This window comes from Vigna angularis, chromosome 5 (assembly GCF_016808095.1).
Source record: "Vigna angularis cultivar LongXiaoDou No.4 chromosome 5, ASM1680809v1, whole genome shotgun sequence".
Classification (NCBI taxonomy): domain Eukaryota; kingdom Viridiplantae; phylum Streptophyta; class Magnoliopsida; order Fabales; family Fabaceae; genus Vigna; species Vigna angularis.
In genome coordinates, this window is record NC_068974.1 from 32,249,202 (window position 1) to 32,310,149 (window position 60,948).

Consider the following 60,948-nt stretch of genomic DNA (forward strand, 5'->3'; position numbering starts at 1 on the left):
GTTTTTTGGTTTTGGCTCCAGACCTACATTGATTAGGGACTTCCATGAAACTAGGAGTTTCTCATCTGCTTCAGAAATTCAAAATCGTGACTTCACTTTGGATTCATTATATATGCGTTTCCATGATTAAAAAACTGTTCATCAAGTAACTATCAAACCCTTAGGTAACATAAATAAGAATTTCACATTAGGTCTCTCCAAAATCCAAATTTTCTAAGCTGCTTTCACCACAACAATAAAACTTAATAAGGATACCCACAAGGACTTTGGCAGCAGGATTATCAATATGGAGGGACTTCAAAATTGTAGCCCCATCATTAGTGACAGTAACTTCACGTCCTCTACCTGTAGACTGCAAAATTTTATCCTGCAGTAATCACATCCAAGACATATGAATTGGCTAGGAGTAGAAAATAAAGCATTTATCACCACCACTTAACCAAATGAGCCAAGAAGAGATTTTACCATTCCCTTTGGCCCTAAGGTTGTCTTGACCAAGTCAGCAATAGCCATGGCTCCAACAAAAGAAGCCTGCACAAAACCAAATCATTCAACACATAAAAGTAATAATGCATGAAAACATTTGCTGATACAGATCATAAACATTATACTATTCTCAAGGAAACATGGCACAAACATAAGATCATAACATGCTAACCATTCTGGCCCGCTCCCCTTTTTCTTCACTGGCTTCATCTTTAAAAATTCTATCAATCTATAGCATTCACCACAAAAAGAAATCCTCAGGTGAAGAAAAAGAAAAAGTAAGAAAAGAAAACAACAAAATTGTATAGCATGTAACTTACCGCCATTACAGGAAAATTCAAATACAATCACCTGAACAGAGAAACAAATCATGTCACGTAATCAATCACAGAAAAAAAAAAGTATTTAGATTCTATGATAGGATCGGGCCAACCGAAAAAGGATAACAATGAAATCAAGTAAAAAAATGCACCCTAAAGAAGCACTGCCATATAGCCCTATGCATATATAGTGCCTGATTACACTTATCATAAACATCACTCGATTTACACTTAAAAAAAAACTACAGATATAGTAAATTTTCCCAGATCATTATCTACCATCAAACTACTATATTAACACAGATCTATCAAAAGAACAAGAAAAAAAAATATATCCTGTATATTAAATAATATAATAAACAAATAAATAATCCAATATGTCCAAAGTCAACACAAGAAAACCTAAATCCTTTGTGTCTAGTTCTAGGTTTCACACTGCAAATGCAATTCTTACTTCTATCAACTAAGGCATTCCCGAGTCTTGATAAAATCCAGGTATGGCTATTGCTCTATACCATCCTATCGAAGAAAGAAGGAATCAGGGTTTGGCTCGGACAAGAGAAAGCAGCATGGATTTACTATGCGAATGTGAGAAATGGAGGAAGAAAAGAAACGCGATTTGAAATGGTAGAAGTTAAGAAGTTGATGCAGAGCAAAACATAAAAGAACTTGCGAACGGACAGAAGAACGATAATCAAAATGCATAAAATGGTTGAACCCTTCAAGTACAGAGAACTCGAGAAACTGACCGCAGAAGAAGGTGGAGTTGGCGAAGCGAGTGCGAGAAAGTTGCGATGCGAAGCGAGAGCGCAAGGGTTTTGTTTTCGTTCTGTCAAAATATGGGTTTATACAACCTTCTTTAAAACGAATCGTTTTGGCACCTCTCACTAATTTTTGTTTTTTTCCATAAAATTAGACATAAATAAAATCTTTTGAAAGGTTAGTAAAGATATTATGTTCAGAGATTTGGTAATTTAATTTACAATCTTTTTAATTGAAAATGTAATAAAATATAATTTCTTTCTTTGATGAAAAAATAATTAAGTTCACTTTATTTTAAAATAATTGAATATAGCTTAAACGTATATTTGAATTTATTACGAACAAAACCGCTTATTTAGAGCAACAATTAGATATAAAAATCTATGGTTAAATATATTTTTCGTCCCTTAAGTATCACACGATTTTAATTTTAGTCTTTACTCGAAACTTTGATGGTTTTTAGTTCTCATAGTTTTGAAACTCTTACTATTAGTCCTTAAAATTGGACGTCGTTAACTTTTAATAGATGTGACTAACGACCAGCCCACGTGTGATGCCACCTTCCGTGACTATTTTTAATTGACATGGCAGTAAAGGTGTGATGGTCGGTCGGCCTGGTGTGTGGTCGATCACTCGGTCTGGTGGTCGGTCGGCCTGGTGGGTTCTATTATAATCAATAGAACAATGTAATAAAAGCGAACTATATAAAAGACGGAATGGTGTTGGGCAAAGACCGAACGGTTATGGTGACGGGTGGAGTTTAATATATGAAAGACCGAACAGTGTTGAGCAAAGACCGAACGGTATTGGGCAAAGACCGAACGGTGTTGGAAAAGACCGAATGGTTATGGGCAAAGACTATCATGCCGACCACCGGACCGAGTGGCCGACCACCCACCAGGCCGACCGACCACCACACCTTTACTGACACGTCAATTAAAAGTAGTCAGGTGACATGACACGTGGGCTGACCATTAGTCACGTCAAACAAAAGTTAACGTCGTTCAATTTTAAGGATTAATAGTAAGAGTTTCAAAACTGAGTACTAAAAACCATCAAAGTTTCGAGTAGGGACTAAAACCAAAATCGTGTGATACTTAAGGGACGAAAAACATATTTAACCCTAAAAATCTATAAATAATATATTTATACATGTATAAATTTCTATGTATTTATTTGGAACTCAAGTTGGTATACTATAAACACGAAATGCCAACTCATATGCTAATCATGGTTGCTATTGTAACATCCCGATTATATAATAACAAATATTACATAATCAAGACGTCAACATTCCAAATATAGAGAACAGTCGGATCATGACGTGTAATTAAATGTAAAATTACAGTCATCCAAAAATAAAAGAAAACGGAAATTCAAACTTAAATAGCTTAAAGAGTCGAACACTACACGTGTTCAGATGGGCAACTCCTAAGAAGACTACTCCGCAACCTTAGTATCCTCCAGCTCTTGCTCCAAAGGAATCTCCGCGACAACATCTGCTCCCATCCAAGTGGATGATCATCGCCAAAGACACATACCCAAACAGCACACAACACAAACAATGCAAGGGTGAGCTAGATATAAAAGCATGTTAGAAGTACAACACAGTTACTTCATGTCATCATATACAGGAACAATTAAAACATACTCATAAAACCACATCTCATAACCTCATACAACTCATCCTTACACCTACATAGTTCAGCTGGCACACCCCAACACTATGCAGAGTAAACACATACGATTTATTTTACACTCGTATAGTTCAGCTGGTCTTTCTCCAACACTATGCAAGGTAAATCCACACGCAACTCATTTTACACTCGCATAGTTCAGCTGGTCTTTCTCCAACACTATGCAAGGTAAATCCACACACATGACTCATCCGGATTTGTATAACTGTCGAACTATCAGTCGTCTTTGCACTTGCATAGTTCAGCTGGTCTTTCTCCAACACTAGCAAGGTAAATCCCCCAATCTGTCTATGTCTAAATTCAAAGACTATAGACGAGGACCTCCCTCTACTCTCACCACTCACATTGTTCTTCTCTACTTGAGTATGAACAATGCTTTGAGTTTAGGGATAGACAGACCAAAATACAAAGTTCACTACAGTTATACAGAACAACAACACCACATATCACTTTCGTCCATCTCTCCCAGATCTGTCCGAATCATACTCCAATTCATTGTCCACATTCACAATTATATTTTCACAATAAATTAACATATCTCATATATTCACATACTTTCACGTAAATTTCATCACAGCATATATTCCAAACATTATTACACCTAATTCAATTCAAGAGCAAAATAATTTAAAACTCAACATATTTGGAAATACTATTTGGACGAGCACTATTCACTGGACACTATTTGGACGAACGCTCACTCACTGTTTGGACGAACGCTCTACATGCAATTCAAGGACGAACGCTCAACTATTCGGACGAACGCCAACTATTCGGACGAACGCTCACTCACTGTTTGGACGAACGCTCAACTTGCAACTCAAGGACGAACGCTCACTCTTTATTTGGACGAACGCTCAACTTGCAACTCAAGGACGAACGCTCACTCTTTATTTGGACGAACGCTCAACTTGCAACTCAAGGACGAACGCTCACTCACTGTTTGGACGAACGCCACGGACGAACGCTCAAGGTCGAACACTTCTTGAACGAACGCTAGGATTGATACTTAGGTCGAACGCTCACTCCGATTGAAGGACGAACGCCACGGACGAACGCTCGGTTGTACGAACGTGGACGAACGCTCACAATCACTACAGCAGGCCGAACGCTCAACTTGCAAGGACGAACGCGCTCCGCAGCATCTCGCGCTCGAGCGCGACATACTGGGTGTGGCGTTTCCAGTGCCACTCGCGCCTGGGCGCGACAGGGGCGCCCGGGCGAGAATTCTGCAGAATGCAGAATTCTGCAGATTTGAGGCCAGAACCTCGTTTTACCATTTTCAACCCTTTTTATTAACTTCTAACACCCTAAATTCATGTTTTATACTAGATTGGACTTACTTAACTGATTATAACCGTTCCTTATTCAATTCTTAAGGGATTCATACTCAAATTCAACCATAAAACACCAATTTTCATAACTTTGATACTCAAAATCCAATTCTACCACTTTACACCTATTTTGATCAATTTGATGGTTCTAACAAGTCATAATACAGTGGATGAAACTGTTCCAAAGGCTCAATAACACTCTAGACCCCAAATACTCAAAATCACTACCTCACTTCCTCTCCAAAAGACTAGAAAGCTATGAAATTCCAATTTCCTTCCAATTCCAAAAACATATACGATTACATACATGAATCAATACATAAATTTCAGTCCAATCATACATACAACCACAATTTTCCAGCATTCTACTCATGCAACCACTATCAACATCCCAAAAATCCAACTCCCCTTACCTCTTGAAGACCTCCTAGCGAATCTTGAATGCAGTGAAAATTCTAAACGTTCTCTGTTTCACCACTGGATGCAGCACCCAACACTTCACTTGAATCTACCTTCCTCAAGCTTGCAGCTGCTACGCCGGATGACCTCTGCCTCACTTCTCCCAAATCTGCAGCAAGCTTACTCTCTTCCAGATTTTTCCAACAACTCTCCCCCTCTGCAGAACTCCCCAAAAATTCCCCTGAATTCACGAACCCCTCCCTTTAAGAGGAAGAAAAAGTGCACTCCACTGCTGAACGAACCTCAGTCGTTCCCTTCCCCTTCTTAGTGTTGTGCCCATTATGAAAGTGAGGATGGTGGTCTCATGGTGGTTGAAGCACTTCAAAGTGGGAAGACCCACCATTCACCAGCTGCACCACTCTGCAGACAGGGAGCCCTTCCACTTTCTCCAAGTGCAGCCGCCCCTCCTTCCACTTCCAGGAACGTGCCTCCCTTCCCCCACCACTTCTTCTTTTATAAAATTAAAAAGGACACTCGGTCCTTACAGCTATTGCTTTCATGAATTTTAAAAAAAAATACATATAGGTCACATTTCTTCTTTTGAACAATAGTTGGTTCAAGTTCATAATTTCTTTCAACATCTTCACGTGTTGGTTTGATGAATAAATTGTTATTTTTATTTGTTGTATACATTATAATACTGGGATGTGCACGAAGTAATTATCTTTCTATCTGTTTATCATTGGATAGGCACCAAATACTTCCTGCATCACTTTATGTCCAATTTGATTTTCCAATAAAATGAATGTCAACATCATTTCGTCTTCGAATGTTGATATTCGCAAACTGACGTATTCGTTTAACATAATTAATTCAAAAATAATATAATATAATTAAATTGATAATTATTATTTCATTAAATAAAATAAAATTAATTTATATATAATTATATAACAAATTTTAAAAATATTAAATAATATTTATATATTAATTTAAAATATAATATTTTAATAAACTAAAAACTTAAATAAATAAAAAACTTGAACAGATATGTCATATCCGCTTAACATAATAATTTTAAAAATAATATAATTAAATTAAATTAATAATTATTATTTTATTAAATAAAATAAAATTAATTTATATATAATTAGTAACAGATTAAAAATAAAAATATTTATATATTAATTTAAAATATAATATTTTAATAAATTAAAAACTTAAAAGAAAAAACTTCAACGACACATCGTGACATATCCGTTTAACATAATAATTTCAAAAATAATTAAATGAAATGAAATTAATAATAATTATTTTATTAAATAAAGTAAAATTAATTTATATATAATTACATAATAAATTTAGAAAAAATTATATAATATTTATATATTAATTTAAAATATAATATTTTAATAATTTAAAAATTAAAGAAACTTTAACGGATGGACAAATCCGTTATATCCGTTTAACATAATAATTTGAAAAATAATATAATTAAATTAAATTAATAATAATTATTTCATTAAATAAAATAAAATTAATTTATATATAATTACATTACAAATTTTAATAGAAAATTAAATAATATTTATATATTAATTTAAAATATAATATTTTAATAAACTAAAAATTTAAAAAAAAAAACCTTGAATAGAAGTGACTATATCCATAACTGTTAAAGAAAAGAAGTAAGGTGTAAGATGTTTTAAAATATAAAAAATAGTTTTAGAATTTTTTTAAAAATGTGATGGTAGAAGCATGTGGAATGGTGCAGGAAGTAACCCTCTTGATGTAGTTAAACTTATGGTAATGGACTGCCTTCTCCTTATTGTACCACCATAATTCCTCCTGCACCTTTGGAAGGTATGAGAAAAGGTTAAATTGTCCATGTAATATATGAAAATATTTCTACGTAGAATGTGTATACTTTTCCAAATTTGGAAATATATTAGGGATCCTACAATTCCTAGATCATAACAATATATTTTTATTATATAATTCGTAATATATTTATAAAAGATTTAATTAATAATTTAGTTTATAAATCTAGACCTTTAGTTCTTTTAGGTTCTTTGTTTTTTACTCAGTTGAGATTTTATACTTTTTTACTTAATTGAGTTCTATTTTTTTAAAGATTCGATTTGAAATATGTCACGTGTTAAAATTCATTTGAAAAATATTACCAGTCAATATTTGTGTCATCTCAAGTCCCTTTTATTTATTTTTTGCTGTATTTTTTCCTCCATGTTCTTATGTCTTCTTCTGTCTCTCGTTACCTTTTAAATGCAAGATTAGCCACCCAAAATACTGTATAGAAAAAAAATTAGCAAATTTAATTCAATAACTTTGTTTTAATATTTGTAATTTAAAGGTAGAGAAAGATAGTTTGAGGTAAAGTAAAGAGAAGTGTTGTGACGTGAAAGAAGATACAGAAAAAAAAAACATAAAAATCGTATGGATTACAATGTAGGATATGACTTAGATTTGGATACACGACGTATTCTAAACAACGCTAACATTAATTTAACAAAAAATGTTATATTAAATATATTTTTTTTCAAAAACATATAACTTAATTGAGTAAAAAAGGAAAAATAGGACTTAATTAAGTAAAAAAATACAGGAACTCGACAGAGTAAAAAATATAAAAATTAAAATGAATCAAATATCTAAATATAGAAACAAAAGTACTAATTAAGCTTATTTATAAATTAAATAATTTTAAATTTTAAATTTACAAATTGTATATTTTAAAATATATTTTGAATTGTGTATTCCAAATGCGAAAATGAATTATGGATTAAAAAGTCTAAAAATACTTTTTACATTGCATAATTTATATTTTTGAGTTGTGTTTTATGGAAACAACCAGTGGATTGTATGATTTGTAAATTAAAATAACAAGTTGGGATTGTAAAATTTAAAATTGGGCCAGTGTGATGTCTTTTAGATGGTGAATCAACATGTTAATTTATTATTATTACAAATTAAATAATTCAAAACGTTACATTTGACTTATAAATAATATGATTTGTGTTGTGACTTTACCAAATTTGAAATTATCATGTTAGATTTTTTAATAGAAAATAATTTCATATTACATAATTAAAAAAGTAAATCAATGTCATGTATAATTGTTAAAATCTACTGAAAATTTGACCAAATGTCCAAAAAAGAACTCATAAGAAAGATATCCGAAAATAAAAGTGGAAGTTTTGGAAGATGAATAAATTAAGATTAAATATATTTTTAGTAGAAGACAAAAATTTATTATTGTACATAATTTTAATAAATTTTAATTCTTAAACTTTAAAATTGGTATTTATAGTCCTTTTAATCTTATTACGTTATTTTTTTAAGTGTTAAACATATTTTCTAATTGATATTAAAGCAATAACGTATCAAACGGTATAAACGATTCAAATGTTATTGTATAACATATTTTAAATGTTAAAAAAATTTAACGTAATTGAATTAAAAGATGACATTTATCTATTTTTAAAGTTTAAAGACTAAAATATATCAAAATTCAAAATATTGATGAATTCTAATTTTGTGTCAAAAGTTTAAAGACTGAAAATATATTTAATCAAATAAATTATAAACCAATGAGATAAGATGGACGTTTTACAAAAAACTAACAGGTGCAAAAAGAAAATTTGTGGGTGCAAGAAGGAGCGTATGGATTGGGTCGGATAGGGTTTACAGTTTGAAAGTGCATTATTTTTTTTCTGAAGAAGTTTCTGAATACAACCTTAAATTTCTAATTGAAAACGTTGACTATTACTTAGTCAATTCTTCTTACTGGAGTGTTGATTATTCTACAAACATTGAAAATTTCTCGAGGCATGTGATGTTTCTGGAAGGTCCAAAAATCGATCTGGACCGGGTCATGGAAATGAAGACATGGATTCTTGAGAATTAGGTATACAAGTAAAGGATGTCACAAGAACAAGAATTTTCGTAACTCTCTAAGTGTTTTTCTTTTCATTCTGTTCTTATTATTTTGTTTAGTAAATCTAGTCAAAATTTCGAGAGTTAGCTGACAGTTGACAATTCAAAATTCAAGAAATTGGAACATTGACTTCTTCTTGTTTGATATAATTATTTGATAATGTAAAATAAGTTATATGATACTTTTATTTTAAAAATTGTTTTTTTTATTGATAGAAATATATTTTGAAATATTTGTACTTACTTTTAATTAATTTTAAACTCATCTAGATTTTATATATAGATAAATTATTTCAACTATTATTTTGTCTTTTCGTATTGATATTATTCTGCTGTTGATTTTTTTTAGAATGTTTTAAATCAAGTTTCTTATAAACAAATCACATTTGTAAATGTCTTACTTTCATTTTGTTGTTCTGTGGTAAAAATATCATTAAATATGATTACTTTTTTTCCGTTTTAAAAAAATATTAAATACATTTTCAATCTTAAATTAGATTTTTTTAAATTTTAATATGGTTTGATCTATAAACTTAATAAATAAATAAATATATTTATTTTACAGTATTAATTTTTTTACGTTTTACACGATATTTTAAATTTATATTTGATTAAAAATAAAAATATATCAAAATTTAAGATAAAAAGAAATTCTAATATGTCTAAATTTATAGGAAAAAAAACCATATTTAACCTAAAAAAACACAAAATTATGAAGGAAACAAAATATACAAAGTTGGAAAGTATATGCTCAATTAGACTTTTTTTTATTGTGCATGTTAAAGTACTTAATAAAAAAATGAGATCGTTTACATTATTGATCATAAAACCCTTATAATTAATTTCAACTAAACCATATAAACCAATAACTCTAGATAACCATTAATTCCTTCTATATGTAATCTAAAGTAGAAAATTTTTGTTACACTTAAATTTTTTACTTTTCCATTTTTAACTTCTTCCTTTTATTTTTATTTTTCTTCTCTTTCTTGAATAGCTTATATTATTCGATGACCTTGCACAACCACCCATATGTTTATTAAAAATTAAAAATTATATAAAAAGAACCCTAAACTATTAGATTAAAAAAATATAAAAGAAAAACAGCGGTTACAAAGCTATCTTCCCTGCAACAGGTTTCAGAAAACTATCTCATCATCGTTGTTTATTAAGTACTGCCACGGTTTAAAAACAAAACAAAACAAAACATGTTTTGATGTTTGAGAACAGTGAATTTAGATATTTAGATATTTAGATATTTATACAAGTAGATCTTGATGCCACTGTAGTCAAGAGATTCTGAGTCATCAATTACGTCATTTTATTTGCTGTCCTACAATTGCCACTCAAAGTCATTAAAGTCAATCAGTATTGGTTAAAGAATGAAGAAAATAATTTATACCTATCAAAACTTAAATATTTACAAATATAAATATAACATGGTATATCCGAAATGATGACCAAATCAAATATGTCTGGTTTTCAGTAGCTTCGAGATATGGTTTGCAAGACAACTTTCAAAGTATTAAGATATGGGAAATCAATGGAAGAAATACATTAATCTCAAATAAAAAATTCACAAAATCCATTATCTAAAATGAAAAAATAAATAAAATAATGTAACCTACTTTTTTTCACATGAAAGAGACACCTTTTAAATATCTATAGTTCATTCAATTTTTTTTCTACAACGATGTATTATTTAGTTTGTATTATACACATATTTGGTTAAGAAATATTATTTTTATATCTCGATTGTATAAAATAACATATGACATGTTAAATCATGATGGCAACGTTTGAATTGCATGTATTATGTGATATATTTTATTTTAAATATTAGTTTAAAATACTGTTTAATACGTAAAATAAACTAAAATTACTAAATTAAAATAATATATTTATTTATTTTTAAATTAAAAAAATGAATTAAAAGTATACTTTTAAGTATAATTTTAGAAATTGTGGTAATTTAATTATGAAGTTTATTTATGTGTGAGAGGAGATAAGATGATAATAACATATGTGTCTGTCAGTGTCGCGAAGAAACGTGGTTTGATTTGAAGTGACAGCAATTCCCACGATTGAATGAGGAACTCCCTTCACGTGACCCTACCAACCTTCAAATCAAGATCAACAAAATCACTCTCATTCATTATTAGTATGAGATCACTGCTGAAACCATCTCAATAGCAATTCCAATTTTATGATTATTTAAAACGTGGAAAACATGCTCTATCAAAATAATCCACTGCTACACGCTTCATTTTCCACAAAGTATAGAATCACCACGCATCACCCTCGTCTCTCACTCTGCAGAATATCCATCCTCAGTCACAAATCATGTTGGAAGATGATGGACGCACCAGCTTTAGACATTCCCCGTGCATATGATTTTTATCAAAATGTTACATCAGAGGATAAATATAAAAACCACGACGCTTGTTCAAGACGAAACTGTTTGAGTTAATATATTTTGATGATGAGAATTTATTAATGAAATATGTGTTGTATCTCCCGTTATATGCAAGAAAATGTATGAATTATATATGCTTAATTAAATTCAGAGTTTTTGTTAACTTTCTTATATTTATTAGATGTTAACAATTTTATATTTTTTTATTAAATATTTATTTTTAATTATTTTTGTTAATTTGGTGAAATGATTTTATATGAAAAAGAAATCTAAACATTGAGAGTCAATTGAAAGTATACATTTTTTGAGTCTTTAATAAATAGGAAAATGTAATAAATTCAATTAAAAATATTTAAATTTATTTTTTTAACAAATTTATTCATACATAGGTTATAGCAAAATAATAATAATAATAAATTAGTTTATACTTAAGTTAAAAATATAAATATATAAACTTTTTTTACAGTTTTTTCTTGTTTATTTAAAAAAAAATTCAAATTTTAAAATTTTTTATTGTGAGTATTTACTGATAAATTTATTCAAATATATAAAAATTGATTATGATGCATATTATATTAAAAATAACCTATTTTCTTTCTTGTTTTACAACAAATTTGTAATATTTTTTAAAACGAAGACAAAACATGTTAAATTTTGTTATATTTTCCTATTTCTTTTTTTTTTATGTTTACCTATTATTTTCCCTTCTTATTGTAAAACGTACCATTTAACTCGAGTTCTAAATTTAAAACAAAAGAATTTGAATTTAAAAAATATCAACTACATTACAAGTTAAGGTCTAATTGATCACTAATCACCCTTAAACTCTTCTAAAATTTAAAATGTTAAATAATATGGTAGATGAAAAAGCACAACCACAAAAATATAAAGCTAAACTAACATAACAAAGTAAAACATCAATTTTGAAAATAAACTCCAAAAATGTTAAAATCCCAAAAGATATAAAAAAAATAGTGATAGCTTTGTCCAAAAATATTTTCTTTCATTAAAAGTAAAATATGTGAAAATTCACCAAGTTAACTCACAAGTATAAGTCAAAAATGGACAAATTTGAAAACTTTGTCTCTTATAATTAGAGTATTTCCAATATCACTTTCACACATCAATAATCCTTAAAAAAATTAGATAATTGAAAACAACCTTCCAATAATTTTTAAAACATAATAATATCTTAACTATTAGAGTTTTATAGTTAAAGACAGTTCTCCTTTAATCTCAACATCAAGAATCAAGTATTTAACACTGTTTAAAGTTTAGAGATATTATGTAACTTCGACACTTAAAACAACCTTTTACAAACAAGCATACCCAAACATAATTTATAAAGTTATCTACCTATAGACTTTCGTTATCTAGCTTTGACACTTCAAGAACCTTTCATTCCATCGAGCTATCCACCAAGAAAGATCCTCTCAAGACCACTTGAGAAACATACTTATACAAGACCTCCAAACAATGCTTATAGATTATTTTACCCATAAGTCTTAACTAAGATCCACACATACAAATCAGAAACAAAAAAAAAAACTAACAATAAAAAATATGAACTTTGAAATAATAATTTAAATAAAAACTTTTAACACATCCACCACAAAAACACACTTTGATTACAAAGATATCTCATTTCTAATGATATCTAATAATATATAATATTAAATTACTCATAAAATCTAATAATATCTAATCATATTTTAATATATCAAAAAATATCTAATATATAACAATACATAAAATATCTCATACTATCTACAAATATCTCATAACTTCTAATAATATAAAATAATATATAATATATTAAAAAATATCTCATAGTATCTACCAATATCTCATAATCTCTATTAGTACATAATAATATCCAATAATATTCCTTCACATCCAATATCTAATATATTTTTAATTGTATAATTATTTATTTTTTTTAAAATATTAAAATAAGTATTCTAAATTAAATAATTAAAAAATAGATAAATCTTTTAAATCGTATTACCTAATAAATCATTCCATCATTTACTTAAAATATATATTTAACCTTTATCTATTTTTCTAATTATTACAATTTCTATATTCTCACGTGTATCTCCCTCCAAATAAAAAAGCACATGGGTAGTGAAAGTAACCAAAATTCCTACTACTCTTGGAAAAAATCAATTAACTTCTGATCTGGATAAGACTAAATCAACCCAAAATCTTTATGTGCAGCAAATTTTGAATGAAATTTTCAAATAGTCAATAGATATCCAATTTCCAATATTAATTTCACAATATTTGCGTTTTATGTTTATTGTTTCTTTATATTCAAGTACTTCCAGAAGTGAGATATACTTTACACTCGAAATCAATAATTATAATTTATACACATTGTTTTCTCTTATTTCATTAAAACATGTTTTAAAAAATCATGACATAATTAAAAGCCACTTTCAAACATTAACAGTTAGAACATTATTGTTGTCTCTCATAATAAAGATAATGATCGAAGTTACTCTCTTATATCGTATGTGTTTGTTTTAATATGTTTTAACTTCACATATTAAGGTTGAACTAAAAAAATATTTTTATACACTCAGCTGTTTTGATCTACTAAATCATATTTTAAAAAATGAAACTGAAAAAAAAACCTTAAATTTGATAATATTTTTTCATATAAAGATTGTCTTTAATCATGATATCTTAATTTCCAACCAGTTTCTTTTCTAAAAAGCACAACACAATAATTGTTGTTTTGTTTTAGATGAATATATTATTCTTCGTTTGACTTTGTAGAAGAAACATTATCAGATCTTCCAAACTAGAAGGTAGTTCAAATGTATAAAGGTTTTCATTTGCCGACAAGCAAGAAAAAGATAATTATATTAAAAAAAATTCTACCGATAATTTTTTTATTTAAAATTGGGAAACTATTTGTTGAGTTTTGTATTTTCTTTTGGCGTTTTCTTTTTTTACTTTATAAAAATTATCAAAGATTAACAGATAATTAAATACGCATTTTATAAGAACTATTTTTTTAAGAACAAGAAAACTCTGTAATATAAAGACCATTTGGATATTTTCAGTTCAGATATAAACAATATTTTAAAGGTATACCTTTTCTATTATTATACTGGTCTACCACCCTTGAGCCTTTTATTAAACATTTATGAACTTGTCCAAGAATTTTATTCAACATTAAAAACACTAAGAACGTGTTTTATCCTTAAATTTATTTTGTTTTCACCTTTAACTTTAAAATGATTTTTAAGCTTATAAAAATCAATTACATCCTATAACACTCAACTTTTGGATAACTTAGTGTGTGTGTGTGTGTATATATATATATATATATATATATATATATATATATATATATATATATATATATATATATATATATTGAAATTGTTATTGAATAATATAATTTATTTTAAAAAGTTATTCAAAAGTTTCTTTTTGAAATTTATTAAAGGTATATATTGACAATTTTTTTATTGATGTTTACCGAAATTATTTTAATTAATATCAAACCTAATTATTTAAGCTAACATTAATTAAAGATATTTTTACAACGTTGATAATTGAACTTTTCTTCTATAAATTTTTATAAATATTTATTAAAATCGAAAAATTCTTCTTAATTAATATTGATATAAGTTAACATTGATAAAAAATAATTATAATTAATGTTATCCATAAAATATTATAAAACACACCTAAGCAACTATAAACAAATAATAACATCTGTATTAATAATTAAAAAAATACAACAAATATTGGTAAAATATTGACAATATATATTAATTAAATATATATATATATATATATATATATATATATATATATATATATATATATATATATATATAACTTACATTGGTGAAGAAAATAATCTTTTATCCGAAATAATACAAACTAAAAATTAATGGAAATTAAAATAGTTTTTATTATGAATAAAAAAAATATAATTATTTGTAAATTAAAATTAAATAGATATCTAAAATAAGTACCAATATTTTAGCAACTTATTATTATTAATTAATTTAAACACTAGTTTTTTGATTGATAAAACTTAGATAGTTAATGTTGTATATCAATTTTAGACTCTATTTCATAAATCAACTATAACTTTTGTATTTATTACACAAACTATTTTATATACAATTAATGTTTTGTTTATATGTATCTAAATTAGTTAATACAGTAATTATTTATTTTTGTTATTAAAATTTGTTACTATTTAATGCTTTTGTAGTGTATGTTTCCATCTCATAAAGTTCCTTAAAAACCCATTGAATTTAAGTTTGTTCAAATTTTAATTTCAACTTAGGCTATCTACATTAATTTAAAATGTAATGTTAAGCATAATATTAACAATAAAAATTATTTAATATTGTTCAAGCATACTTCACTCCAAACTTTGTATTTTATTTTTCCGTAAAACATATATATTGATTTTTTATTCCGTCTATTTGAGTTTTAGTTTTATTCCGTCTATTAATAAAACTAAAACTAGGCTCGTCACACTGTGAACCCGTTGTTATATGTTCGCTAATTATTGATCCAGTGACTTTTTATAAATAAAAAATTAATTATAATATTAAATGAAACTTTAATGAAGTTATTATAAATAAAGTCTAAAAAGACTTATTAATAAAAACAAACTTGAAACGAGATATTAAATTATTTCTATCTCAAACTTGAAACGTAAACTATCAATAAATTGCTTGTTCCAATATCAAGTTTGAGTATTTTGGAAACTAAAATGAAAAGGAAGGATAAGTTGTCATAGTTTAATTGTTCTTAATGAAATTTAATGTTTTAATAACTAACTTTTGTTAATAAAAAGTTAAATTGTTTTAAAAAAGAAGAAAAATTTGGAATTTTGCAAAGTTTCAAGTGAGTCTTACTATATCATTTTTAGATTATTTATTAATTATATTTTATAATTTTAAATAAGGTGATGTTAAATTTTGACATCTAGTATATGATTGCTAACATTCTAAAATCAATCTATCATTTATGAAAATTTATTAAAAAAAAAAAGGTATGAAATCATAATAGACAAGTAATATAAATTATAATTCACGGAAACATCGATAAACTATATTTATTATAAAAATATATAAATAAACACGTAAAGGTAAATATGAATAAAGTTAAATTAAATAATTTATTACTATAATGATTTTTTTAGGAAAAAATTTATTATGAAAAACTTTGAGTGACATATGTATATAAAAAATACAAATATCGACATAATTTTTTTTAAACTTTTAGATATTCAAATATAAATATCAACAATCTTTTTCTAAGACTTTAAAATATCACTTAATGATCCAAAAAGTTAGGGTAGAGCAAAAAATATAAATTTTCAACCAGAAATAATATTACTCATATATTTTTAAATTTTATTCTTAGTCACATAACTCCTTAATTTAAAAAATAACTTATTAAAACATAATTAAGTTATAAAATTTATTTTGATTTTTCATCTTTCAAATTATTCAAATAATTACAATAATATTTATAAATTTAATCACTTTAAACAAATAATAAAATATTAAATTTTATATTTTAATGTTTTGTAACTAAAAAGGTTGAATTAATTACCCAAACAAATATATTTTCACTTTTAATCACTCTAACCATAAATTTATATCTTTACAACTTTCTTTCTTAATTCTGCGAGCTACAAAATAGTGATGCAATTCCGAGTTTCAAAACATTTCAATGTATTGAGTTTGAATCAATATTAATTTTTTTTATTGAATTAATTTTCTAATCTTAAAAACACATTATTTATTGTGTATGTCATAAAACACCGTCGTTTCTATCTCTGACTAATTTCTCTGCTATTTCTCTTCCACGTGTTTTAGCTTTATCTCAATTCAATGTACCCACCCAACATTTTTTTCAAGGTTCACTCGACATTTTCTCCTCAATTTTGTCTTATGCCTTCAATTTATCAATTATTTCATTTTCCATAACGTAAAAAGAACCACACAAATGCTCTTGATTTTATTTTCTACATGTCTGATTTTTCAAAAAAAAAAAAAAAACACATTGAGGAAAGAAAAATGTGTATGAAATTTTTTAACTCGGGCTTTGATTAAATTTGTCGCGTAATTTAGGATTTTGCTGAAATCATAATTAACTAGGTACTTAGGTTAATTAGGTTTAAACTTTATAAATAATAATTAAACAAAAATGTAGATAATAAATGAAAAATCTGCATAAGGAAATGACAATTATTGGAGTTAAAGACAAAAATGAAAAGTAAATAAAGCAACAAACTTAATTTCCTTTTTTAAATTTACAATTAAAGTATCCAAGGTTTGTCATCTTTTGTGGTAGATATATAATTTTTTCGTGGGAATTATACTTCAAACATTTCAACTAATCTGCTTTTAAATTATTTATAGATTAAGTCAAAGAATATGGTCTAACATTTAAACTACAAGTAAATGCGATGAGAGTTTAGTGGATGTTAATCTACTTTTGGAACATGCATGAAGACGTGTTGGACTTAATAATTGGTGAAATTAATTATTATTTTACATATAATTTTAATGATGATTTTTGTCATGTGATGAATTTTGTAATTTTGGGTATTTTCAGTTTTTGGTAAAATAGTTTTTTAAGTTTATATTTTCATATTAACTAATATTTTTGAAAAATACAACTAAAATGAATATGTTAATTTTCATAATTTAGGTTAATTCTTTCACATGTAAAATAATTATAACTTGATAAAGAAAACTATTGTTGAGATCTTGAAACTCGTTTAAAGAGATGTTGTTATAGAACAGAAGTTGGATGTTTATGATATGTTTGAATTGAAAAATGAAAAATAAATCTTACACTTCTGTACGAAATATGTATAAGACTGGCAAAATAATGTTTTTATTATGTTATATTATATTACACTGCATTACGAAATTTATATTATATCTTCAGCGGTGAGGAACATGGAAGATGTGTGAAATGAACACCTAATGACTATGGACAAACTTTAAGCACAAGAGACACATGAATGACTTTAATGCATTTAGAAGAAGGGGAGTTAAAAAGGATAAAGAGATGAGAATGACTTGAATGAAATAATTAATAGTGATTCATCCTCATCACAATCAATATATGAATTGAAAAAGAATCTCGAGAAGTTACCACGTGTTATTGATACAAAATGAATTCAAAATTAAATGCATTCATTAATGTATGAGTTACGAATTAATAGTACTAAATATGACATTAACAAATTTTGAAGTCTAGTTTACTTACACTCGTGGGATTTTGTCGCTCGTAAATTCTTCAGAAATAACGCTTGCCGACTACGCAATCACACACTAGTGTTAAAAAAAAAGTAAAGCAAAGGAAAACGTGGGGAAAACATTGAGCAGTTAAAAGAAGTGTATAGAAACGAAAGTGATGGTTGGAACCGTCTGGTCGTGCTCTGAGCTCAGCAGTCACAGCCGGAAAAGCACACAACCTAGCCCAAAACAAAATGCCGACATGAGATGAATAAGAAAAAAAACAAAATCTAAGGCAAGTGGAAAAAACGGAAGCCCTTGTTGTACTAGTAGTTAACGCAACTGGCACCAGTGATTCCGGGTGACGGCTGTTTAGGAGTGTAAAGAGTCCAAGGAAAGAGCCGAAATATACACCAGCTTTGGCCCACGCAACCCAAAACAATTCACTCACGTGGGAGAAATTAAGAGCCAACAACAACGACGTATGTCCCAGCAACTCCTCCTGTCGCGTTATTTTGCGCACGCGTTACTCATGCCAGTTGACGCTTACGCCTTCTACGTGTTCTTATGTCAACCCTCTACCTTCGCCACGAAATTCCTTTTATTTTTTTATTTCTTATTGTTATTTATACATACCACCCATTAAATAATTAAGTAATAATATTAAAAACAAAAACCACTGTATGTAGTAGAATTTTGGATTATTACACAGCCCATTGTTTTGCAGCTATTATTTTTATTTATTTAATAAATAGCAGTAGCAGTACTACAGTGAACCGAACCCATTATATATATATACCAAAGGTTCCCACCTCCCTCTTCACAGTTCCATTCTTAATTACATACACATCACGTTAGAAAGACGACATTGAAAGAGAGATGAGTTTTGAAGGTTTTCTTTCTCTTCAATCAATGCCTGCTACCTGCGGCTTCTTCTTCTTCGCCTTCACCCTTCTCTTTTCTTTCTTCTCTCTTTTGCTTTTCATCAGTAGGATGAAGCCATGGTGTAACTGCGACATCTGCAAGAGTTACTTGACCGTCAGCTGGGCCACAAAGTTCACCAACCTCTGCGACTGGTACACGCACCTTCTCCGAAAATCCCCATCGGGCACCATCCATGTGCATGTCTTGGGGAACACCATAACCGCCAACCCCGACAACGTCGAGCACATTCTCAAGACCAATTTCCAAAATTACCCCAAAGGGAAACCCTTCTCCGCCATCCTCGGAGACCTCCTCGGCCAAGGGATTTTCAACGTCGACGGCGATTCCTGGCTCTTTCAACGCAAAATGGCCAGTCTTGAACTCGGGAGCGTCGCGATTCGCTCCTACGCGATGGAGTTGGTCAACGAGGAGATCCACGCGCGCTTGCTCCCTTTCATGCTCTCAACCGCGCGTGGTGAAATGAACAAGGAAAAGGTCTTGGATTTACAGGACATCCTACGAAGATTTTCGTTCGACAACATCTGCAAAATATCGTTTGGTCTTGACCCTCGTTGTCTCCTTCCAACTCTCCCCGTTTCGAACCTCGCCGACGCGTTTGACCTAGCCTCAAAACTCTCCGCGGAACGCGCCATGACCGCGTCGCCGTTCATTTGGAAAGCGAAGCGGCTTTTAGGAATCGGTTCGGAGAAGAGACTGAAAGAAGCTATCAAGGTCGTAAACGACGTCGCACACGACATGATAAAGCAGCGGAGGGAAATGGGGTTCAACTCGCAAAAAAACCTTCTCTCGCGGTTCATGGGGTCCGTTGAAGATGACGCTTACTTAAGAGATATCGTGGTGAGTTTTCTTTTGGCGGGCCGCGACACCGTCGCCTCCGCGTTGACCGGCTTTTTTTCTCTGCTGTCGAAAAGCCCAGAAGTCGAGGCGCGGATCCGCGAGGAGGTGGGCCCGGGCCCTGAGCTCCCGACGTTTGATCAGATTCGCGAAATGCATTACCTGAACGCGGCGATTCACGAGAGCATGAGGCTGTTTCCGTCCATTCAGTTCGATTCCAAGTTCGCCACAGAAGATGACGTGTTGCCAGATGGAACTTTTGTACGGAAGGGGAGTCGGGTCACTTATCACCCTTATGCCATGGGTCGGATGGAAAGCATTTGGGGACCCGATTGCCTCCAATTTCGACCCGAACGGTGGTTGCGTGATGGAGTGTTTGTTCCACCGTGTCCTTTTAAATACCCGGTTTTTCAGGCTGGTGTAAGGGTGTGTTTGGGGAAGGATTTGGCTTTGACGGAGATGAGGTCCGTTGTGGTCGCGTTGGTTAGGCAGTTTGAGATTCGGGTTGTTGAACCGGATCAGGGGCCCCGGTTTGTGCCTGGTCTAACAGCCAATTTAAGAGGCGGGTTACCGGTTCGGGTTTTAGAAAGGAAATGTTGAGATCCTAAAAAGGGAAATAGGAGGAGTAGGTAAAATGGGAAAAGTGATGTCATGTAAATAATGCTGCAGTTGAATTGAATGTTTCTTTTTCTCTCATTTGGAAATTTTGAGTTATTTTATTAAGTGTACTTATTATTTAGAATATTTTTTAGTTTTGACGGTGACGTAATTATTAAAGTGTGTTGGAACTAGCAACAATTAATAGCCACCGATCGGTCGATGACAGAAAAGGAGGCGGAATAAAGGGAAAAGGTTTCTATCTATAGTAAATTTTTATTGAGTTGAATGATCAGTTGCAGAAAAATGGTTTCATGATAAATAAGGTTTCAATAAAAAATTACTATACTTCATTTTTTTCTAAAGAAAACTTCATTGCTGTTTTATATTAGTCTTAAGATTAAATAAATTGGATAAAAAAATTATAACACTTTTTTTTTTCTGTTAAAAGAAAATAATTGAAAAGAAAAAGAAATAAAGAAGAGTTTATACTTTATAACATGTCTTTTATACCACTTGTTGAATTACTCCATGACTTTTAATGCTATATTAAAGATAGTTCTTAAAAAGAATTATTGATTCATTGTTGGTTTGTTAGAAGATAATTAGTCCACTTAATGGTTATATAAATTCTTATGTAAAATTATTCACAATTTTAAGTTAAAAGAAATAATAATAATTAATTAATATGGTGGATTAATTCATATCTATATGTTAGATATTCAATAATTTTTCTTTTCTTATTTTAGAGATTGATTGGTCTAGTTTAATTTGGTTAGATGGATTTGATTTAATTGGTTAATGAGAAATCTGAAAAAGGTCCATTTGATTTCCGTTGGTTTATAAATACCCAAAAATGAATATGGTTAATTTAAATTATTTGATCTAAAATTAAAAAATAAAAATATTCTGGAAAATTCAACTATTGACCAATGTCTCAATTCAATCAATGATTGAATCGATTTTCATAAGAATGTTTCTCACTGCTTCTATAAACCTAAAATCTATTGTGTTGTACCAATTTAATAATTAAGAAAAATATATTCTCCTCCTTCCTAGTTATAATACTCAGTTAGTATGTTTATTACAAATTTGAAACTGTTTTGTCATTGTCTTTCATAGTTTAATGCCATTAATATCACAATTATTAACATTTTAATAGTTAAAAATATGTAACCAAAATATTATAATTTATAATTTACGACTATTACTTATTTACATGTAAGAGTGTTGAACTGTTACTACAAAACATAGCTAATTATAATATAATAACACTATCTATTGTTCTTATTGGTTTTAATGAAATATCAATTTCAAATAATCAAGTATTATCTACTAAATTCAAGAGATAGTTTTCTTTTATTGATATCTCAATAAATAATCTCAAATTAGACTGTCCATATAAGGATAAAAAACATGAAAAGAAAATACTTCTGATATTTTTTATTCTTTATTAATCAATGGTAATTTGAGTGTAAATTGACTATTAATGTTGTTTGTCATAAAACATTAAATTTTAATGATGAGTTTATGTGATAAATATTACTTATAACATTATTATTTGTAGTTTATCTTGCTTTAAAATTTTAATTTATTGTATGTTGTAACCATTTATTTTATCTGTCTAATTTCTTATTTTATAGTTTTGTATCATATTATTTTATTTACTTTGATTTATTTTACAATTTTTTGTGCACTATACAATATCAAACTACTCAATTATATAAAATTTTAATTTATTCAGTTATCTTTTTATCATGCACACATGTATCCAACTAATTAATTATATATTTCACAACATTTTTATATATTATTATTTTACATAAACTTTTACCTTTTTATTCATTCTATTTCTTATTTAAATTGAAACAAAATTAAGTTCAATTAAATACTATATTGCATTAATAATTTTAATTTAACTTTTAAAAATATTTAATAAAATAAATTAACATTTCACGTAAAATTATATAAAATTTTTGCATATTCTTTAAATTCATACAATATCTTGGAACAGTATTGAAATCAATAAAAAATATTTCCAATTTCATAAATTATTTTTTAATTTTAATTTATAAACATTTTTGAAAAAGTACAATTAATTTAACTAGTTTTTCCTAAAACAACAATTAAATTTATTATATATATTTTACTCTTTTTCTTACTTTTTAATTATTTTTACCAAAAAAATAATTTTTTTTTCTAATTTTTTTTTGTTATTTACTGTTTCATTAATGGTTATCTCATTTATGTTTTCAAGAAAACATAAATGAAGAGAGATAAGCATTAATGAAATTTGTTCATTTATTTGATTTGTCGTGTTATTACAGTTGCTTTGAGTTGTGTGCTTATAAATTGGAGTTTGTTGAAGCATGCAGTGTATACGTGTTTATAGGAAAGCTTCTTCATCTCCCACCGAATAATCTTCCAATGAACCTTTTCCACCACGGTTCTTTCACTGCCCACACCGAATAATCTTCCAATAACCCTTTTTCACCACAGTTCTTTCACTCGCTCGCCACGTTATTTCTTACTTTTGCAATTTTCAATACTTGCATGCTTTCTTTTTTAAACTGTCATTAATTCTACTATTTTATCATGTATTTAAAACTTTTTAAAATAAATATTTCTTAATTTATATATAAAGCATTTTTAAATAATAAACCTATTTATTGTTGTATTTTAAATAATATTAATTTTTCATCTTTCGTAACTCATAACACAAAAAAATCATCATAGTTTATTTATATGCAAATAAATTATTTTTTAGTCATTTTTGGATATTTTTAGTTGAACTTTTAGTGAAAATTTTATTTCATTAAATATTTAAAATAAATTTAATTATGTAAGTGAAAAATAAATTTTATATATGTGAACAATTTTCACCTGTGATATTAATAAACATGTATATTTTAAATATTAGATATACTATATGTTTATCCGATTAACCAAAAATCGAACATTTATTTATTGACTGATTTACAACAATAATTAATTGATAATTAATCTGAATAATAACAATTATTAATTGACAATTAATAAGAATAAAAATTATTAATTAGAAATTAATAAAAATAATGAAAGTCATTTATTGGTGATTAAAATGTCAGATTTAATTGTAAACTTTATAAATATATGTTTGACACGGGAGGTTAGGTAATTACTTTTGACCACTCATTTTTATTACAAATTTATTTAGCAAAATCACTGACTTGAGTATGCCGTTGACAGGTACCCACTCACACAGCTTGGACAAGAAGAAGAGAGAACAAAAAACGTAACTTGCATGATGGAGGCCCATTAGGGAGCCCATCCGGTCTTTAGGACAGCTTGAAGTACTTTCAGTAGGGAACTTCAACCTCATACCCGAAACTATATATGGATGACAAAAAAATCTACGTCCGCGGATAAAATCCTCAACAAAAAGTTGGTACCCGCAGATAGTAAATATCCGCGGGTTGCGAGCAGTGAGTATTTTAATACTCGCTTATAAACGGGTCGGTGCAGGTATTATACTATCCGTACCCGCACCCGCACATATCCGCTACCAATAAAAAGTAAAATAAAAAATTTTATTCTATATTTCATTAAGTTAAATTTAATTAAAATTAAAATTTATTTATATTTTATGAGGTTAAATTTAATTAAAATTAAATTTCAATTTATATTCAATTTAATTTATGTTATATTTTATATATTTTAGGTTAAATATGTTTTTAGTCCCTAAATTATCAAGCGATTTTATTTTTCGTCCCTCTTTCAAACTTTGGTACACTTTGATCTTTCTCCTTATTAAACAAATCATAATTTTTTTCGTTCTCCAAAACTAACGGCGCTAAAAATTAGCTGAGGTGGCTAACGGTGTGTGCGAAGTAATTTTTTTTTCTGACACTCACTGAATCTTTCTCACCTTTTCTCTCTCTTTCACGAGCGTCGTCTCCTTCCTTGCATCTTCGTCCCTGTACATCGCTGCAACCTCGTCGACCAGAATCACCGTACTTGCAATGGTAGAAATAAAGAAATCAAGAGCGAATTGTTAGCAAAAGAAGCAATTAATCCAGAAATCAAAGAAAGGAGTTATTTGTAAGTTTTCCTTTCGCTTTGTTGTGAAATTTTCATTTTATTTGCGTGCATGTTGGTAGATTTTGTTATCTGTTTCTCCGTAGTGTGAAAGAAGAAGATTTTGTTTCATATTTTTTTCTCCGGTAAGTTTAAAAGAAAAATGTGAGGGTTTTATGTTTTTGGATTTTGAAATCTTCGATTGTTTTTGGGTTGGGAAATTTGAAATCTTGAGTGGGGTTTTCTATTTCTTTTAGTCTAGCATATGATTTGAGGGCTTATCTCGTTTCATTCAATTGAGCATTTGCATCAAGCATCACTCGAAATATTGGGATTCAGTTTAAGGATCTTAATGGAGAATATTAGGCTTATTCATGATACTGGCGCAGGAGTAGAATCTGTTTTTGAGAAGGCAGATTTATCAGGACAAAGGAAAGGTAGAGTTAGGGAAGAAAACCACTTGGAGATCTATCCAATGCAGGGAACCTCATCAACCAATTTGATGGAAAGAAAACCCTTGATGGTTCATTGAACATTGGCAAACCCTTTGTTAATCAGGCGCCCAAGTTGCAGAAGTCTAAGAATCTTGAAATTGAAAAAAGAATCACCAACAAAGCTTCTGGAAAATCACTTACTGGTACCAAGAAAGCACTTTCTGACATTTCAAACTCGGGGAAATGACGAGCACAGTTGAACAAGGCGGTGTCACTGTTGGGAGCTGGGGAGGAAGCAGTTTCTGGTAGCTCCGAGGCCGTGGCACTGGCGGTGGCGCCAGTTCAGTTTGTTTCCAGTGCAAATCGTTTCGGTGTTTTTCTTCTCTGTGATTGATTCATTCAATCCACACAATCGTGGTGGATTGATTCCATGGCATATAGACGGAGACAACAACAAGGGTTTTCGAAACCTTCAATTTCGACCTTTATTAGAAGATGGATTTAAAGCCTAACTCAATCCCACAAAACCGGTTTGTAAGGTGAGGTTTGCACCTCACTTATATATTATAATTTGGCCTTATCTCTAGTCGATGTGAGACTTCCAACACACCCCCTTCATGCCGAGGTATAGACATCTCGTGCGTGATAGTAGAAATTGGGTGGTCAGATAACGGCCCGATAGCGGGTGGAATAGAAGAATAGAATGCCTTCGAAGACGAAACCACTCGAAACCCTAACTCCTTTCCGTCGACAAACGACGTCGTTGAAGGTTTAGCTTTGTCGTCGTCGTCTTCCCTTGCTGCGAAAGCTATCACAGCTTCTTCGGTGCGTTGCGACTCTTCGCTGTCCTGGATCTCTCCTCCACTTCTTCTCCGACAACTCCTTCTTCGACGTGAAGGAGCCCTTTGCAGCGTTTCAGGCGTCATCCTCGTCGATTATGGACGAGAGAACGACGGTGGAGACCTAGAAGAAACACCGGACGACCTCCTGGGAAACGAAAAATACTAACGTGGCAAACCACACGTGGCCAGACGTTAGCCAGCTCAGCCTATTTTTAACGGGGTTAGTTTTGGAGGACGAAAAATTATAATTTCTCTAAGGATAAGGATCAAAGTGTACCAAAGTTTGAAAGAGGAACTAAAATTAAAATCACTTGATAGTTAAAGAATTAAAAACATATTTAACCCATGTATTTTTGTAATTTTATTTTAATAATTTAAAAAATATTCGCTATTCGCAGTCTCCAAAGGTATCCGCAAATTTTAAATATCTGCGAGTATTTTTTAAACGTGTATCTGTGTGGGTAGCGGGTGAATTTTGTTTTATCGGGTCGGGTTGTGGATAGGCACTATCTGTGCCAGACCGACTCATTGTCATCCTTACCCAAAACATTAAATTAATTTTTTTTATATATTATCTTATCTTGTTATTTGTATCTGTTTGTTTGTCTTTTTGTTGTATCATGATCTATCTTGTTATTTGTATTTGTTTGTTTATCTTTTTGTTATATTATGATCACTTAAATGATATAAGATGTGAAACAGATAAAATTTTTTTTGTGAGCATGTTGAATGACAAAGATACAAATATATAAATAGTAGGAATGGTTGTTGTTTATATTTGATTTTTTGTAAAACTATCTTAAAACCTTTAGTTTTAATATAATAACTCTTAATTTTAGTTAAGTATGTTCTATATATATATTTTGGTGTAATGATTACGTTTAGATAAATGTAATAGTATTTTATAGATTTTTTTAAGTTGATTCTTTATTTTATTTTACTGGATATGTGTTGTTTGTTATTATACTAATGTTAAAACTATTAAAAAAGAAATTACAAACTCTCATAATTAAAATTATTTAATTAAAACAATTAATTTAAGAGATATTTTAAAAAATTTACGAATGTAAATTAATATCTAAAATCAAATGTGAATATAATATGAATTTCATTTGAAAACAAAATTTAAATAGATGAATTACATACACAAAAATCTATAAGTAGAGTTGAATATTAAATAAAAATTACGGTTTAAATAATATTGGCATACGATTCTGTTCTAGCTAAAGTTCTGTTTCTTATATAAAAAACAGACAATTGAAGTTCCTTTGTCAATGCAAATATATTGCGGCGATGATGTTATGTATGATGACATGTTTATTTTTAAATATGTAAAACACAATATTTAAAATATTTAAATATTGCATATGGACAGCAAAAATATTTGCAGCTTTTCAGTCCTGTGAGAATTTTGTATGCCTTTCGTTCATTGGACCGAGCAACAAAAGTTCTCGAATGAACTCATCCACCATTAGCTTGGCGAGGTTGGAATATAGGTTCACGGATGAACTCGTCCTTCTCCAATCTCTTATGCCTTGTTCTTTGGTTTCACAGATAAACTCATCATTTATAGGTTTAACAAGGTTGGCAGGAGTTCATGAATGAATTCATTCTTCACCAACCTCTTATACTTCGTTCAGCTTACACTTGCACACATTTTTGTTGAAATTTCCCCATTGTATTGATTATTGTAAAATTTACAAAGAGTTTGTACAATGGCTCAACTAAACAAAAGTTTAAGTGAGATACATTCCAAGTGTTGGGGACGACCTTCCCGATTGGGTGCTCTAGTCGATAGACTCCATTCTTTAGGTTTTCAACAATACTAAACGGTAGCTCTTAGTTTGGTGCGAGTTTTTCATGTGCTAGCTTTTTGCACGCTTCGCAAGTCTTCTTCCACAGTAAGTCTCCTTCATTGAAGTTCCTAGGCTAAACCTTGGTGTTGTAATCGATGACAACCAATTCAAATTTTTTCTACGCTCGATTGACCAAGAACCGATTGACGATGTTCATCTCCCACTACGCGAATAGTAAGGCAAATGATACGTTTTAGAGCTCTGCGAGCGACACTTTGACGTTGTTTCCGTGCTCTTGGTAGCTCATGCATTTCTAGGCAAAGACTTTACAGTCCTCCTCCATAATCGACCAATAATAGTCATCTCGCATAACCCTCGCTTTAAGTATTTGTCGTCTGGTATGAAGGCCACACACACCATTGTGCAATTCATTGAGTGCTCACTAAGATTTTTCTTTTAAGAGGCTCTTTAGTAAGGGGATGTAGAATCCTCATTTGTAAAATTTTTCTCCCACAATATGAATTGAGCGATCCTCCTCATATTCGTTGAGCTGATAGCCTCGCCCTCATCATGCTTCCTCATTAGGTCGTTTATTTCCTTTCTCCAATATTAAAGTGATCTTATTAATTTAAATTTATGGCTAGTGACATATATGTCATAAAGATTAAATATGTAAAGACCATAAACAATAGTTTATTTTTGTTAATGGTCAAATTAAAAATATTAAAATTTAAAGAAAACAGTCAACAAAGGTATATAAAAGGATTATGGTCCCATTTGCAAGCATATATACATATTCTCATTTTTTTTTTCTGTATCCCATTAAAAAAGAAAATTAGAAGAAAATATAAAGTGTTCTAAAATTGGAAAATTCAATATCTTTGATTAACGTTGTTTTTATGGCCAACCCACGTACCCTTTTGGAGACTATCATATGAAGTTTGGGAATTATTCATAATAACACTACCTTCATTTATTTGTTTTTTTCTAGGGTTAAAATCTGAGTTATTATTTTTATTTTTATTTATGAATAGATATCTTTATAGCCTTTAACCCACTTTTTTTTTCCCATCCCATTGAAAACGTTTACTCTCCTTTTCAGTTTTGAAAATTTTATCTTAATATGTTGCTAACTAGTTAATTGAAAATAATTCATTTTATGTTTGTTTGAGATGTTAACTCTTATAAAGTAAATAACAAGAAATTAATCAGAATGACATTATGTTATGCCGTATTATTTATGAATCATTTTTAAGTTTTCGGTTGGTTAAATAAAGCTTTGTAAATAAAATTTTAACAAAAAGAAAAAGACTTATCGGATATTTTAAAATCATAGATTTATAAGGAAAATCTTCAATACACAAACTTTATTTTGATTAAAAAAATAACTTCAAAAACTCTATTAAAAAGTGTACGTAAATTTCGTAGTAAAGTAAACAGCATATTTTAATGAAGAAGATGGTTAGATTCAATGTATGAGTATTGTGTGTGGCACGAAGTTAGTTGAACCATGTTTGGTTTTTCCCGTGACCTATAATATAGAGAATGCATGGACCTTCAACCACTTAACATATACTAAAAATTAAGAAACGTGTCGATGTTGTATGAAATCTTTGATTTCTCTTCTCCAATTTCAAGACCTTGTCATATTCAAATTATGGTTTTTGTCCAATTTAAAGATCGTAACCATATATTATATTTGAAGATAAGAATAATTTATAATTCATAAATAAATTATTAATTTAAAAACCTGTTTTATAAGAATAAGTTAAATTATTATTAGAAATTTAAGCAAAGTTGGAAGTCTTATATTAGGTAAAGAAAAAATTAGAATATAAAAATAAAATAATTAGCAAATTTATTTTCTTAATATTTTGAGTTAAAAGTTATTCTCGATTTTTTATATGATGTTTTTTAAGTCTTATGTGTACCTATATCTTTTTGAAAAACTTAGCGAGATGTCAAAGTTAAGTTAATTTTGAGAACAACTCAGATGTTAATTGTATTAATTTAGTGAACAATTATAAAGATCGAAAATTTATTGTGTTGAAAAGGAAATCGTGTTTTATTATAGAATGATAATATGACTCACACTTTGAGGATAAAATTGTTAAGAATTTAAAGCAAATTTCTGGATAAAAATGAGTAAAATAAATAATATATGATTGGTAAACACATTATCTTAAAGTTTTAGATTGAAAATATTATTTTAATATCTTATATAGACTTTTTCACCTCTAATTGATATCAAACTTTGCAGTGACTTCTAATAAAATACCTAACAATATAATTTTAGTTCCCAATACATATGATATTAGATTTTGTTTGTATTGAGACGCAGAACGTGAATCTTTGAACAAGTGACAAGATCTTAGTGGATCGAGACATATGCTCCTGAGGACTAGAACACAAGAGAAGATCCGCCTGTAAAAAAACTCCCCAACACATAAGTTAGTAAGAGAGTTGAATCTTTTGAATAAAAGAGAGTGAGTATGAGAGTATGTGTATTTCCTGTGAAATACCAAGTGTATTTATATAGGGTTTATTGGTCCTATGACTCACAGGATAAAAATTGATAGTATTAGTAAAATAACAATTATATATATATATATATATATATATATATATGATAATTAGTGAAATAATCACAAATAATGTAATAATTTACCTCATATACAAAATATTTTGTAAACTAATTTGAACCTATGAGCCAATCTGAACTACCACGAATTCAGACTAACTTGGTCTTAAAAAAAGTTAAAATTTTAATAGGATCTATTTTAACCTCAATCTATTATAAATCTTCATATCATGACAAATAATATATATATATATATATATATATATATATATATATATATATATATATATATATATATTTATCTATTTATACCAATAAATATATCTTAAAATATTTTCAAAAAATTTCAGTCCACTTAACATTTTTTGTTAAATTTGGTTTATATATTTTATTATAGTAAGATTAGAAACCTCCACCGATATTTAATTTAGGAAATCACTCTTTAAATATAGGTTTACTTTTGTTTCACGTAGCTTCATAATTGACAAAGTTTTAATAAAATTTTATGTATAAATTTAGCATTGAAACCCTAAAGAGTTAATCGAAAAACACAAAGCATGTTCCTTTCCATTGGGAAAGTCAAACCCAACCTCCTTCAATAATATCAAATTGCGCCAGAACATGCAACCTAGCCAATCTTAAACTTTAGCTCTCTCTTATCAAAATAATATTGTATATAGAAGGATTTTAGTAATGTCAATGTGCACTGTGTCCAAAACAAAAAATTAAGCCTTTTCTTTTATAACACGCAAATATGAATTCTCAAACTTTAACTATTCATTTCATTGTTGTACTACATCTAGAAACTGTGGTCATTTTACTCCAACTCATTCGTGGAAAATTGACTCTATATCGTGTAAATGTTGTCATTATAAAGTTAAAAAAATTATTTATATAGTTTTACTTAAAAATATGATTCTATAAAAAAAAAAGTTGTGCTTTAATACAAAATTTTAACTTTTTTTTTAATTGAACTAGTATTTTCTGACATCACTTTTGTAACATCCCAAAATATATAACTATATAATAGAGTTATCACACAATATGATACCTTAGATCAGTCAGCTACTAATAAAATAAAATATTAATAGTACAGTTATCTAAAAATAATCATAAAATTAAAATTTTACAAAGAACGCATAACCAGGGACTATTAACGCCACCGATCGGTCCAAAATCACATCTTCTAATGACCGATCAATCCTAATCTTTACTGTTGCGTCCTCTTCGTTCATCGTCTGCTCCATCGAAACTTCACAATCCTCTGCTCACATCCACCAGATGATCATTGCACAGAAGAATACACCGAACGAAAACATAACAACACAGAAAATAAGGGTAAGCTAAAGAAATAATAAAATCATTTTAACATACAACTCAAAACTCACCAAAGCATATAAAATAATTAAAGACAAGTAGAAAAACATACAACACATATTATATAGGGGCTCATTGAAGAATACCAATTATATATCTTTTAATCCTAAAAACTTTGTATTTCAAACTCAATTCGAGTTAAAAATACCAATCTTATATAAATAAAATGTCTAAGCATATACAGAAACAGAATTTATTGATTCATAATTTTTTATGTGCAATTATGTGACCTCTTCAAATAAGAATAAAAGAGCATGTTACTGTATTTTGTCTTCTCTTCCTATTGTTATTTTTTTTCAATTATAAGCATTATAATTTCCATTGTCTGCAACACCAACCACAAACGTTTACGAGTATAATTACGGCAATTATTTGGTAGGTAAGGATTTAGGTTGTTCTCTTTAGTTTAAGAAAATTAATACAAATGATCAATTGTGTATGTTTATTTTAATACACTAGTACAATAAAGAATAAAGGCACCGGTTGTAAATGTTTATAGGCCTTGGAATTCGGAGGCGAAGTAAAAAGATTAAAGTTTATGCTTCGGTTATTGACCGAGATAAATAGAAACAGAAATATGCCTCGGTTATCTAAGAACCGAGGCAATAGCGTGTGTGTTTTTTTTTTTTTCAAACTTTCCTCGTTCATTCATGCCCACCAAACTCAATTTCCCATTCAGCTCAAGAATCTAACACAACCAAGAAAATTATAACAGAAATGAAACAAATCCCAGTATTACAACAACCAATAATCGTCAACAATCTGTGTACAAATGTAGCAAAGATCATGAACTTACCAATGTCCAAATTACAACCCACAAATTACAAATTACAATGGGAAAAAAATCAGATTCAGAAACTCAGATACAGAGATATGAAAATCAGATTCAGAAACTCAGACTCGAAAACTGCATCTTCCCCACCGGAGTCAATGCCGGAGTCGCACACGTTGGGGTTTGACCCTCTGAAGGTGACCTTCGATGTGGCCTCCTTCCGCGAATCCTCCGTCCACCGCCATAGATCTGCCATCCGCCCCTCCATGCGCGCAGATCTGCTCTCCGTCCACCGCCACAGATCGTCGCGTCCTCGTCGTCGTTGCGTTCGCGGTGTGACCTAGCCGCCACCTCGCCTCCACAGAAACCACCGCGATTCGTAGATCGATGAACCTCCCACCAAACGCCTTAGATCGCGCCTCCCCTCCGCTTTCGACGCCGGCCACCATCCTGACTCCCCTCCGATTTCGAAGCCGGCCACCATCGCGCCCCCTTTTCTTTCGACGCCGGTCACCATCGCACCTCTCCTCCGCTTTCGACGCCCGCCACCATCGCGTCTCGTCCTCGCACCGTGGCTGTCAAGTGGGAGAGGAGAAGAGAGATCGCGCCCTCTCTGTTTCTGCCGGATGAGAGTGAGATGAGAGTGGGATGAGGAAAAAACGAGAGGGGAGATGAGAGTGAGATGAGAGTGAGACGAGGAAGAACGAGAGTGAGACGAGGAAAGAACGAGAGGTGAGATGAGAGTGAGATGAGTGTCAGAGGAAAGAAGAGGAAAAAGTGAAAAAGCGGGTCAGGTGCTGATTTGACAGGGTAATAGGCCTCGGTTTTACCTTTAACCGAGTCAATAGGGAGGAATAGGAAGGGGTTTGGGCACCGGTTTCGTAGCAAATCGAGGCAGTAGTTATGTTATAGACACAGGTTTTGTGTTAATCGAAGCAATATGGCTTTTGGACCTCGGGTTGGATGGAGACCGAGGTATATAACCTTGCACGCTTCAGTTTCTCAATAATCGAAGCATATATGGGACGTCAAAATCTGCTTTATTTTACTAGTGATAGTATAAAGTATTAATTTAGTACTTTATGTTTATATAAAAGATAAATGTAACCACAAAATTCCTTATGTCTTATATGATTTTCTAAGTAATGAAAGTATACAAATAAATTTGTAAGAAGTGGCTTAAATACAATAATTCAGATAAAATAAATGGATTCTGGATATACCTTTTTTTAGTAATTGTATTTTGTAAAAAAGGAAAGATTATATGGTATAATATAAAAATTTACCCTTCTCAATTCAATAAGGATAGATTTTGGAAAAAGAAAACTAAGGTGTATAAATATACACATACAAAATGAAACGTCCTTATTATTTAAGTATTAAAAACGTGAAGGTTGCTAATCAATTATGGGAACCAGTTATGAATGAATAACTTTAAATCTATACAAAGAGGGTTTATCTTTTATTGCGTAGGAATTTCCTTTTTTAAGTTTATCATTTATTAAATAATAGTTTATCAATTTTATATTTTAAGTGATTCTTTTTATATAAATATAATTATTTTTATTGATTTCAACACCTTTTTAATTTGAATACCTTTTTAAAATTAAAATAATTATTTATAATAAAATATTACCTACAAAATAAAAAAAATTATCTACAATAAAATATTTATATTTAATTTTATAATTATAACTTTAATAAAATTATAAAAATGTTTTCACTAATAAAAATTATAAAAAATCCCACAGCTAACTTCTCACAAATTATATATATATATATATATATATATATATATATATATATATATATATATATATATATATATATAATCTTTAAAGTGTTTTCCATTTTTACTTCATTCTATTTTATTTCATTTTAATAAATAAAAAATACCTTTTTCTAAACTTGTTATTTTTTCCTCGATATTTTTCCTTCGTCCAAACAAGAGACTGATCCAAAAACCTTGTAGCTACTATATTTACACTGTAAATTTACTTTAAACACTATAATTTCTTGAAAGTGAACTTTATAAGCATGACCCAGAAGAAACAAACTGACAAATGTGTAAGGAAAACCTTTAACTACATTTAAAAATTGGGATGAGTAGAAATCAAGATACTATAAATGTGTGTCATTTATAAGGAATCTTATGCCCTCGACATCAAAGTGTAATGGAATCTTTTACTATATATGGGGACATCTATTGGAAACATATGTATATTATATAGTTTTCCAATCTATCTTGATTGAATTATCTAGGATGTCCAAGAGACCACAATGGAAAACTAGTACTAAAACTCATTTCAATAAAAAAAGTTTTAAAATAAATAAATGAGAAAGTGTTAATTTAACTTATATATAAATTAATTTATACTTACAGATAAGTTGAGTTTAATTTGAATTCTTTCCTAAAACTAGTACTAATTATGGTTATTAATTTTTAAAGCTTTAAAAAATTCCAGTAAACCACAACTCTTGTATTTCCGCTTATCTGTCTATAACTATTACCATAACAAATATTTACTTGGATAATAGGCATTAAAATCTTTTAAGTATATCAGTTCTTTTTAGATTTTTTTTTAAACTATTGAGATATACTAACTCTCTTGGATTGAGATAGAGTGATATCTTATGTTACTAACTCTCGTGGAAGGTTGCTTTCAACCTTTGCCTATATAAAAAACTTATAATGTATGTAATATGATCATAAAATACAAGAACATGTAAGAATGAATTAATAAAAATAACACAAAAATAATATAATATCATTATCATTAAAATAGATTTGAATACTTTAATTAAAATATTGTCGGGTTGTCTAATTTAAAACTATGATCAGTTGATATGTGATGGAAAGAATATGATATTAGGGACCTGCAGTGATAAGCATGACACTCTACCATATTCTATTCACTAATTAATCAGATGTCTACCTGCTTCTTCACCGTAAAAAGATAACATGTGTACTTGTCAGCATATACATACGTGTCTTTCGTACGTTTATTCTTATGCAGGTTGTCTCTGTTGGTTTTTGTTGTTCTCTTCTGCAACTATTTTGATGCATAAAAAACCTACAAAGTCGTAGCTTTTTTCTCTTTTATCAGACGATAGACACTAAACTAAAGCAAGCTCGGCCGAAAGCAAAGGTTTTCATTAATGTCAGCAGAGAAATAATTATAGAATTGAACTCTGCGTGCCATTTCATGCCTTCTTTCTTCAACCCCAACGGTTGCATCAACTTTCTCGAAATTTGCAGTGTCATGCTTTGTTTGGAACATGTTTCTTAGTGTCAATGGACAAGGTTAATGCGTCTGTCATGTCAAGCGTCATGCCTTATCTTATGAATGGATATCATATGGATTTCTCCCATAAACAACATCTAGAACCAATATTTTAACGCACGTTTTTAATACGTTTAAGTTTATATTTATTTAAAATAACAACTTAAGGTAATTTTTGAAAGATAAAGTAGATAAAATGTGAGTTTTTCTTATTTTAAGATAATTTCTGATTTCCAACCCACCACGCCGATATTTCGTGAAACTAAAAAATAATCGATAATAAGTAATATTATATATTTAATAAATAATAAATCTTACTAAAATTGATTTTAAATTATTCATATATATTTTTAAAAATATAAATAAGTTATTATGGAAGAGTCACTAATATTAAATCAGCCTATGACAGTGTTTACGCCAAATGTCAATAAAAACGAAGAAGCAAACAAAAATTGCTTTTGCTTTTCTATCGATTTTCATATCCATCACGAGTCTTTGACAATGTTTACTCAAATGTCAAAAAAATGCAAAAGATTATTAAGGAAATGCTTTCGAAAGTTTGAATTATGTCCAACCTGTTTAAGCCAGATTAATTGACGGATTAACATAAGAGATTGCACTTTAACGAAGTTCATTCTTGGGTTTCTTTTAAAAAGTATAAATAAAACAGAAAAAAAGCACGTTTTAATAGAGTGTCCACCTTCGCAACAGTGATTTTCCTGTGATACTATGGTCTAACCAATCACGTCAGGTTGACATAAATAATTAATAATATAGTAAACGAGATACGAAGTTGTGGGAAAATATATGTTGAAAACTCGAAACAAACAAGTCTTTATTTAACACGTGTTAATTTTTTACCTAAAAAACGTGTTTATTAAAAAATGTTTTGTATTTAAATGGAAGCATGCTTCATCTTTTTCTGTGACTAAAACTAAAGGTGGACTTTCTCGTCGAGTTCTTTTTGGTATTAAACGTGAGACTGCGCACAAATGTTGCTTTCACGTTTGATCGAGAACACCAACTTGGAGTAATTAACTTCAAATCTCAAAAGTTTATTTAGTTTAATATATTGACGAAGGAATCATTGAAAAAGCTTTGAAGAGTTAGGTATATAGGGTGTTAAACAATATTCAAATGCATGCTTTACTCATTCTTTTATAAGTTTTATACTAATTGAATGAAAAAAAAAGTTAATCCCCAATTAATAAATAATTAAATGAAATCTCACTGATTACTCATTTTAATATTTCATAATTTTTTATTGATGCGTATAACTTGTTCGATTATTATTTCCAACCTTAGATAGTAAGATTTTAAACTAAAAATCAATGGAGTAAAAGTAATCATAGAATTTTTTTTGTTTTTAAGTATTTCCAATATATTTGTATTCGATTCTCACAACAATTTATATCTTACGAAATTATAAAAAAAAAAGATCTTGTATTTATTTAATTTCTAATCCATTGAAAATGTTATTTATTTTATGTTATTTTTCTGTAACTTTGTTGTTATTTCTTTTTATCAATGAGAATAACATTAAAGAAAATTGGCTCAGCCCAGATTTTAAGAAAATCCAGACAAGGCTTGAAAAAAAGAAGAAAGGTCATTTCTTCGTGCATCCATATTTTACCAACCTGACCCCAATTTTCTCTAGCTGCACCCCCTAGCTGTCAAAATCCCACTTCTACCCTCATGCATTGAAAACCTTAATTTTGTTTTCTCCCCATCTTTCCTTTTCTCATCTTTATGTTTTCCTTCACCTTAATTTTTTTTTATCTACTTCAGAGTGTGAGGAGCTTTTTTCCCCATCCATCTTACCCTTCATTGTAGATCCATAAACAACATTGTGCTTTTTATATCATTTGTTATAAAAGGAAAAGGTTGGAGAGAAATTACTCGGAGAAAAAAGAACTGGGATAAGAAAGGTAAAGATAGGAGAGAAAGGTAATTAGCTTTTTTTTTTGAGTGAGGGTGAAAGGGGAGTTATGAAAGTTAGGGGGTGCAGCATGAAAAAATGGGGACAGGGAAGAAATAGCCTAGTAAAAATGCTTCTGGCTGTAGCCCACTCCGACGTATAAAATTAACAATAAGGGAATATTGGTAAATGCACTCCCAATTATACGAAGTACACCTCAAATTTTAAAAAGTTGAAAATTACATTTCAATTTTCTAAGCCTGACTTATCTTCAAATGCGAGTTTTAATTTTATTTACTATATATTTTTTTTACTCTTATAAAATTGATGATTACTATTTTAATATTTAATTTATAATAATATATGAAGATAATGCTCTTCATACACAAATAATTTATTTTGCTTTTAATTATATTTTAAAATAAAAAATATTTGTAATAATCTATATACTATTATATAAAAAGGATTTCTCATTAGTGTATACATTTTTTCTCCTTTTTACCCTTTAAATAATTATTTTTTAAAATTAAAATAATTATTTCACCAATTTTCCTTTTAAAGTTGATGTTTATTATAATTGACATTTTTTATTTGAAATTTTTAAAATTTAATCATTATTTAAATTAAAATAATTATCTATAATAAATTCTAAAAGTAATTTATAGTTATTTTTTTTTATATAATTTTTATTATCATAAGAAAAAGTGAACATATAATATGTTCTCACTAGTAATATATAACCAGTCTATATTAATATTTCTATAATTATCTATAAAGAAAATTCTTTTTTTTCATTTCATGTATTAATTTTACCCTTTAAATAATTTTTTAAATTAAAATAATTATTTTATCAATATTACCTTTTAAGGAACATTTTTTTCGATTTGATCATTCTTTAAATTTAACTATTTTATAATTAAAAAGTTACCTACAAATTAAATAAATTTTGCATAGAGAAAAATTATAAAATTTATTTATATTTACTTTTATAATTATAATAATAATTATTTTATTATTTTTAATTATCATAGAAGAAAAGTGAACACATTCACCCGTTTTTATTAGTAATATATATATATATATATATATATATATATATATATATATATTTTTTTTTTTTTTTTTTACTAGTAAAGGATACCGTGCTAATCAGAACTTACCAGAAAAGTAAAAGAAATAAGTATATTTATAGTGTAGATTTTACACAAAAAACTGAAAATTACTCCTTATCTCTTTTCACTCATTCTTGCAAGTTTGTAATCTTGATTTCACTCAATTAATATTCTTATTGTCCAATAATGATTGAGGAATGTTCTTTTTGAACAAAAATAATGCTCTAACAATGATTTTTGTGCTTTGAAAAAAATCACTCATTTATATATAAAAATCCATTATTGGTAATTTTAATTGAATATATAATTAACGTCGATTAAAAAGGGAAAGGTAGCCTTTCCTAATACTCATATTAAAAGATTTAACAATCAGTTAAGAACCTAGTTTCTATAATATATGCATTTTAATAGATTTAGCAATTAGTTAATTTCATCAGAAACATATAAGCATCATAAAAAAATACTTTAACCATATTTGTAGCATCATCAAGAATATTTTCCTACTCATATTAGCTCTCCTATCAACAATTTATCCCTTTTTTTATGATGGCCAACCTTTGTGTTCCTGCATTCTGCATTCAATTTTCTCTCCCTTTGAACATTAACAAAAAATAAAATAGAAAACAACACATACTTGAAATGCATATATGACTAGTTTAGCCAAATGTACAACTAAACTAAAATTCCTAAATATAGCAAATATACAATCAGTAGTATGGTTATATTCCTAACATAGGAAGATGAAACCTGATTTGAAATCCATGTTACAAATCTAAGTGTTACTTTTTTTCATATAATCTACTTGGTTATATTAATACTAACTTATGTTTCAAACGTTTTCAATTTAATTAGAGTTGTAGAGAAGTCTAAAACACAACAAATTCAAGTATTATATCCAAATGTTGAAAGTCATTCATCTTAAAGTTATTAATTTTCGCATATCAATCTATGACCTTGATATGTGATTATTTTTCATCGTGTTTAGTGTAACAAACAAAAAGATTTATAAAAATGTGACTATGAAATCATGTATTGGATAAAAATCATCATTTGAGCTATAATTAGAGATGATTGGACAAAAATAATATATATATATATATACACCTTTCATATATTAGAAATCACAACAAACTTTAATCATTAATATACATATATAATGAAGTTGTGTTATTTTTTCAACAGTTTAAGAATTTATTATCAATAACAAATGACGCTATGATGAAAATAAGACAAAAGTGAATCATGTATATATTAGAACGGTGGAGTTAGAATCTACAATAGCATTAAGACTTTGCTTGAAAACTATTTGGGACAATATTTTTATTATGAAAATTTTAGTTTTGATAACTTTAGTGTTAATAATTACATTTTGTGTTAATAGCTTTAGTTTTAATATAGGGTTAGATATGTTTTTCGTCCCTTAAGTATCACACGATTTTGGTTTTAGTTCCTACTCGAAACTTTGATGGTTTTTAGTCCTCATAGTTTTGAAACTCTTACTATTAGTCCATGGTGTTAACTTTTGTTTGACGTGGCTAACGGTCAGCCCACGTGTCATGTCACCTAACTACTTTTAATTGACGTGGCAGTAAAGGTGTGGTTGGTGTGGTTGTCGGTCGGCCTAGTGGGTGGTCGACCACTCGGTCTGGTGGTCGGCATGGTGGTCTTTGCCCATAACCGTTTGGCCTTTTCCCAACACCGTTCGGTCTTTCATGTATTGCACTGCACTCGTCACCATAACCGTTCGGTCTATGCCCAATACCGTTCGGTCTTTGCCCAATACCGTTCGGTCTTTGCCCAATACCGTTCGGTCTTTTTCCAATACCGTTCGGTCTTTGCCCAATACAGTTCGGTCTTTCATATATTGCACTCCACCCGTCACCATAACCGTTCGGTCTTTGACCAACACCGCTCGATCTTTTCGGAACACCGTTCGCTCTTTGACGAATATCGTTCGGTCTTTGCCCGATACCGTTTGGTCTTTCATATATTGCACTCCACACGTCACCATAACCGTTCAGTCTTTACCCAACACCGTTCAGTCTTTGCCCAATACGCACCAGGCCGACCGACCACCAGACATTGTGGCCGACCACCCACCAGGCCGACCGACCACCACACCTTTACTACCACGTCAATTAAAAGTAGTCAGGGAAGGTGGCATCACACGTGGATTGGTCGTTAGCCACATCTACTAAAAGTTAAAGCCGTCTAATTTTAAGGATTAATAGTAAGAGTTTCAAAATTATGAGGACTGAAAACCATCAAAGTTTCGAGTAGAGACTAAAACCAAAATCATGTGATACTTAAGAGACGAAAAACATATTTAACCCTTTAATATATAATTTGTGATGGTAAATTTTCTGAATTGTGATGAAATAATTTCTATTTTTTAGGTTTGAATAATTTCTAAATGTAAACAAAACTTAAAAGAAAAAATAACATTTGATATTTGTTAGTGCACTAACCAAACATTAGAGATCCTTAGCTTTGGACACTAACAAAAGTCAAATGTTACCTAATTTTAATTTAAGAAAAATGACATTAATTAAACGTTGATGTGTTGTGATGTCCGTAGTTTCTAACCATAACGTCAAAATTTTCTCTAACGTCAAAAGTAAAAAATGAAAAATTGTGGTAATATTTACCAACCACAGATATTTCAATTAACGTCTTTTTATTCATTTTTATATTCTTGAAACTGTTACCCATAATACCACGGTAAAAACATAAAAGTTATATATGTAACAATCTTTTTTAATAATAAGAAAATAGTTATCATAATTAAAATAAAGTTGTCAAAATAATTATTGAAATAAAAGCAGTTACATAAAGTGTAGGATAAAATCTTCATACCAAAATAGAGTTATCACGCGTTTATATATTATTATAAATACTTAAATATTATTTTAGTTCCTAATTTTATACTTTGTTCAACTTGAGATTCAGATTTTTTATGTTTAATATGATTTATATTTTGATAAATTTTGTTCAATTTGTTTTTTAGTTAATGTCAAGTTTTCAATCATATGTATTATGCGTAAGTTTATAGTTTTTAATATTTTTAATTTTTTATTAATATTTTTAAATTTTTCATAATTTAAGAAAATGTATTTATATGTCAAGTCGATATTGTATCACGTGTCGAGTCAGTCTTATATTCAATTTAGTTCTAATTTTCGTTAAGTTTGTTCAATTCAGTTTCAATTTTATCTCTCTAAATTTGGACAAAATTAAGTTTTATTAAATATTTTTTCATTATTTTTAAACGGGTTAAATATGTTTTTTGTCCCTTAAGTATCACACGATTTTGGTTTTAGTCCTTACTCGAAACTTTGATGGTTTTTAGTCCTCATAGTTTTGAAAGTCTTACTATTAGTCCATGGTGTTAACTTTTGTTTGACGTGGCTAACGGTCAGCCCACGTGTCATGTCATCTAACTACTTTTAATTGACGTGGCAATAAAGGTGTGGTGGTCGATCGACCTAGTGGGTAGTCGACTACTCAATCTGGTGGTCGCCATGGTGGTCTTTGCCCATAACCGTTCAGTCTTTTCCCAACATCGTTCGGTCTTTCATATATTGCATTCCACTCGTCACCATAACCGTTCCGTTTTTGCCCAATACCGTTCGGTCTTTTCCAACACGTTCGGTCTTTGCCCAATACCGTTCGGTCAGTCATATATTGAACCCGTCACTATAACCCGTCACCAGGCCGACCGACCAGCAGCCATTATGGCCGACTACCCACCAGACCGACCGACCACCACACCTTTACTGCCACGTCAATTAAAAGTAATCAGAGAAGATGACATCACACGTGGGCAGGTTGTTAGCCACGTCAAACAAAAGTTAACGCCGTCCCATTTTAAGGACTAATAGTAAGAGTTTCAAAACTATGAGGATTAAAAACCATCAAAGTTTCGAGTAGAGACTAAAACCAAAATCGTTTGATACTTAAGAACGAAAAACATATTTAACCATTTTTAAACTACCTCTACCGATATTATTCAAATATAATATTTATTTATTTATTTATTGAATCTATTAATATTTTTAAAATATGAAAATGTCGTTTATAAATATTTATTGTTTTTCAAATATTTATTTTGTAATATATATATATATATATATATATATATATATATATATATATTATGTGGTTAAAAATGAGTTACATTTATATTAATCTAACTATGCATTATGCATTATAGTTAATAAGGGTAGCATTTAATGTTTCTATACATTAAATTTATCAAATGTAATGTAAACTTAACTAAAATAATATTATTAAATATGTGTAGCCGAATGTTGATGCGATATGTATTCTTTTACACTCAACATTTATTACTATGCAAATTTAATTTAGTAATATTGTTTTTTTTAAGTTTGTTAAAAACTTAAATATATTTTCAGTACTTTAAATTGGACATTTATTTTTCACTTAATTAAAATTTATATTTTGCAGTCCTTTATTTCGTATATTGTTATTTGTTTAGTTATCTTGTACAGTGAATGATCAGCAAATGTCCATCAATTTTTGAAGAAGTTATGACCTTATCTCTTAGTTTGATTTTCCATTCTTCATTATTCGAACACTTATTTGTGTAATAAATACAATGGAGGAGTTACACCAGTTACCTTGGTCGTATTTAATTATATAATAAAAATCTAACATCAATTAAATATCCAAATTAAAGTATAAAATAAATGAAAACTTTTCTTTATAAATTGATTTTTGTTAAACTAAATTTAAAATTTATTTTGCACAAAAATATTATGAATAAGTTTATTATAATTATTATATCACTTGCTAGAACTGTCAAAATGGGTCACAGTCCGCGGGTCAATCCGGCCCACCACGGGTTTGAGCCGGATTGGGTTTGAAAAAATTATATCTATTTTATGCGGGTCAGATTTCAACCCGGCTCATGCGGGTTAAACCCGTGATGGGCCAGGTTGGTCCACCAACCCGCCTACCTAATTTTATTTTATTAAAATTTAATTTTAATTTTATAAAAATATTTATTATTTTGTTTTTATTTTAAAAAGTTATTTAAGTTCCTTATTTTCAAAATTGGAGTGAAATTTGTTTAGATTTGAATCATAGAAAGTTTGTAATTTTTTTTTATTTAAAAAAAAGTTTTAATTAAGTGAGCTAGTGAGCCAACCCGTGGTGGATCGAGGCGGGTTCGAATTTTTTGGCTCGCTAATAAATGAGCCGGGTTGGATTGACTCATTAAGTGATCAAGGTGGACCGAGTCGGATGACCCATTTTGACAGCTCTACTTGCTATCAAATACCGTTAAAATACTTATATGTATTTTATCAACTGAAAATGAGTGAGTAAACTGGAAATTTTATATAAACTACAAATATGATTAAAGTTACAAGTGACTAAAAATTTCATTGATTTTGTTGTTAAATTAACTTCAAAGTCTATTTTTTTAAGATGATATTAAAATATGTTGTAATAATATTTGTTTGGTGTATGAGATCATTTATTATCTATCAATCCATTTATTACACTCAAAATGTCCAATTCTCGTACTAAAAATGAAATAATAATGTATAAGTGAACACATATATCATCTTATAAATAATATGTTTAAAGATAAATTATATTTAAAGTTCTAACATTTTTATAAATAAAATATTTGTTGGTGTTACATTATCACACCTTTAATTCAGATTTTGGAGTTTTAGAATAATGTTAGAAAAGTTAGGTGGGGTGATGTTTTTGCCACAATGCCATGTAATCTAAAGGGGTAAAAATATTATATATATATATATATATATATATATATATATATATATATATATATATATATATATATATATATATATAATTGGAGAACTAAAATTACTTGTGCCTCGTTTTTGAAGACTACAAATATATTTATGTTAATTTTAATAAAAATGTTAACAAAATTTATAAAATAATTATCTCAATTTAAAGAAAAACAACCTTGTTTTATTTTAAAAATAGTGAGATTAAATTGAATAAAAAAATATAAAGACTAAACATATTTCACAATTTTCGAGTAACACGTAAAACACAGCAAAAATAAAATTATCAAGAAAAAAAAGTTAAAAAATTTTAAAAAATTACAAATTGACATATAATATTAAATTTAACACTAGTAATTCAGTAGTTATAAAAAAAAAAATCAAGGGTTAAATATGTTTTTCGTCCTTTAAGTATCACACGATTTTGGGTTTAGTCCCTATTTGAAACTTTTATTTCTTTTAGTCCTCTTAGTTTTGAAACTATTACAATTAGTCCTTAAAATTGAACGGCGTTAACTTTTGTTTGATGTGACAAACGGCGAGTCCACGTGTGAGGTCAGCAATGTCAACTTCTATGTTAGGTGTCTGCCACGTATCTTTTCTTCTCTAAATCAGATTAGGGTTCTTCTATTCTGATTCATGATTTCACTGGAGCCGGTGGATTCATCGGCAGATCCAAAGCAAGACCCAAAATCGCAAGCCCAAAAACACCCACGAAGGCCGCCTAATTCTGGTTCCTCTCCTTGAAAGCAGTCTCCCCTTCGACTGCTCTACCTCTCCTCAAGCTCATCCTGTCTTCGCCAACACCGTCGAGGGCTTGCGCCCTTTCCTCTTCTCCCTCTCCGATTTCGGAACCCTCCCCGACAAGCCTCACAAGAACATCGTAAGGATGCTCAAAGGGAAGCCCTTTCGCAAGCCCGACATCTCCGTCACCATTTAGGATCTGCTCGATAAGACCAAGAGCAAGGGCAAGGATGGGTTGGTCGTCGATGTTGGTGCCAACGTGGGTATGACCACCTTCGTCGCCTCTGCCATGGGGTTTCAGGTTTTGGTGTTTGAGCCCGTGTTAGAGAATTTGCAAAAGATCTGTGAAGGGATTTACTTCAACCGAGTTGCGGATTTGGTCATTGTGTTTGAGGCTGCTACGTTGGTAACATTACCGTTTACAAGGTTATATTTCTTGCTTTATTTATTTTTTTAATTTAATTTTTATGTGCTATTTTTCGAGCTTGAATTGAATTTATGTTGTAGAAGCAAACTTGTTTTAGTTAGATACCAGTTCAGTTAGCTAAGAAAGAATCATTTGAAGTGCTTAGAGAGAAGAAACATAGAGAAAATTGTTGTTGATGGAAATAGATAAATTAATAAAAAACTATTTCTATTAGTGGGAAGCAACACGCCTAGTGAAGTATTGGTAAACATCCCCAAAAATTATGGAAAATTTAGAAGGGAAAAGCACAGTAAGCATGTTTGAGGAAAAGAAAAAGATGGAATCCCGATCATCTATAGAATGCGATGGAAGCACAGAAGTTGGAACATGGAAAGATGAATCTGATCTTTTTTATCTGGCGGGAATGGAAGAATTTGGTGCAAGGTACTGAAGCTCAAAAACATGGTCAGAAGGAAGGAGAGATATCTAATGTGCAAAAAAAGTAACTAGAAAGATGACATTACACGTGGACTTAATAATTAATAATTAAAAATAATGATCAAATTAATAATTAAATGATAGTGATTTTTTAAATTACATAATAAATAAAAATATTTTAATAATTTAAAATAATACACGTTAAACAAGACCAACCGTACATACTATAATTTAAAATATTATATTTATAAATGCCTACTATTTAAAAATACTCACGCAAATCAAAACATGTCTCAGAGATAAAAAGTGAAGACAATATATACTTATAAAGAAAATTTATTCATTTTTTACATATTTTCTTTCTAATTTTATTCGTTAAGCAATATTATTTTAAACAAAATAATTACATTTCTACTTTTATTCTTTTAATAATAACTAATTTAAATTTAATTATTTTTAAATTAAATAGTTATTGTAAAAACTAAAAAATAGAGGATCAGAGTTGATAGGTGTTTTAAAATAATGAGATTAAGTATTTTAATGTTAAAATAATTTTATAATATAAAAAAAATTTCATAAATTGGTCTCATTATCTAAAACATTTGTCATCTCTCTAAAACTCTTTCTGTGAAGTTTAGTGGTATAAAATTGATGTAGTTTTAGAAGAAAGGATTTTGGATGAGTTATTGGTCGTTTTTAGTTTAAAAAGAGGTTTTGATAGGTGAGATTTTGATTTAAGGGTTAAAAGAGAAAAACTGAGTTATAGGATGTATTTGGTGATCAATTGAAACTTATTGGAACCTTAAGTTGGTAGAAATTTGTTATAAAAATGGTTGGTAGTCAATAGATTGTGTTTTGGATGGTTTTAAGTTTATTTTAAGGGTTTTGACTAGTGAGATTTTAAAATAGAATGTCTGAGGCAAATTGGAATATATAGGGTTTGTTGTTGGGTCATTTTACACTTGTTTAGATCCCTAAGTTGCTAAGTTATGTGTTAAAATTGGTAGAATTGATTTATGGTCTATATAGTGGTGTTTTAGTTGGCTTGAGTTGGAATTTCATGATAAAATGAGTTAAACTCGATTTGAGTTTGATCATATACACTTAGATAGGTCAATTGAGGCTTAGAATACCAAATAGAAGTGGTAAAAGTTGGTAGAAGTGCATAAGGTAGGACATGTGAGGTTTAGAGGGTGCAAATTCTACATAATTGGTTTTTTGCAGAATTCTACAAAGTGGTTGGGCAAGTATTTAGGATGTTTTCGCAATGAGTTTCAAAGGCTAGGTGAGCTAGCTCTTTAGGCTAGAGAAACTCTTTATTTGAGCTCTCGCTAGGGAACGAGATCTGCTAGTTGGACAAGCTTGTGCTCGTTGGGTGCCATGATTTTGGTGTTGGGTGAGTAGGTTTAGGCATTCTAGGTTGTTTTGTTTTCTTTTCTCTACTATGTTTGGATATAAATGGTATGATGTTTTATTGTATACTCAGTGATATGATTTGAACTACATGATGGTATGGAATTGTGATTTTAAGAGTTCTAAGGAAGAATTCTTAGTGGTGGTATCAAAGTGTTGTTGGTATGAATGTAGGAAGCTTAATCTTTGGGGTTATTCTAACACGCTAATGATCATTCATTCTCAATTAGAGAGGAGTGATGCATATGCTTTGAATAGTAGGAGGTCCTAGTCTAGATGATCCATTATGGCCTAAGACGCGGAATAAACCAACCTTGTGTGTGTGGTAAGGTTAAACCCATTAGCAATGACTCTACAAAGTAGTAGAGGCCACCACAAGTGCATTACCCGCCATAGTTCGACATTCATACTATTCCCGGATGGTCAAGTATAGGTCAAAGGCATGAAATGTATATACTATGTTGCAATCTTAATATACAACGTTTGATTAACTCTGTGTGAAATGTATATATGATGCAATCTTAATATACTATGTTGATTCTTTTTATCATTAACTTGCCCCTCTTGTGTGTTTCTTTGTTGGTTGTTATTGTGTGATTGATTCTATAGGGATGATCATATGGTGGATGTAAGCAGAGTGAGATGATATGTTTTGGAGCAAACTTTAGGTGGAAATGACATACATAGAGGCTTTAGTATATATTTGTATATATTTTTCTTTTGGTTGTTTTAAAGAACCAACTTTTAAGTAGTTTTGGTTTAGTAACTTGTATATAAAGTTTATTTGTAATTATGTTTTATATAACTATGATGCGACTTTATATTTTTATGCTTGTTAACTATTTTATTTTATTAATTATGTGATAACTTCTATATAGTATTTATACTATTTAAAAGGAAAGGGATGTTACAATTCTTTTAAAATTGAAGTCATGCTAAATTCACATTGTTTAAATTTAGTTTTGATAGAATCACTAAGTTGACACAACTTCAATTGATATAACTTTAATTTAAAACGCATTGAACTAAAGTCATGTAATATAACTTCAACATAGTACATGAATGACATTTTTTACAATGAAATCATACCAAAGTGACAAGATTTGTCTATTTTCATAATTCAAAATTGTTATTTTAATAATTTTAAAAAAATTATCATTTTAATGTTTTTATCTAAAACTTTGATACAATTTAATTTTTAAAATTAAATCGATATAATTTATAAAAAAAAATTAACTTTAAGACTATACCTATTTACATTTTAAATTTGAATACTAAACTTTAACGAAATTTTCAACAAAGAAAACTCCAAAGTTTAGATATTAGAAAGAACATATTTAACGCATAAACAATATATACACATACAAATAGCACATGTTTCCATGAAAGCAGTTACTCTAATATGTAATAATTTTTTATTTTAAAAGAAGACGTGGACCCCACTATTTAAAATTGAAAATACGAGCTTCTAGCGTTTTCCTTCTCCCAAATCAGTAACCCCCACTCTCTTCTTTCATCTCCCACGCTGTTTTTCCGGTAAGAAAATGGCGTTACAGAAATCATTCCGAGAAAAACAAACTCGGGAGTTAAAGAGTGAAGTAGTACATGATGACACTAACACGGTTGCATGCATGTAACGTTGAAACGACAAATGTGACTAATCCCGAAAGCCAAACAAGAACGCAGAATCCCCAAATCCCGACAAACCGAAGCACCATGCAACTCCTCAAAACCCCTCTCTCATTCATTTCTTCATTCACTCTTCTCTCCGCTCTCAATCATGTCCATTCACGCTCTCAATTTCCAAACTCACAACTTCATCCGCTCCATGTGGGACGATGTAAGCACTCTCTCTCTCTCTCTCTCTCTCTCTCTCTCTCACCATTCTCTCACCGTTTCGGTAACTAATCGTGTGTTGTTGTTCCGATTCTCGCAGGGACTCGTCAACGAGCAATTCGTTTACCTTGAAACTTCGAGGCTACATCCTCTTCGCCGCGACGCTCTCCTACGAGCGGTCACCGTTTACACTCTCTCCTCCAAAAGCCTATTTTCTGCTATCACTATCCAGCTGTAACTATAACCGCCTAATTCTCTGTTTACGTTTTTGTTTCTTTTCTCATTTTACGCGAATTTAGGTTTCTAATAATTCTTGGCTTCGTTTCTCGGTGTAGCTGTGACTCATTTTTTCCTCTTGCGCAGTGAACAGCAGCAGGTTGATTTTGAAAGAGTTAGTGAACTTGCTCGGGATTTATATGCCAGATCGAGCAGGTAATAATATTGAATAAGTGAATTTACTGAATTTGGAGTTGGACTGTGTTTTTTATTATTTCACTGAAGTGGAGTGCTAACGGACTCTTTTTGAATGCATCCTTTATTATTCATAAATAAACCGTCATTTTGATTCCTTGAGTGTTACTTTCTTGAATTGTCTTCAAAAGAAAGAAATTATACTAGTTGTTCCTAAAGTGTGAATATCCATTGCTGTAGTCCTGAAATCATATGTTTCACTAACATTCAGCACTGTTTTGAAGGATTTTACTTGAGGATTAAGGGATGGCTCATAATATTTTCTTACTTTGAAAACTATTCTGGAGATAATAATACTTTAATTATGAAATTGATGGTTTGTTTCTTTATTATTGGTTTAACAAATGTGACTTACCAATTTTGTATACTCCAATAAATTTCAACCAATAATAATGAGTGTCTTGTTAGCATCTCTCTTTTACCGGATATCCTTGTCACATGTTTGCAGAGAATTAGTTGCTGCTGCTTGGACTTTGTTTTGGTCATTTACTGCACAAAGTGGAAATTTCACTTTTTATTCTAATATAATTTGCATCTGATTAGTTATTTGATTTCTGTTTGATGCTAAACATATTCCGAGCTCAACTTTCTTGTCTCTGCATGACATTCACTGTTTAAGAGCTCAAAAAAGATGTAAAATGTGTCATTTTGTGTACCAGCGGCGGGTGCCTTATGTTCTATTTTTTGTTAAGGTGTTTCTTAAGTGCCAATTAAATGTATGGAATCAGATCTCTACCATATATTTCATAACTGTTATTGATCATATTTGAAGATTGCTGTATTTTAAAAAAAATTACCAAATTTAATTTTTCGCGTGCTTTTTATGTTTCATCATTGGTAATCAGCCTAGTGTATCAGCCTGAGCCTTATTTAGTTATTTTTAGTTTTAACTTTGAATATAGTCTAATGGTTATATTGATTCATGTAACTCATTTCGCCTAGAGGGACAAGGCTTATTATTGTTGTTTAGACTTTAGATATTTTCAGTAATAAATTTCGGTTTTCCCTTGGTCATTGCAGTATTGGTGCAGAGCGTGTAAAACATGCATGTGTTGAACTTATTCAAGCATCTGAGAGAAAAGACAAGGATTAGTAAGGAAACTCCTCCCTTGTGAACGTGTAGCTTATATTTACATCGGCATTAGACAAACTTGTAGGTTCTAGTTGATGAATGATGATCAGTCTGGCTTTGTTGGATGCATGTTATACTGCCACCAAACTATGTCCAAACAATGGGTCATTTGCATTTCTGTAGCATCTATTTTCAATATGCTCTAATTCATTGTCATTTTATCTACTTGGATGCTTTAGTACCTACACAATATCATTCCATTTTGTATAATTACATATTATCTTAGCTTGATTAGGGGTGAGCAAGGATTTTTTTTTGTGAGATATTGGTTAGACATCTTGAAAAAAGCCCTGTGATGAAATAAGTCATCTTATTAATGTAAATGGAAGTATCTGGATCTTGTGCTTTATTAAAGAAAGTGTACCTTGTGAATTATTTCCATAATCCTATCTTATCAAGCTTACACTATACAGATCAAGATGTCTTAGGTTAATTGAATGCATATGTTGTTGAGAGGTCATCAGTTCATTGATTAGCTGCAAATTCTATTTTTCGAATGCAGTGAGGGTTTTAGTCTGCTAAATTTTACTATTATATTTTTTGGAAAATACAGTGTTAATAGTCTTATGAAATTAGGATACAACACAATTAAAATTATGTTAGTAGAATATCAAATTATTACGGACAGGCACTTAGAGAGTGGAAGATTGCATCATTGAATAATTTTTAGTGTATATAGAACTACTATATCATAGATTCGTTGCAATAAATTATTTTGTTCTTTCTCTTATTGTTCAACATCCTAGATTTTGTTCTAAAGATTTACCATTATCTTGTGATGTTTCAGTTGCTCCCTGGCTTTATATTGGATCAAGCACAGATTTTCTTGTTTGAGGGACAAATTTGAAACCCTTGTGAAGGTACATCAATATCACTTTAGCTTTGGCTTCAGAGATGGATTGAATGCAGTTTCTTTTTCCTCGGTCAGCAACTGTTGTTTTGTACCTGGCTTTTGTCTGTGTTGTTAAATAATCAGTGGCAATTAATGAACTAAACCCTTTTGACATTCTGAGTTTGGTGTTGATGATTATGATTTTCTTTTGTCTTTATTAAATAAAAATGTGAAAGACTTTATTACTATTATTTTATACACTTCCAATTTCTGGTGGGTTTTGTAAATTGTAGTTGGTGCAATGTTTTGTATGTGCTGTATGTCTCAATCTAGAGTATGTTTTTACATGAAAAAAATGGAAGGTTATTCATAAAAATTGTTGAAAAAGAAGTGCTCTTAACTTGGAAAGACATTATATTTTTCAGTTTTCTGCCTTGACTTAACTTTCTGAATTTCTTCATATTTTTATTTGCTCAAATTTCTAAAACACCAAATTTAAAGCATTTATGTTCAAATAAAAGAATATTAAACATACGAGGATTCAATTGAGAAGATTAAAAATAGAACCAAAATGGGAGTCACTTGAAATAGTTGTTATATTGATCACATTTTGGTACGTTAGAGCTTTTCCCTTTTCTTAAATTTAGAGGTTTTTTCTTTTTAGTCAGGGAGGGGCTGTGTGCTTTTCTTTCTTCTCTTGTTTGGAATGAAATTACTGGATAAGCGAAGCTCTGTGATATAGTTCCAAAGCCTTTCTTTGGTGCATATGGTGGGACTGAGAGCTCTTTTGTTTTGCTATATTTTTACAACATTCATTGTGATTTCTTCATAGCTCTATGTACGGAGGATACCCCATTCTCCTTATTCATTACCTATTTGTGTTAGTAACGTATCTTCAATCAAGAAATGAAATGGATAAAAAGGACACAAGGGAAAAAGATATCTCTGTGTGATTCTATTCAAATCTTATAGTTTGTGATATCATAAAACTTTCAAGGTGAATATGCTCAAAATTCAGGTATATTATGATTTTTTGCTTGCGATGAATTCATCGCTTGCATTTTTCATGTGAATTGGAGGATGGAGATCGATCAAAAAACATGCTCTACTGATTTAATGTTATCTTTTTAAGGTCAGGTGCAATATATGTGCAAGTTTTAATAGGAGAGTCATCTTTTTGAATTAATATTTGTCTATGCTATTTTCTGAGTTGTGTTCCTTAACGTGGATGTGTATCAGGATGGTACTAGGAAATTGAAGTCTTATGTTCTTATTATTTTTTATCCACAACTCTTAAATGCTACAGATGGAGAGGTCTATTCTCAACCTTGAGAATGCTCAGTGAGAAGAATGGATCACTTTTGATATCTACAGCAGAAGCATATCTGGTTGAAATTTCTGATGACATGCCTTGGTAATTTCAGTTGCTATTTTATATGCCTTTGGACACAGACTTTGGTTCGGGGTAATGTGATAGTCAGTTTTCAGTGTACCTATGTACTTGTTCATGTACATTTCAGCTTCATATTATGTGGTTTTATTATTTATGGGTTAAGTCAGAGTGACCTACATATGATATACAATTTATGGATGATTTCAAATTTCCTTTTGAAGGTTTTATTTGGCCTTTGAGAGTTATCCTATTCTAAACTTTTGTTAATTACAGTTTACTATTGGCATTGCATAATAATTCCTTGGTTGCTATCTGGAACTACTTTTAGTTGAAAATGTCCTCAGTAGTTTTCTGTTTTTCTGTTTTTTTGTTTCATATTCTTTATTCCCTTTTGTTTTAATGTTAGATAGAAAGATTCCGCTGTATAAACTAGTTTTAGTAGTGTGAATTCACCGAGTACTATGTGTAATTGCCCTTATTTATAATATTTGATATTTTTGGTGCCCGAAGGAATAACCTGGTATTGTTTCTCTATAATGGCTAAATTTTCCTATATCCAACATAGTAATGGTACTCCACCCCTGCTGTTGAGTTGGCCTATGAACCATGGACTTAGATCCTACTTGAAGTGTTGCAATGTTGTTGAATAAATTTCCGACAACACTTGTCGACATTTCTCATTAAGTTTCTAATTAAAAGTAAAGTATTGGCCCAAACACTTTAGGCACCACCTCTGTACAGTTCAGGCAATGGTGCTTATACCTCCATGTGAATGGACACAAGCCAATATCATTAAAGAATATTAAATTTTAGCTTTCAGAAAACCAACTTAAAATATAATATAAAATTTAAAAACAATATCTGTTACCTGTGAGACTTGTCGACGTAAAAGAAATAGAAACCTGACTTGTAGAGGGTGAATATATCTTTTCTATAAGATATTCCAATTTATAATTTTAAGATTTTTGGTGAAGTGACTAAGTTCATTTGTTGTAGAACAATATTTCTTAATATTTTTATTACTCCTCATCATAAGAAAAAAAATTGAATATCGAGATTTTGATCATCAATTCAGATCTTTTGTTATATTTATGCTACTTTATTTCAATAATTTGTCATTGTACACATTTGCGCATAAAGTCTCCGTGTCTTATATCTTAGGCATTAATCGTGTTAGTGTTTGTATTGTGCCTAGTGTCTGTGTTTTGTAGGATTTAGTGACTGGAGCGAGTAGGAAAAATGGAGCTGGTAATTACATAGACATTTCAATACTTAACTTAGGGTGGTACTGTAGAAAAGTAATTGTAGGTACACAAGGCTTACCTGAACCATAATCCTGTGTTGCTTATTTATAGTGTGTGTGTGTTCCGGGGGGGTAAGGTTGGGGCAAAGCTATGGTAATGGTAGCCGATCTCCATAACACATACCACCAAGCCCTATAAGATACACGCATTAAGTTTGACCATATTGTAATTCTTGTTTGATAAACTATAGAGAAATACGTGTGCACTTGCACACTAAATGATTTTATTTTTTAATTCCTAAAGAATGGATAGATCTTCATTAGGGTAGCAGACTTTTTCCTTATAGATAACCCTATAATCAAGTTACATCAAAACCTGAAAGCTCGAGTTTTCATCATGGAGTTAGTTCTTTTCGAAAATCATGAAGTTTGTCAGAGATATTGAATCATTTACACGCTTCTACTCCATACATCAGGAGGCTGCTCCTTGACATAAGAGCAGTTTATTAGCCAAGTTGTCACAGATAACTTTTTGTGATTTTGTTTGTCTGATATTTAGCTGACCTTGCACATCTAAGTGATTTTTTTTTTCATTATTTTGTGCATGTCCGGGGATGGGTGGCAACTATTTATGCTTTTCCTTCTTTAGTGGCATTTTTTAAAAGAAAAGAAAGACGAAATGACTTATCCAAAAGAGACTGAGAAACAAATTCATACTGTCAATTTTTTCAAAAATGAAATATTCTTAGTAAAGGAGAGTGTCAAAGTTTAACGTAAGACAATAAGGAAGATGGTTTTGAAAAGGAAAGTCTCAAATAATAGCTAATGTGGAAAACGATTTTGACAAAAATATCTCAAACTTCATATAATCTATTAAGGAAAATGATTTTGAATACTGATCTATTTTCTCCAGCCACGCAGAATGGTGAATAATCCTAACCAAAAGTTCAAAAGTATACTTTTATGGTATTATTGTGCCCTACACTAGTATGAAAGTCAATCTGACTTTTCTTTCTTAATTTTAATGTAATATCATAAAGAGAAAATGAGTTTCTAAAATCTACTTGTTATTGTTAGCGGCCTTCTTCCAATTATTGATTGCTAGAATTTGTGTGCGTGTTTTTTAAGTAGAATCATTGTTAGGTCTTCAACATATACAAAGTCTTCAACTTAATGGCATTAAAATGGTCTCAGTAATTTCCTTGAAAGTACAGCTGTACTGAGATAGGATAGGGTATTCTAATTAGTAATTAGTACGTTATTATTTCTTAAGATTTAATGCTAAAAGACATGATTATCTGTCATTTCCACATGTGTACTAATTAAGCTCTGCAACAGGACAACCTTTGTTTGTCTCTACTGATTTGGGGTATTTAAATCTGCAAGGGAAAAGTTAGCGCCTCTATTGCAAAACAATCTCTTCCAATCAAACCCTTCTAATTTTGATTTTCTATGGTGGATGTTTTTCTTTATTTTAACTTTTTTTTTAATAAAAACGAGTATGACCATTCTCTAGGGACTTCTGCTAGGATACATGTATTCATTGTTTGATGAGGTAGATAAACCCTTCTTAAATGATTTAATTCTGTTCAGTAATTGATTAGAGAAAGGATCTCTTGGTGTTTCCATCTTTAAAATTCTGTTTTTTTAACTTAATTGCTTTTTGTGGCGTGGCATCACCAGTTCTTTCTATATGGAGTGACTCAAACCTGTCCTCAGTATCTTGAAATTCAAATTATGTCTGTTCGTATGAAAATTTTTCTTATACATTTTTATTTGGAGAACTTGCTTCAACATCGAATACTGAAATTTACTTGTGGTGAACTTCTGTGTCAATGTTACAAATAACTGTTCACATGGTTACTTTTCTTGCCTTTCATGATTTTGTCCTTGTATTGTCTTTGAATTTTGTAGAGATAGATATGGTATTTCACATTTCAGATTCTCTTAGTGGATTTTGGTTTGGTCCTCCCACTTTTGTATTTCTTTTTTCTATTAATTGTATTTATAATGTTGCAAATTATTAGTACAGGTTGTAGTGCTAATCTGGGTAGGATTATTGCAACCTATATTATGATGCAATAACATTTTCCTTTTGATTAAAAAAAGAGCTGATAATCATTTTTGTCTTTCTGACCTGTGCTTCAATTTCTTTATCTACAGTGATATTCTGAGAGTTGATTTCTTTAAGCTGGTTTCCCTAGCTCGTGAAATGGAGGAAAAGAGTGCAAGGTATAATTGTCCATCTATTGTGTTTATGCCTACTGGTAAACCGGGCATATCTATATTCTTTGTTATCACTTTCTTTAATTGGACATAGACATTTAGTCTACAACGAGAACTGGCACGTTTTAAAGGACAGAAATAAGTGAAACTGACTGGAGTATACAACAAGAAAACATAATGCCTATAATTATTTTTTACTTCATTCACTGTCCATCTGTCTTTTTTCTGTTTAATTATTTTTTTATCTTCTAAAGCAAAGAAATATTATTGTCAAAGTAACTGTTGGCCTAAAATCATGAGCTGTTGAGCAATGGTTTAAAATTTGTTTTTGTTAAAGATTTAGAACCAATGTAAGACTTTGATCTTTTACTATCATTCTTCACAATAGATATATCAATTTCAGCATGGATGTATTTTCTTTTCTTCAAAGTTCAAACTCAAAAAGGCTCTTGCTTACAGGGAGGGGTGTATTGATACCATCATACATTTTGAAGTTAAAACTACTTTTAGGCATCTGCTTTTTTTTCCTTTCTGAAATATGATTTCTAACAGTTTTCAAAAATAACCTTTAAAAAGTGAGAAGGCTAAGTTTGAAACATTGAACACTGTTTGTGGTATTTATAGCCAGCTAGTGTTCCTTGTCTAGTAACATACTTCCCTCCACCTTTTTGTCTGTATCAGTTTATTTTGTTTGCACATCTAACTTCTTTTCTCTTTATTTACATTTATTGCATCTATTTTAAGCATAGCTATTTAGTGTATAATATGTTAAAAACTTAAAATATCTACTATTGCAGCATAGGGTGAGTTATAGTTCTTTTATTCAGACTTTAGAGCATCTGGCAAACTAGATTTTTTTTATGCTGTGCTGTACCATTTCAAGTGTGTGATGAACCATTGCATGCTCTCATAAGCATGAACGTAATATAAACATGATAATATTTTACTAAAAACCAAAAAAAATAATTAAAAATATTTTGCCATACCATTTTTATGGTAATTCTTCACAGTAACTGATATTAAATGTGCTTTTATTATATAATATCAGTTAGTAAGTGTGTCAGACGAGTGATCAACATTTGAATCTTCAATTGACTTGTTTATATTAATGATTGCGTATATACAATTAGTTAATATTCTGTTCAAAGATGGCATCTAGCACGGAATTATGAAACCCCAAAGAAATGCGTTTGTTTGGAATTTAATTACATACATTTATATTTCTCAGTTTAATGGGTGTGCTAGTACATTTATCTGCATCAACGAAGTCCATTTATTGCCTTGCATACATTTCTCGTTATCCATCATTTAACTTTAGATCTCACACTTACGAATTCATTTTGTTAGAAAAACACAAGCTTTAAGTGCCTTTATTTATTTGCATTAGTTACTGTCTTTAGTTTTCTATGGAATTTATTATATTTAATATCCCTGTTTCATTTTTTTAGTGAGTATCATTAAAAGTGTTTGTTTTGTAGGGTAGGTTAACCTAAGAATCACTCGTATCCATCCATGTTTCAAAATTCGTCTCCTGCACAGAAGTACACATGCATTTGTATGCACACACAAACACCCTTGCTTGGAGATTTTCAGGTATGATCACATCACACCATATTACAAACCAGCTTTTTTAGAAGAAAAAAGTGCTTCTTCAAACAAAAAAAAAAGTAAGAGGAAAGTGCAGGACTTGGTAAATGTATTATTGATTTTTAGCCTACTTGAGAATGCTAATATTGTGTGAAATGGCGATGGCTGTTACCTTGTAGACATCTTTTCAACTGTTTAACATGATACGGCTGGACACCAATCTAGGCCTGCCGTTTTCATCACTATATTTATGTAAGGGTGTTTATACTCTAGAAAAACCAATTCTAAATTCTAATAATAAAGCATGGATGCACTCAAGCTCCTTGTTCGTGTTCTTATTTGAGGGACACATTTTCTGAACCTTTGAATATGTCCGGAAGGAGGGGTTTGTTTTTAAATTTTTTATCTACTAGGAAATAAAGATAAGTCATCTTATAAGTTTTCTATCATCTCTTATTTTTATTTTTATTGAAGTTCTATAATTATATAAATTTTGAAATGAAAAATTTATATTCAATCACAAATGCCTCCAAACTATTCCTTCCAGACATAATCTTTACCTTTAATTTTGTTTTATCTTCCCTTCTGGTTACTTTGTGTTAGTTTTCTTGAACAAATTATTGTCTTTAGGTTCCAATTGCGAGTTATGCACTCAATTTATTTGGGAAAACTGAGCTAGTACGAGAAAATTGTGAAATTATTTTTATTATTTGGCCTGCACCCCATAGCCTTATAAAAATGACCTAATTACCCTAGATTAAAAAATTGAAAACCCAAATATTTATTCCTTCTTTTACGGCCTCAATTGTTTGTATGGCATTTATTGCTGTGTTCTTATATTTTTTAAAATTCCAATTATATTATTGTTGTAATTATAATTTTGGATTGTGCTATTCATAATATTTTGAATTTTATAATTCATAATGTAAATTACATTATAGAAGGGTACAATTTGTAATATAAATTTGAAAAATAATCTAAAATGTAAATTCACAATCTGCAACACATTATATTTTGGATTACAATCCACGATGTAAAATTATATTTTACATTTTGAATTGTACAATCTATAAAAAAAAGTTAAATAGTCAATTTAAAATGGAAATTACATTATGGATTATATAATTTGTAATGTAAGATTATATTTTGTATCGTACAATCAATGACACAAATTGAAACAGTCAATCCGAGATCAATTTACATATTTTGGATGATATAATTTGTAATATAAATTTATATTTTGAATTATACAATTTATAATGTAACTTAAATTTACATTAAGTATTGAAGTTGTAGTGGAAAAATAGAACATAGTAGGAAAATTACTTTTTTTGTCAACAATGTAACGAGAGACTTTAAAAAGAGCAAAAACAAAAGTGAATTTGTTTGCCTTCTTGAACCAAACTTATAGGGAAACCAGTTTTTGTCCAAAAGTGATGAGTTTTGTGATGAATTTTGATGCGCGATGTTCATTAGGGACTTCGAGAAGAAGTTCCTCTGAAGAATTTCTTGCAAGATTAGGAGGAAATGCCATGTCTAAGAAATCTAAGAAATGCACATGTAATAGCCTTCTTGCTAACCAACCAACGCAAATGCACTTGTCAAGTGTTGTAAATTGAAGTGTAGGGAGGGAGTAAGATTATTTCTTCTTGCACCCCATTGTTTCTTTTTGTACCCTTTTTTTTATGCACCCCAAAACCCTATGAGAATGATCTAACTACCCCTGAGTAAAATATATTAAAAGCCCCAATATTTCTTCCTTATTTCACAGTATTGCTGCACCTCCATTCGCTCCAATTCTCAATTCCCACAAACAACTTACAAGTGCATTTGTGTTGGTTAGAGGAAAGACTATTACAAGTATATTTCATAAGCATGACATTTGCTCCTGGAAGAAATTCTTTAAAAAGTAGCTTCTTCCTGAAGTCCCCAATGGACACTGCTCATCAAAATTCATCACAAAATTATTTATTTTGGGGCAAAAATTGATTTTCCCATAAGTTTGGCTAAAGAAGACAAACAAATTCACCTTTGCTTTTGCATTTTTTTTAAGTCTCTCCCTGCATTGTTTACAACAAAAACAATTCTCTCACTTCGTTCTACGAATTGTATAATTTAAAATTTGAAATATAATTTGTAACAATTCTCTCACTTCGTTCTACGAATTGTATAATTTAAAATTTGAAATATAATTTGTATTTTGACTTGGCCATTCATATTTGTATTAGAGATTGTAAATTCAAAATATAATTTTGTTTTAAGGATTGTACTTTTTAAA

General features: G+C 29.7%; 3 protein-coding genes and 1 pseudogene across 5 annotated transcripts in view; 3 read left to right on the forward strand and 1 right to left on the reverse strand.

The window, feature by feature from the left end:
* Nucleotides 1-1,654, reverse strand: part of LOC108340563 (T-complex protein 1 subunit beta) — a 6,307-nt gene extending 4,653 nt beyond the window's left edge. The window contains exons 1-6 of one of the 2 annotated variants that reach the window (XM_052877565.1): nucleotides 1,556-1,570; nucleotides 1,261-1,325; nucleotides 807-837; nucleotides 659-715; nucleotides 466-531; nucleotides 256-367 (exon numbers count right to left, since the gene is read on the reverse strand). In XM_052877565.1, the coding sequence (XP_052733525.1) occupies nucleotides 256-367; nucleotides 466-531; nucleotides 659-715; nucleotides 807-812 (241 nt within the window). In that variant the 5' untranslated portion in view covers nucleotides 813-837; nucleotides 1,261-1,325; nucleotides 1,556-1,570. Of the gene's footprint in view, nucleotides 1-255; nucleotides 368-465; nucleotides 532-658; nucleotides 716-806; nucleotides 838-1,260; nucleotides 1,326-1,555 lie in introns of both variants that reach the window. The other variant, XM_017578033.2, reaches the window with a different exon arrangement.
* Nucleotides 1,655-19,395: 17,741 nt separating this feature from the next.
* LOC108339638 (cytochrome P450 94C1) lies at nucleotides 19,396-21,095 on the forward strand. Its single transcript, XM_017576813.2, has one exon. It carries the CDS (start codon nucleotides 19,492-19,494, stop codon nucleotides 20,989-20,991), a length of 1,500 nt encoding a protein of 499 aa, XP_017432302.1. The 5' UTR covers nucleotides 19,396-19,491; the 3' UTR covers nucleotides 20,992-21,095.
* A 24,416-nt stretch (nucleotides 21,096-45,511) lies between these two features.
* LOC128196730 (uncharacterized) lies at nucleotides 45,512-46,221 on the forward strand (annotated as a pseudogene).
* Nucleotides 46,222-49,443: 3,222 nt separating this feature from the next.
* LOC108339980 (histidine-containing phosphotransfer protein 2) lies at nucleotides 49,444-58,988 on the forward strand. Of its 2 annotated transcripts, none has more exons than XM_052878605.1 (8): nucleotides 49,444-49,790; nucleotides 49,887-50,020; nucleotides 50,150-50,218; nucleotides 51,278-51,349; nucleotides 52,177-52,249; nucleotides 53,528-53,635; nucleotides 57,021-57,089; nucleotides 58,562-58,988. In XM_052878605.1, exons 1-6 carry the CDS (start codon nucleotides 49,731-49,733, stop codon nucleotides 53,564-53,566), a joined length of 447 nt encoding a protein of 148 aa, XP_052734565.1. In that variant the 5' UTR covers nucleotides 49,444-49,730; the 3' UTR covers nucleotides 53,567-53,635; nucleotides 57,021-57,089; nucleotides 58,562-58,988. The 2 variants fall into 2 exon arrangements, with proteins under 2 accessions (XP_052734565.1, XP_052734566.1); XM_052878606.1 differs by having other exon boundaries at nucleotides 58,567-58,988.
* The last annotated feature ends 1,960 nt before the right edge of the window (nucleotides 58,989-60,948 follow it).

Bases quoted from the DNA above. Each gene is read 5' to 3' on its own strand.
- LOC108339638 (XM_017576813.2), top strand. From the start codon at position 19,492: ATGAGTTTTGAAGGTTTTCTTTCTCTTCAATCAATGCCTGCTACCTGC.
- LOC108339980 (XM_052878605.1), top strand. From the start codon at position 49,731: ATGTCCATTCACGCTCTCAATTTCCAAACTCACAACTTCATCCGCTCC. The intron at 49,791-49,886 runs GTAAGCACTCTC...CGATTCTCGCAG, and splicing joins TCCGCTCCATGTGGGACGAT to GGACTCGTCAACGAGCAATT. The intron at 50,021-50,149 runs GTAACTATAACC...CCTCTTGCGCAG, and splicing joins TCTGCTATCACTATCCAGCT to TGAACAGCAGCAGGTTGATT.